This window comes from Bos javanicus, chromosome 13 (genome assembly GCF_032452875.1).
Source record: "Bos javanicus breed banteng chromosome 13, ARS-OSU_banteng_1.0, whole genome shotgun sequence".
NCBI classification, from domain to species: Eukaryota; Metazoa; Chordata; class Mammalia; order Artiodactyla; family Bovidae; genus Bos; species Bos javanicus.
Genome location: NC_083880.1, coordinates 3,048,411 through 3,120,499, shown reverse-complemented (window position 1 = coordinate 3,120,499; position 72,089 = coordinate 3,048,411). Strand labels below are relative to the sequence as shown.

At 40.1% G+C, this 72,089-nt stretch overlaps 1 protein-coding gene across 2 annotated transcripts; it reads right to left on the bottom strand.

Moving 5' to 3' along the window:
* Nucleotides 1–20,958: 20,958 nt before the first annotated feature.
* On the bottom strand, nucleotides 20,959–48,373 carry ANKEF1 (ankyrin repeat and EF-hand domain containing 1). Of its 2 annotated transcripts, XM_061435600.1 has the most exons (11): nucleotides 48,285–48,373; nucleotides 45,102–45,637; nucleotides 43,242–43,632; nucleotides 38,873–39,072; nucleotides 37,974–38,123; nucleotides 36,311–36,434; nucleotides 29,267–30,089; nucleotides 26,062–26,288; nucleotides 24,732–24,895; nucleotides 22,313–22,450; nucleotides 20,959–21,274 (listed from the first exon to the last, which is right to left on the bottom strand). In XM_061435600.1, the coding sequence occupies exons 2-11, from the start codon at nucleotides 45,150–45,152 to the stop codon at nucleotides 21,116–21,118; spliced, it is 2,427 nt and encodes an 808-aa protein (XP_061291584.1). In that variant the 5' UTR covers nucleotides 45,153–45,637; nucleotides 48,285–48,373; the 3' UTR covers nucleotides 20,959–21,115. The 2 variants fall into 2 exon arrangements, with proteins under 2 accessions (XP_061291584.1, XP_061291585.1); XM_061435601.1 differs by lacking the exon at nucleotides 45,102–45,637.
* Between the last annotated feature and the right edge of the window lie 23,716 nt (nucleotides 48,374–72,089).

The following is a 72,089-nucleotide window of genomic DNA, read 5'->3' as shown; positions in this document are numbered from 1 at the left end:
TTATTATTTACTTTTATTGAAGAATAGTTGACAAATTGTGTTGATTTCTGCTGTACAGCAAAGTGAATCATATATATATACACACACACACACACACACACATACATATTTTCTTTTTCATATTCTTTTCCATTAGGATTTATCATGGGATATTGAATATAGTTTCCTATGCTATACAGCAGGACCTTGTGGTTTACCAAAAAGAACCAGTATATATTACTTTATATTTGCACTGTACCTTTATGGCAAATACATGTAGAAGAAAAGAACTGGAATAAAAAGTCCTTCAAGAGGGTAACTGGTTTTCTCTAGGGCTGAAATAATGGGTGACTTCTTTCTTTCCTCTTAATTTGTTGTATTTTTTTCTGAATGATTATGTATTTTTTATAAGAAAAATATATTAAAAATATATATATAATTAAATAAATGGCATAATGATTGATAATTTGAGTAGTCAAATAATCAAACCACCTCTTATTGAAGATCACTGAATTTAACAAATCATAATTATTGTCAAGACATTTAGTTATTATTTAGAGAACCCATGGCAAATAATACAGATATTTCAGTCTTTTAAAATGGAGGAAGACATGGCTCTGTAAATAATAACTGGAAAATTTGTTTTAGACTGTTTGGAAGTTAAGTGTATCATTGGTTTGGGAACAGAACCTAAGTCCAGTTATGAATTATAGAGGTGGCTTTTAATGGAATATAACTATCCATTTCTGTTGCCAAATCTATTATCCTTTAGTACACAATGCACCGGAGATTAAAATCCCACACATTCAGCAAAATATTTACCATGAAGCAGTAAAAATAGAATTAGTCATAATTTATACAGCTGCATATTTATAGGTAGAACATAAATGTTTGAAAAAATGACAATGAGAGAAAGGAATAACTAATATTATTTTAGAATACTATTTCTTCTTTCTCCTTTAAATCCAGGCTTTGCATTTATTATGTGCCAAAACTAAACACTTGCTCAATATGTATAAACCAGTTTGGATTTCCCTCACTTGATTTGGTAAGAGCTGAATAAGTCAGTTACATGTGGTTATTTACTGAAAAGATTAGGCACATTTTTAGCCATTACTATTTTACTTTTATGAGCAAAGTAGTGTTAAGTTCTTAGAGATTTTGGTATATTATCAATTATCATGAAGTGAAAATATGATTTATAACTTGTTGATTAATAATTTTCATGTTTAAGTAAAATATCAAGAGTTGATACTTCTAAAGGTAGATTGTATCATTCAATGTCAGGCCTGAAAATTAAATACTGAAGGCTACACAAGTGCAAATATTTGGACAGAAAAGTCCAATAATGCCTTCCTGAAAGATGAAAACATATATGTTCAGTTCAGTTCAGTTGCTCAGTTGTGTCCGACTCTGCAACCCCATGGACTGCAGCACGCCAGGCCTCCCTGTCCATCCCCAACTCCTGGAGCTTACTCAAACTCATGTCCATTGAGTCAGTGATGCCATCCAACCATCTAATCTTCTGTCATCCCCTTCTCCTCTTGCCTTCAATCTTTCCCAGCATCAGGGTCTTTTCAATGAGTCATTTCTTCCCATCAGGTGGCCAAAGTTTCAGCTTTAGCATCAGTCCTTCCAATGAATATTCAGGACTGATTTCCTTTAGGATGGACTGGTTGGATCTCCTTGTAGTCCAAGGGACTATCAGGACTCTTCTCCAACACCACCATTCAAACATACATGTATTTAGCACTTTATACTGTGACAGAGAGTAAGTAGAGCAATTGCTTGAATATATTATCCCATTGAGTCCTCACCACAGACCTACCAATAAGTCCATTAGTCAGGGTAGTCAACAACCTGTAATCTCAATTGTTTATAACCCACCATGTCCACTGACAGCTGGCTGTGGGCCCTATTCCATCAGCTGATGACAGAGTAGTCAGCAGCAAAGAGGAAACCTTGAGAGTCTCAAACCTGCAGCCAGCAAATTTCACTTCTGCTCCCAACTCATTGCTTAGAACTAATAAACTGGCACCACCCAACCTCAAGGGGGCAGGGCAGGGAGTTCAATCCCATGGTGTATCCAGAAGTACCGGGAATAGCTGGAAATAGGAAGTATTTGAAAATGAAAGTGAAGGTCACTCAGTCGTGTCCGACCCTTTGTGACCCCATGGACTATACAGTCCATGAAATTCTCCAGGCCAGAATACTGGAGTGGGTAGCCACTACCTTCTGCAGTGGATCTTCCCAACCCAGGGATCAAACTGGGGTCTGTTGCATTATTGGCCGATTCTTTATCAACTGAGCTATGATGAGGGAAGCCAGAGTGTTTGGTGGATAGAATAACAATAATCAGGCCGTCCTGATGGCTCAGTGGTAAAGAATCTGCCTGCAGTGCAGAAGACACAGGAGATGACAGGGTCCAGTCCCTGAGTGGGGAAGATGCCCTGGAGAAGGAAATGGCAACCCATTGCAGTATTCTTGCCTGAAAGCATCTGATAGGCAGAGGAGCCAGGCGCTCTACAGTTCAAAGGGCTGCAAAGAGTAGGACAGGTCAGAGAACAAGCACAAAGAAGATAACAATAATCACTAGGATAGTAAGTGCATGCCCCTATTTTACACAAGGAAGCAGAAGGAAGTCAAGCAGCTTGCCAAGTCACATAGCTAGTAAGTGAAAGAGCTAAGATGCTATTATTAAAGAATCAAGCATGATGTGAACAATATTTTTATGGCAAATTCTAAGTCTGTCAATTCTATGTCACCTAGATATTAGAGAGTGAACAGGGATTAGCAGATGCTCCTTGGTTTCACTTTTGTGAACCTGAAATCCTTTGCCTGTATTTCTAGCTGCCTACCTCAAAAGCCAGAGATTAAAAATATTGCCTTTTTGGTACCAGAGCTGAGTTCCTTATGAAATTGTTATAGCCCTTGGAGTTCTCAGGATAATTTATTGAAGATAAAAAAATGTGACTTTCAATCATTTGGAAAATGTTAACAATGTGAAGCCAAATAACCTTCAAGAAGAGGAAGTACTTTCAATCCAACTTGCCTCAATGGTGTGCATTTTTCATGAAGATGAATTATAGACATGGCTGATGCATGCACAACTGCAGGGGGCTCTCCTAACATAGAATCCTACATTGACAGTGCCTCCTGGATCTGTAAATGCATCTGTCAAAGAAAATCTTTCCTTCTAGGAGACGAGTATCATACTTTGCCTCCATTTTAGCTCCTGTCCTCAGTAGTATTTCACTTCTTATGAGTAGGGTTTGGAAGAGAAATTATCATTCAAGCCTTGAAGAATTTACAAAATTTGTACTTCCATTGAGGGTTCAGACACTGGAAGCTCTTCCTGTCATTCCCCTTTTAGCATTTGATATCTTGTGGTCTACAGCCCTTGCTCATGGGTACTGAAGAATCTCTACTTCCCTATACATTCTAACACCAAGTGAATAGAAAATTTACATTACGTCTTCGCAACACCCAGAAATGGTCCTCACCTTGCTGTACTTTATTACTCTGGGGTGCTTTCAAACAGTCCACTTGTCCATTTCTCTCCTTAGGATCTGATTTAATTAACCTGGGATAGGGACAGTCTGAGAATATTTTGTAAAGCTCCTCAGATGGTTCTAACAGTAGCCTAGGCCAAGAACCTAGGCTTCCCTGGTGGCTCAAATGGTAAGGAATCTGCCTGCAATGCCGGAGACCTGGGTTCAGTCCCCGGGTTGGGAAGATCACCTGGAGAAGGGAATGGCTAACCATTCCAGTATTCTTGCTCGGAGAATTCCATGGACAGAGAAGCCTGGTGGGTTACAGTCCATGGGGTTGTAAAGAATCAGACATGACTGAGCAACTAACATAACATAACAGGTTGAAAACCACAGACCTCGGAAATAGTTAAAATGTGTCCTAAGACAAGGCCTGTCTAGTCAAGGCTATGGTTTTTGCAGTGGCTATGTATGGATGTGAAAGTTGGACTGTGAAGAAAGCTGAGCACTGAAGAATTGATGCTTTTGAACTGTGGTGTTGGAGAAGACTCTTGAGAGTTGCTTGGACTGCAAGGAGATCCAGCCAGTCCATTCTAAAGATCAGTCCTGGGTGTTCACTGAAAGGAATAATGCTAAAGCTGAAACTCCAATACTTTGCCACCTCATGCAAAGAGTTGACTTATTGGAAAAGACCCTGATGCTGGGAGGGATTAGGGGCAGGAGGAGAAGGGGATGACAGAGGATGAGATGGCTGGATGGCATCACTGACTCAATGGACATGAGTTTGAGTGAACTCCAGGAGTTGGTGATGGACAGGGAGGCCTGGCGTGCTGTGATTCATGGGATTGCAAAGAGTCAGACACAACTGAGTAACTGAACTGAACTGAACCAAACTGAATACAAGGTTATTAGCAAAAAGTTCAATTGATTAGATTAGAAACATGGGAAAACTATAACACTGCTCTATAAAAAGAACCAAAAAAGATAAATTGTAATAGCTGATACGATTCCTCAACCTATGAAATTTGTCTTCTAGCCCAAAGTTCTGCCAAGATCTACAAGTATGCCGTATCACCAAATCCATCTGATAACTGGTTCTCCATCTTGGACATAAGAATGCCTTGGAAAACTTCTAAAATCCAGAGAGTCCATATGCAAGCCCGGTTAAGACACAAAACTTTTGGGTGGATACCAAAAAATTCAAAAACCAAAAAAAAGTTCATGTTTTAGAAAACTTTCTCCAGTTAATTCCAAAATGCAGCCAAAGTTAATAATGACTCTACCTGTTTCTTTTCAGTCAATATTGTACTGAACTTCTCAGTAACTTTTGACATCAGCTTCTTCCTCCTTCTTGGGAAACTATTATCTTGGTTTCTCTGACTCCATGCTTTCCCATTTTCCTCTTTTATTCCAACTTCTCTGACCATTTTGCCCCCTCATTCATGTGTGTCACCTTCTCTTCTAGATTTCTATATTCTGCAGCTCTTCAGACTTCAGCTCTTGAGGCAGAATCATCATCCTGGTTTAGTGGCTATAATTCTACTCTGATGATTCTAAATACCAGCATTTAGCCCCAAATCCCCAAATTTATATCTCTAGCCTAGATTTTTTTCTCAGCTTGTTTATCCTCTTGGATGCTTTACAGGCATCTTTTCTGTGCTGCGCTTAGTCATTCAGTCATGTCCGACCCCATGGACTGTAGCTAACCTCTGTCCTTGGGGATTCTCCAGGCAAGAATACTGGAGTGGGTTGCCACACCCTCCTTCAGGGGATCTTCCCAACCCAGGGATCAAACCCAGGTCTCCCACCCTGCAGGTGGATTCGTTACAATCTGAGCCACCAGGGAAGCCCACGAATACTGGAGTGGGTAGCCTATCCCTTCTCCAGCAGATCTTCCAGACCCAGGAATCGAACTGGGGTCCCCTGCATTGCAGGTAGATTCTTTACCAGCTGAGCTACATACACAGGAGGCCCCTACAGTCTTCTTTACACACTTTCAAAATGGGACTCTTGATCTCAGATGTGCATCCTTCTTAGATGCCTTCCTCACTCTGACTATACAATGCAGTCTCTCCAATTTGTACAAGCCAGAAATCTGGGAAGCCAGAAATCTCCATGCTCAAACCCCATCCACAAGTCCAAGCCTTACTCACATCTCTTTTAGTCTGCCTCCAAATACACTTCAAATCCACCCTCTTCCTTATGTACCCACAGCAATGAATAAATTAGTCACTTCTTGTTGCATGATGCATGGCCCTAAAACTTAACACCTTAAAACAATGATGAAGATTTTATAGCTCATATAAATTTTATGAATCTAGATTATGGGAGTGGTGTAGCTACACGATTCTGAGTAGGGGTCTCTCTTGAGTGTTCATGAACTATGGGCCAGGGCTATAGCAATCTGAAAGCTTAACCAGGGCTACAAGATCTGCTTCCCATGTGGCTCACTCACGCGTTTGGAGAGTTTGCCCTGGTTGTTGGCAGGACACTTAAGTTCCTCCCTGCAAGGAATTCTCCAGAGGGCTGCTTGAGCATCCTCACACCATGGCAGCTGCTACCCCATGAGAGTAGTCCATGACAGAGAAAATAGGAGGCTGCACTGTCCCTTTGGCTTACCTTTGGAAGACACACAGCATCATTTTTGCATGACCTTATCGATTACACAGATCAGCCCTATTTAATGTCGGAGGGAACTACACCAGGATGTGAAAACCAGGTGGAGAGGCTCAGTGGGGCAAATATGGAGACTGGTGGACACAACAACCAACACTAAATATGCCACAATGATTTCTCACCTAGAATATTCCAACATGCTGGTTAATAACTTCACTTCTAACTCTGTTCTTATCTCAGCATTTTCCACAAAGCTGACAGAATGATCTTTTAATAAAGAGAATTGTATCATGTCATTTTTCAGCTTCAATCTTTAATGTCATGATATTGGACTTGGATAGAAATTCCAGGCAAGGTCTTCAAAAGCTAGTCCTAGCCTCCCATTCAGCTCTCTCCTCCTGGCTGCGTTCTTTGTTCAAGCCACTTCAGTCTCACCAAGCCAGGTTCTTTCCCACTAAAGGGTTTTTGCAGGTCCTACTTCTCTGTGTGTAAATTGCGTCCCTCCACTCCATCCTTCAGTCTGGAAGTTTCTGCTCATTCTTTAGGTCTCTGACTAGCTACTCACTCAGAGAGGCCCTCCCAGCCTCCCAAACTAAAACTTCACCCTGTATTTTTCCATGATAATTCATCACAATTTATAGTGAAATTTTGCATTTATTACTGTCTCACCACTATGGTGGAGAAGGAAATGGCAACCCACTCCAGTACTCTTGCCTGGAAAATTCCATGGATGGAGGAGACTGGTAGGCTACAGTCAATGGGGTCGGAAAGAGTCCGACATGACTGAGCTACTTTACTTTCTTTCTTTCTATAATTCCTTTTGGAAAAGGACATGGCAATCCACTCCAATGTTCTTGCCTGGAGAATCCCATAGACAGAGGGTCCTGGTGGGCTATGGTCTATGGGGTTGCAAAGAGTTGGACGTGACTAAGCAACTAACATACACACACACATGCGCGCATGTACACACAAACACACCACTATGGTGGAAAGATCCCAGGAAACAGCAGCTCTGCTTTGTTTAGCATTCTCCACCAAGCACCTAGGATGCTGATGGGAAGATAGAAGATCCTCAATATTTATTGAATAAAATGAATGAATGGTTGGGTAGATGGGTGGATGACTAGCAATCTTTAAGAGGATTTCACTTGAGCTCCCCAAATTTTAATGTATGTTTCTCTTAAGCTTTGCCAACACTCTCAATGCTAGAGATGAGAAAGCCAGAAACAGCCAGAAAAGTTTAGTTTAAAATAGAACTATTTCTCATTGTATGACATCCCTTATATGTGGAATCTAAAAAGAAATGACACAAATGAATTTATTTACAAAAGACAGACAGACAGAGAGGGAACTTACAGTTTCCTGGAGGTGGGAGCAAAAGACTGGTGGAAAGGATAGTTAGGGGGTCTGGGATCCACATGTACACACTGCCATATTTAAAATGGCTAACCAACAAGGACCAGGTCTATAGCACAGGGAGCTCTGCTCAATGCTATGTGACAACGTGGATGGGAGGTGAGTTTGCAGGAGAATTGATACATGTGTATGTATGGCTGAGTCTCTTCACTGTTCACCTCAAACTATTGCAACATTGTTAATTGGTTATACCACAATACAAAATAAAAGTTTTTGAAAAGTGGAACTATTTCTCCTCTCTATTCTGATCATTTTTTCCCCAAAAAATTTGAAAAGGGTTAAACTTTTTGGACTATTGATTTTTAGAATGAGATTTAAAGTTGTTGTTGTTGTTGTTGTTGTTATTGGTATTGTTGTTTGGCTGGAGTATTTTATTTTATTATTATTTTTTTTCATTTTTTAAAAATTTTATTTTATTTTTAAATTTTACATAATTGTATTAGTTTTGCCAAATATCAAAATGAATCTGCCACAGGTATACATGTGCTCCCCACCCTGAACCCTCTTCCCTCCTCCCTCCCCTACCGTCCCTCTGGGTCGTCCCAGTGCACCAGCCCCAAGCATCCAGTATCGTGCATTGAACCTGGACTGGCATCTCGTTTCATACATGATATTTTACATGTTTCAATGCCATTCTCCCAAATCTTCCCACCCTCTCCCTCTCCCACAGAGTCCACAAGACTGTTCTATACATCAGTGTCTCTTTTGCTGTCTCGTACACAGGGTTATTGTTACCATCTTTCTAAATTCAATTTTAAGAACATTGTGCTCTACTCCTATAAGCAGAAAAGATGATATAGAAAACCACCAAATTAATGATTGCTTTGAATCAATAAAAATATTTTATATTTTTTGTCAGACATTTCTTACTGATTTATTTGACTGAATAGCTTAGATAATATCACCTGCTCTTGTTTTTTGTGTGTGTGCATTTCTACTCACACACATCAAATGAAAATCCAAAGGCCTCACGAAACAAAGAATTTTGTTGTCAACCAGTTTGTGTTGCTGCAATCCTGTGGGTCCATGAGCCAGAGTAAGATGTAAGGCAATGTGCTCTCATTTGCATCACAAAACACATGGTACATTTAGAGATTAGCACAGCAAGGGTAATTTTAATGCTCCAGAACACATTTATTCGCTGTTGTGTGGTCTATGTGTACAGTATTTTCATCCTGTCTGCTCTACATCCCATCTTACCTTCTAAAAAGAAAAACTCTTGCAGGGTCATTTGCGAAGAGTTTTTGAGACCATTTGCTTCTTGCTTATTTGACAATAATTCTGAAGAAGTAATGGGATTGCAATTTTTATGAATCTTGGGCCCTGAAATGAAGTTGAGACTCAACTAGGAAGCAACGGGGTAAGGGAGCCCTGCTACCAGTGAGAACTGACTAGAAGCTTCACACGAATAGCTATGTTTTGAGTGGCAAAATAGAAAGCTAATATAGCCTAGTAGGAAGAAACATTCTAAAGAACAGATGCAACAACTCAGAAGTATAACTGTCAGGGACGAATTAGCACAAGAACAAACTTCTCTCTACATGTGACTAGGCACTAAGATAGCACATGCACACTTTTTAGTCTGTACAATGACTAATTTTAAAATAATTTAAGTTTAGATGATGTTATATTTCAACACAGCAGGAAAATCCCTGAAGGGGTTGTTAAGATAATCATATGGATTTGGGGAACTGATGGTCTTCTACTTGATTCTGCTGATTCCTCCACCATGCTAGGAATCTCCTTGACTTTAGTAATGCTACAGTTCCTGGTAATTCTCAATATCCTTTGTATTTCTTTTTTTATTAGGACTTTTAATGTAATAAGAAGAATAGATTTGACTCCAGATTAGATCTGTTTTGGACAAGGGAATGGCAAATCACTTCAGTATTCTTGCCTTGAGAACCCCATGAACAGTATGAATAGGCAAAAAGATAGGACACTGAAAGATGAACTCCCCAGGTCGGTAGGTGCCCAATATGCTACTGGAGGTCAGTGGAGAAATAACTCCAGAAAGAATGAAGAGACTGAGCCAAAGTAAGTTTTGCCAAGAGAACGCACTGGTCTTGGCAAATACCCTCTTCTAACAACACAAGACTCTACATATGGACATCACCAGATGGTCAATACTGAAATCAGATTGATTATATTCTTTGCAGCCAAAGATGGAGAAGCTCTATACAGTCAGCATAAATAAGACTGAGAGCTGACTATGGCTCAGATCATGAACTTCTTATTGCCAAATTCAAACTTAAATTGTAGAAAGTAGGGAAAGTCACTAGACCAGTTCAGTTCAGTCACTCAGTCATGTCTGAATCTTTGCGACCTCATGGACTGCAGCACACCAGGCCTCACTGTCCATCACCAACTTCTGGAGTTTACTCAAACTCATGTCCATTGAGTCAGTGATGCCATCCAACCATCTCATCCCCTGTCATCCCCTTTTCCTCCTGCCATCAACCTTTCCCAGCATCAGCGTCTTTTCAAATGAATCAGCTCTTTGCATCAGGTATGACCTAAATCAGGCACAGACCATTCAGGTATGACCTAAATCAAATCCCTTAAGATTATACAATGGAAGTGACAAATAGATTCAAGAGACTAGATCTGATAGAGTGCCTGATGAACTATGGATGGAGGATCGTGACATTGTACAGGAGACAGGAATCAAGACCGTCCCCAAGAAAAACAAATGCAAAAAAGCAAAATGGCTGTCTGAGGAGGCCTTACAAATAGCTGTGAAAAGAAGGGAAGCAAAAAGCAAAGGTGAAAAGGAAAGATATACCTATTTGAATGCAGATTTCCAAAGAATAGCAAAGAGAGATCAGAAAGCCTTCCTCAGTAATCAGTGTAAGGAAATAGAGGAAAACAATAGAATGGGAAAGACTAGAGATCTCTTCAAGAAAATTAGAGACACCAAGGGAACATTTCATGCAAAGACGCGCTCAATAAAGGACAGAAATGGTATGGACCTAATAGAAGCAGAAGATATTAAGAAGAGGTGGCAAGAATACACAGAAGAACTGTACAAATTTCATGACCAAGATAATCACGATGGTGTGATCACTCACCTAGAGCCAGACATCCTGGAATCTGAAGGCAAGTGGACCTTAGGAAGCATCATATGAACAAAGCTAGTGGAGGTGATGGAATTCCAGTTGAGCTATTTCAGATCCTGAAAGATGATGCTGTGAAAATGCTGCACTCAAGATGCCAGCAAATTTGGAAAACTCTGCAGTGGCCAAAGGACTGGAAAAGGTCAGTTTTCATTCCAATCCCAAAGAAAGGCAATGATAAAGAATGCTCAAACTACCGCACAATTGCACTCATCTCACACGCTAGTGAAGTAATGCTCAAAATTCTCCAAGCCAGGCTTCAGCAATACGTGAATCGTGAACTTTCAGATGTTCAAGCTGGTTTTAGAAAAGGCAGAGGAACCAGAGATCAAATTGCCCACATCTGCTGGATCATGGAAAAAGCAAGAGAGTTCCAGAAAAACATCTATTTCTGCCTTATTGACTATGCCAAAGCCTTTGATTGTGTGGATCACAATAAACTGTGGAAAATTCTCAAAGAGATGGGAATACCAGACCACCTGACCTGCCTCTTGAGAAATCTGTATGCAGGTCAGGAAGCAACAGTTAGAACTGGACGTGGAAAAACAGATTGGTTCCAAATCAGGAAAGGAGTACATAGAGGCTGTATATTGTCACCCTGCTTATTTAACTTCTATGCAGAGTACATCACGAGAAATGCTGCGCTGGATGAAGCGCAAGCTGAAATCAAGATTGCAGAGAGAAATATTAATAACCTCAGATATGCAGATGATACCACCCTTATGGCAGAAAGTGAAGAGGAACTGAAGAGCCTCTTGATGAAAGTGAAAGAGGAGAGTGAAAAAGTTGGCTTAAAGCTCAACATTCAGAAAACGAAGATCATGGCATCCAGTCCCATCACTTCATGGGAAATAGATGGGGAAACAGTGGAAACAGTGGTAGACTTTATTTTTTTGGACTCTAAAATCACTGTAGGTGGTAATTGTAGGCATGAAATTAAAAGACGCTTACTCCTTGGAAGAAAAGTTATGACCAACCTAGATAGCGTATTAAAAAGCAGAGACATTACTTTGCCAACAAAGGTTCATCTAGTCAAGGGTTTGGTTTTTCCAGTAGTCATGTATGGATGTGAGAGTTGGACTATAAAGAAAGCCGAGCGTAGAAGAATTGATGCTTTTGAACTGTGGAGAAGACTCTTGAGAGTCCCTTGGACTGCAAGGAGATCCAACCAGTCCATTCTAAAGCAAATCAGGCCTGAATGTTCATTGGAAGAATTGATGTTAAAGCTGAAACTCCAACCTTTGGCCACCTGATGGGAAAATCTGACTGATTTGAAAAGACTCTAATGCTGGGAAAGATTGAAAGCAGGAACAGAAGGGGATATCAGTGGATGAGATGGTTGGATGGCATCAACGACTCAATGCACATGAGTTTGTGTAAACTCCCGGAGTTGGTGATGGACAGGGAGGTCTGGCGTGCTGCAGTCCATGGGGTCGCAAAGAGACATGACTGAGCAGCTGAACTGAATGGACTAGATTTGTTTGCCATTCCCTTCTCCAGGGGATTTCCCTGACCCGGGATTGAACCCAGGTCTCCCTCATAGCAAGTAGATTCTTTACCATCTGAGCCACCAGGGAAGCCCTCTGTTGCTTTAATGTTTGTATTCTGCTGCTTTTGCTACAAGAATATTTCCTATAGCCTGAAATAAACAGTATTGAACATTCTTGAGGCTCTGACCTTTAAGGGTATAGCATTTTCCCTTCCAAATAAAGATTTAAAGTTGCAGAAGAGAATAACATTTGTCTTGCTGGAGGTTTACAGGAACATTGTAACCTGACCTAGGTGAATAGCTACAAGAACAAAGGATTCCTACACCAAGAAGTTTGCAATAATCAACCATCACTCACCTTGACTTTAAAAAGGGCTTGCTGAAACCCTTTGGGAAATTGGGGCTTTTGGAGGGCATGAGCCACCTGCTCTCCTTGCATGGCCCTGCAATAAAGCTTCCTCTGCTCCAAACTCCAATATTCTTGTATTGTTTGGCCTTGCTGTGCATCAGGCACAGAAATCTGCATTCATTCACAGTAACAAAAACCAATTTAATAAAAAGAGAATGTGATGACTCCTAAAGCTTAGAATTTCAGGAGGTGGACTGAGCAAGTTTGGATCTGAGACAGAACTGTTCTCTCTGCTGCGCTTGCTGGCATTCTCCTCCAGCTCCTTGCTCTATCAGCTCTGCTGTCATTTGTGTGAGCTCCAACCTCAGCTGGAGTGTCCCCATAAGGTAACAAAACTGTCCACCAGCAGCTCCAGTCTTACATCCTACTGAAATCCCAAACAAAGAGTGAATCTCTTCTCCAACTGGTCCAGTAAGAACTCTACTAGAAGTCTCAGTGGACCTAGCTTTGACCTCTTCCCCTGCCAAAATTTCTATTTAATGTTTTAATCACACTGCCTTTTTTCCATTTGTTGGATTGGGTCTTTCCTGCAAAATGCTGTTCTTTCCACTAGACTCTTCCCTTCCATCAGGGCCAATTTAATTTTTTCCTCATCCTTCAGATTTCTGCTAAAATGCTATTGCATTTCCCTGATTCTGGAGCACACACTGTAAGTTTACACGTTATGTAAGGAAAGGGTTAATCTTGCAGCTATACAGGGTAACTCTGTACTTATCTCCTGGGATAAGTCTGGTCAAGGGAAGAATGAAATATACTAGCTACAACTTTATAGTGTGTGTTTAAAGTCTGAAATTCCCCTAGAGGCAACCTGTATTGGTTTGTCTGCATGTTTTAGGGATGCACAGATTGGCAGTTTGTATCTGGTTTGGCAGGTGATCCAGCCTGGGTTTTTACGGAGCCAGTGCTATAAAATAGCCCTCAACAAATGTGCGCCTGGGCTCAGAGTTATCTTGCTGGTGTATAATCTGAAGATGAAGTGTGCCCTGTTCTGAGAAACTAAGAAATGACATCAGGGAGTTATACCTAGAAGTCTTAGACCCAAATACACCCTCTGTTCTACTATGTCATTTACTTGTATTAGAGACTTCCTTAAGTATATCCTGTGGAATCTTTTGAATCTTGTGATAATCTTCAATTATCTAAATGTGTGATAGTCACATATGTATTTTGTGATTATTCTATTAATCATTATTTATAAAGGATAAGATGATTGGATGGCATCACCAATGCAATGGACATGAACTTGGGCAAATTGTGGGAGATGGTGAGGGACAGGGAAGCCTGGCATGCTGCAGTCTATGGGGTCATGAAGAGTTGGACATGGCTTGGCAACTGAACAACAAAAAAATCAGGGTCCAACCAGGGAAGCAAAAACCACTCTGAATTCTTCAGAAAGGAAGTTAATGCAAGGATTTGGTGTACAGATGATAAAAAAGTTTGAGGAGTCAACCAGGGCACGGTGAGGTAGCCCAGACATTAACAAAAACAAAGGAAGTTGGTATCAGGCTAAAGTGACAGAGGGAGGAGGTGGTGCCACCAGAGCAGAGGGGCCAGGGTCAGACAGTGGGAGCTGGAACCAGGGCAGGATAGTCAGTTGGCAACTGGATCCATGGGGGAGACAGACACAGCAATCACCTGGGATGCTGTCAAGGCAAAGAGTGAAAAGGAGAACTAGCCTGGCTTCTCCTCTTCTTACTACGACCAAAGCTGGTGGAGGTGATGGAATTCCAGGTGAGCTATTTAAAATCCTAAAGGATGATGCTGTTAAAGTGCTGCACTCAACATGCAAGCAAATATGGAAAACTCAGCAGTGGCCACAAGACTGGAAAAAGTCAGTTTTCATTCCAGTCCCAAAGAAAGGTAGTGCCAAAGGATGTTCAAACTACCACACAATAGTACTCATTTCGCATGCTAGCAAGGTAATGCTCAAAATCCTTCAAGTTAGGCTTCAACAGTATGTGAACCAGGAACTGATGTTCAAATTGGATTTAGAAAAGGCAGAGGATCCTGAGATCAAATTGCCAACATTTATTGGATCACAGAAAAAATGGGAATTCCAAGGAAACATCTACTTCTGCTCCACTGACTACACTAAAGCCTTTGACTGTGTGGATCACAACAAACTCTGGAAAATTATTAAAGATGTGGGAATACCAGACTACCTTACTTGCCTCCTGAGAAACCTGTATGCAGGTCAAGAAGCAACAATTAGAACTGGACATGGAATAACGGACTGGTTCAAAATTGGGAAAGGAGTATGTCAAGGCTGTATATTGTCACCCTGCTTATTTAACTTTTATGTAGAGTACATCATGCAAAATGCTGGGCTGGATGAAGTTCAAACTGGAATCAAGATTGCCGGGAGGAATTTCAACAACCTCAGATATGCAGATTACAACATCCTATGGCAGAAAGTGAAGAGGAACTAAAGAACCTGTTGATGAAAGTGAAAGAAGAGAGTAAAAAAAAAGCTGGCTTAAAACTCAACACACACAAAAATAAGATCATGGCATCTGGTCCCATCACTTCATGACAAATAGATGGGGAAAAATGGAAACAGTGAGAGACTTTATCTTCTTGCACTCCAAAATTACTGCAGATGGTGACTGCACACATGAAATTAAAAGATGCTTGCTCCTTGGAAGAAAAGCTATGACAAACCTAGACAGCATATTAAAAAGCAGACACATTATTTTGCTGACAAAAGTCTACCTAGTCAAAGCTATGGTTTTTCCAGTAGTCATGTATGGATGTGAGAACTGGACCATAAAGAAGGCTAAGTGCTGAAGAACTGATGCTTTCAAACTGTGGTGCTGGAGTATATTCTTGAGAGTCCCTTGGACTGCAAGGAGATCAAGCCAGTCAATCTTAAAGGAAATCAACCTTGAATATTCATTGAAAGGACTGATGAAGCTGAAGCCCCAATACTTTGGCCACCTGATGTGAAGAACTGACTCATTGGAAAAGACCAATGCTGGGAGAGATTGAGGGCAGGAAAGAAGGGGACGACAAAGGATGAGATGGTTGGATGGCATCACCAACTCAATGGACATGAGTTTGAGCAAGCTCTGAGAGATAGTGAAGGGCAGGGAATCCTGGTGTGCTGCAGTCCATGGGGTCGCAAAGAGTCAGTTATGACTGAGCAGCTGAACAACTCCTCCCTTCCTTTCCATTCCTATCTTTTACCAGCATCTGCCATTGTCCTAATCTACCTGGAAGCCAGATTATGCTGAAAACATGGACAATCTGAATGGGTCACAGTCCAGGGAGACATCACAGAAGAGGAGCAAGGAACAACCCCAGGAGTATCATTATCAGTGCTCAGCAGATACACACCGAATGAATTAAAGCAAACTGTGTACAGAACGAGTATCACTGGTTGATTCAAAATTGTGGTGGTTCCAGCCTGGAAAGGTCTAGGTCTATAACAAAACGCATGTGGTACATAGACAAGAGGGCCCTGCCCAGAGGAGAACCTGGAGAGACACAGTCAGGTGGCTGGCTGCTGTCATTTAAGGATGATTCTGTTGCTGATCAATCCTCCTCCTGGCTAAGCCTTTCCTTAGCTTTGCAACACACTGCTTTAGCTAGGGATGAATTACTGGTAAATCTTTATCAGTGATCTTCTGTCTATTGGCCATTTCATTTGTTCTGTGTTGACTTCAGAATTTACTTTTTATGAGGTGAGGAAATACTTCTCTTACTTCCAACTCTTTTAGGAGGGAAATACACTGGAGCCTGTGTGTCCCAATAACAAAGAATATAATAATCTCCCAAATGTAAAGAATACATGGATATTTCACCTCATCTTGTAAAAAACTAAATCTATGGAAATTAAATTGTCTTTTGTGTATTAGCTCTTCTTCAAAGTCTTTTTTGCTGAAGATACAGAGGAAAGACAATTATTCTAAATTTTAAATAAAACACATATACCACATAATACTCAACTATATATCTAGGATAAAAAAATCTTCAGTGACTTCTAGAATGTTAACAGAATATTACGTTCCTCCTTATTGCCCACATAAAATTCATGATATGGTAACAATTACCTAATGATCTAAGTATATTAGCATGAGCTTATTTGATTTTCACAAATGCCCCATCTGTCTTCATTTGTAAATTTCCCCCAGGATCCATTGTTACATAAACACAATTTCAGGAAAAATATATACCTTAGGCAAATATATGGAAAATAATAATGCAGTACAGATGACTATTTACTTCAAATTTATGCCTTTTTGTAGAAGCCTGAATTCTCTTTTCATACGGCTTACTTAAAAACAGTGTTGGCTCAGTGGTTCTCTTGGGGACCTTCATGCTCATAGTGAATCTGCCTAGTTGTCAATTCAATAAAAATTGCTAAGCTAACAGCACTGGGGTTGGTTCATTTGTACCAAGTAGACATGACCATATCGTGAGCATGAGGTTGAATACATATTTCTGTCTCTCCTGTTTATAATTTTCAGTGACTGATAATACCAACTCAAGTGTGAAGAATGAGACACTGCCAGTGGGATATGTGGGCTTTCTCTTTTTAAGTTGCTGCTGAATTGGCTCTCACTGCTAGTCTTTCTTGTTCTTCGTAATTAAGAATGATTTAGACAAGTTTTCTCCTTTCTTTTTAAGGAGAAAGCATGTAGTACAAAATGAACCTCAAGGCATCACCATCTAAAACTTTGAGGACAAAAGCATGCCATTTACATCAGATGCTACAGAGCTACCCAGATTTCCTCTAACTCCTGGAGTAACCATTGCTCAGCTACTACAGTTGGTGGTTGCTTTTAGCTCAGAGTTACCCTCTCCTCGATAAAGAACAGAAATGGTATGGACCTAACAGAAGCAGAAGATATTAAGAAGAGATGGCAAGAATACACAGAAGAACTGTACAAAAAAGATCTTCATGACCCAGATAATCACGATGGTGTGATCACTGACCTAGAGCCAGACATCCTGGAATGTGAAGTCAAGTGGGCTTTAGAAAGCATCACTACGAACAAAGCTAGTGGAGGTAACAGAATTCCAGTTAAGCTATTCCAAATTCTGAAAGATGATGCTGTGAAAGTGCTACACTCAATATGCCGGCAAATTTGGAAAAGTCAGCAGTGGCCACAGGACTGGAAAAGGTCAGTTTTCATTCCAATCCCAAAGAAAGGCAATGCCAAAGAATGCTCAAACTACCACACAATTGCACTCATCTCACACACTAGTGAAGTAATGCTCAAAATTCTCCAAGCCAGGCTTTAGCAATATGTGAACCGTGAACTTCTGATGTTCAAGCTGATTTTAGAAAAGGCAGAGGAACCAGAGATCAAATTGCCCACATCCACTGGATCATGGAAAAAGCAAGAGAGTTCCAGAAAAACATCTATTTCTGCTTTATTGACTATGCCAAAGCCTTTGACTGTGTGGATCACAATAAACTGTGGAAAATTCTTCAAGAGATGGGAATACCAGACCTGATCTGCCTCTTGAGAAATCTGTTTGCAGGTCAGGAAGCAACAGTTAGAACTGGACATGGAACAACAGACTGGTTCCAAATAGGAAAAGGAGTACGTCAAGGCTGTATATTGTCACTCTGCTTATTTAACTTCTATGCAGAGTATATCATGAGAAACGCTGAACTCGAAGAAACACAAGCTGGAATCAAGATTGCCAGGAGAAATATCAATAACCTCAGATATGCAGATGACACCACCCTTATGGCAGAAAGTGAAGAGGAACTCAAAAGCCTCTTGATGAAAGTGAAAGTGGAGAGTGAAAAACTTGGCTTGAAGCTCAACATTCAGAAAACAAAGATCATGGCATCTGGTCCCATCACTTTGTGGGAAATAGATGGGGAAACAGGGGAAACAGTGGAAACAGTGTCAGACTTTATTTTTCTTGTCTCCAAAATCACTGCAGATGGTGACTGCAGCCATGAAATTAAAAGACGCTTACTCCTTGGAAGGAAAGTTATGACCAACCTAGATAGCATATTAAAAAGCAGAGACATTACTTTACCAACATAGGTTCGTCTAGTCAAGGCTATGGTTTTTCCTGTGGTCATGTATGCATGTGAGAGTTGGACTGTGAAGAAGGCTGAGTGCCGAAGAATTAATGCTTTTGAACTGTGGTGTTGGAGAAGACTCTTGCGAGTTCCTTGGACTGCAAGGAGATCCAACCAGTCCATTCTGAAGGAGATCAGCCCTGGGATTTCTTTGGAAGGAATGATGCTAAAGCTGTAACTCCAGTACTTTGGCCACCTCATGTGAAGAGTTGACTCATTGGAAAAGACTCTGATGCTGGGAGGGATTGGGGGCAGGAGGAGAAGGGGATGACAGAGGATGAGATGGCTGGATGGCATCACTGACTCGAGGGACGTCTCAGTGAACTCCGGGAGTTGGTGATGGACAGGGAGGCCTGGCATGCTGCGATTCATGGGGTCGCAAAGAGTCAGACATGACTGAGCAACTGATCTGATCTGACCTTTTCCTCTGGAGGATTGCCCTTGGTTGATTGGAGGCAACTTGTCAGTGAGCAAGGTGAAAAATCTGAGGTTTCTAATAGCTAGCCTCCTTCCTTCTGGGCAGGGCAAACTCTGTGCTACAATTCATCCTCCAGAGCTCTCCATGGAATCAGGCTAGGGCTAGCTTTCTGTTTTTTAGGTCCTCCTTCTGTTTTATCCTGCTCCCATCATCTCTTACAAGTTTCTCGGGAACACTCCCTCAATAAGACACATGCAAGAGTCTTCAGCTCCCTGTTTATAGGGAGCTCAGCCTAAGACACTACTTTCATTAGCTAATTCTTCAGCTATATAAAAATTCGATTAGGCTCTCTAGACCGAAAAAGTGAACACTGGTTCACTATCCACTAGAATGACTATGACTAAGAATTAGTAACTATTTCTATAGCAAATGTGCACTGTTCATCTTTGTCTGATTATCAAAAAATAGACAAAATGTACAGGTTTAAGTCACTTTAGTCAACAGCCTGAAAGTGAATCTTTTACTCTTCTGATTGCCTAGGTTGGAATCCACATCCCTGTGCCTCCTTTTGTTTACTTTGCAGCCAAGATTGAAAGAAGTTTAAAAACAAATCACTTATGGAGCATGAACCACGCAGAGGCACAAAACTGGAAACCTTATAGATGTTATTCCATTTGATTCTCACAACAGTTTATTAAAGGGCATATTATTATCCTTTCTTTGTAGATGATGAAATTGAGGCTCAGAGACAATTTGTAACTTGATCCAAAGACATGAAACTAGTAAATGGCAGAGTGAGGATTCAAACATACTAACTACAAAACCACACTCTTAACCAGTTCAGCCAAGTGTACATTTCAAGGTCAGTAGAGAGGCGGGTGGGCTTCCCAGGTGGAGTTAGTTGTAAAGAATCCACCTGCCAATGCAGACACAAGAGACACAGGTTCAAACCTTGGGTTGGGAATATCCCCTGGAGTAGAAAGTGGCAACCCATTCTAGTATTCTTGCCTGGAAGATTTCACAGACAGAGGAGCCTGACAGGCTACAGTCCATGGGCTGGCAAAGACTTGGATATGACCGAGTGACTGAGCACATAGAAGAGAGTATAGAGAACAGTATTTCCCCCTCATTTTCAGCTCCTGTGTATACATTCCTGTAGCACATTCTGTTGGTGACCATCTGGAATCCTGGGTTTCTTTTCCTATGTTGTACACCCAACCCAGCTACTTCCCACTTTCCAGCCAGTTGTTCACACCGTGACCCACCAATTCAATTCGTGGGGCTGCCCTTGAGCACTGGAATCGCCTCACAAGCACTCCCTCTAGTCTGTAACTGATTGGCCTGGGAATCCAGAAGCCCGGCACCTTTCCCTGGCACTCCACAGCTCCCCAAGGGCTCCATGGAAGCTGGGGTTTCATCAGAAAGCTCCCCCGTGCTTGGCTTATTTTCCCTTCCTGGCCTGCTTCCCTCATCTGGCCCCCCAGGAACCAAACCACCTATATCTGAATTTTCTTAACAAACCACTTGTACCTGAATTCTTGGCTCAGTGTTTCTTTTTAAAAAAGTTTTATTTTATTTTTTTAGGGTATAGTTGCTTTACAATGTTGCATTAGTTTCTGCTGTACAGCAAAGTGTACAGGAGAAATGGGTGAAGTGTCAACAGTGTCTACTGGAGGCATCAGTGTTTATTTGACCCCAAGTATCTAATGCATATCATTTATGATAATGTGTGAGAAGAAAACTGCTCCTTTAGTGTATTAAAAAGGGCTTCTCTTCCCTAATATTAAATAGCTTTCATTCAGTTCCACTAAAAGGATATCTTTAACATAATGATGTGCATCTTGTAAATTCTTTGATGATGACACTATGTTTATAACCAAAAATGCCATTGTTGTAAAATATTCTTGAGGAAGATTGAGGAATTTATCCAGAATGGTATGCAATTCCATTGCAAAATAACACATGACTTCTCTAGACAGCTCAGAATATTTATAGTTGTTAAAGCAAAGACAAATATTTTGTTACAATGCTTAACTTGTGAGTTGCTTTGACTTTGATGGGAATCTACTTTCTCCAATATTTGGTCCCTGGGCCTCAAAATGTTGTTTATTCTGAGATGCAACCGCTGTGATTTACGTCTTGAAGCTAGCTTCCACTGCTTGTGCTCTCTCTGTGATGTGCTTCTGAAAGGGCATCATGAAGTCATCAAAATCTACCTCATATGTCAACCTCTCCCGGCGCAGTTCCCTCATTCTGATCAGCTCTGCTGTCGTGGCTTCAGGACTCCAGATCTTAAACAAACAACCACATCCAGAGTGAATGTTAGCATGACAGCCAATAAACATGCCAATATCCAGACAACCTTCAATCTGGTCAATTTAAAACTATCCAATTTACTTCTGGCAAGAGGAGAAGGGATGACAGAGGATGAGATGGTTGGATGGCATCACTGACTCAATGGACATGAGTTTGAGCAAGCTCTGGGAGATGGTGAAAAACAGGGAAGGCTGGCATGCTGCAGTCCATGGGGTCACAAAGAGACACAACTGAGCGACTGAACAACAACAACAACAAATTTACTTCTAAGTCTACTTTAACTTTTATCTCTTACATGACATTAGTGGTTACATGGCCATCACTGTTTCTGATGGTGACTATTTGAACAACTGAAATACCCTTCAGTTACCTCTCTGATGGCCCTGAGGCCAGCTGCTGTTCATTCTCAGGAGGTCAAAACCAGGAAGCAATGGAATTAATAGACAGCCTTTACATCTTGCGGGGAAGTCAAAATTATTTTCACAGTAGGGGGCAAAAGGAGCTGGTGGTCTATTATTCAGCATGGTTTGATGAGCATTAGCAAGACCACTCTTGTTCTCCAAATATGTCTTCACCTCTTTACTTGTAGATGTTTAAGGAAGCTATTTAATAGATCCAGTCTTGATCAGTATAAAACTCCCAAGTGAGATGGCGATAGTGTGTACAAAGAGGAAGGGTTGGACTTTAAGAAGTACCCAGAGAAAATATCTATAAAATTCAGTGACTACATGGCTACAAGGAATGGCACTGACCAAAGACAACTTCAACTATTCAAGGAAAATTAAGAAGTCAATACAGAAAATAAAAAGACAAGATATCAGAAGCTATACAAATCGGACTTACTTAGTTGTAAGCAGGATCTAGAAAAAGGAGAACATCAAATAACAACTTATCAAAAACACAGCTTATCAAAAGATAAGCTTTGGACAATTGTTTGGGTGCTCTGCATAAAAAGTATTTGAAAAAAGGCATTAGGAGTTTATACCATGTTACAATCTTTCTAAAGTACTTACCCTCTGTGGGATAAATGTGATATCCACTTTCTTGGTATAACCACTGGTAATCAATGAATTGAGATAAACTACATTATCTTTACGCATCTTCTTGTCCTCCACTATGGCTGGCACAGTGTATATTGCTGAAAGTGTTTCCTGGAAATGAGCAAAAACTCAAAAAATAACTATAAATTTCAAAAACCTGTGTATACTTTCTAATACTCTGAAGTTTAAAAAATGCTACTATATAAATTATGATTTGAAATGAAATAGAATATTATTATAACTTTGGGTGGGGAGAGATAACTCTTTTGCCTTGTTTAACTTAATTAGTATTAGTGACAGATCACAAAAGTCTTCAAGATCCATCCTTGATCTGTGGCCGTTATTAATCAGAAGGATGTATTCCTACTAAAATGATAATGGTGAATGTGTTAGGAGCTGTAACTGATCAATCTTCCTTCACCTCTAGCTATCCTTACTCTCTTCCTCCATGCTTGTTACTCTCTACTGTCTGCCGATCATCCCTTCAACTGTCTGCTTCCTATCACCTCTCAGTTTAGTTCAGTTCAGTCGCTCAGTCGTGTCCGACTCTTTGCGACCCCATGAATCGCAGCACACCAGGCCTCCCTGTCCATCACCAACTCTTGGAGTTCACTCAGACTCACGTCCATCAAGTCAGTGATGCCATTCAGCCATCTCATCCTCTGTCGTCCCCTTCTCCTCCTGCCCCCAATCCCTCCTAGCATCAGAGTCTTTTCCAATGAGTCAACTCTTCGCATGAAGGGGCCAAAGTACTGGAGTTTCAGCTTTAGCATCATTCCTTCCAAAGAACACCCAGGGCTGATCTCCTTCAGAATGGACTGGTTGGATCTCCTTGCAGTCGAAGGGACTCACAAGAGGCTTCTCCAACACCACTGTTCAAAAGCATTCAAAGGCGCTCAGCTTTCTTCACAGTCCAACTCTCACATCCATACATGACCGCAGGAAAAACCATAGCCTTGACTAGATAAACCTTTGTTGGCAAAGTAATGTCTCTGCTTTTGAATATGTTATCTAGCTTGGTCATAACTTTCCTTCCAAGGAGTAAGCATCTTTTAATTTCATGGTTGCAGTCACCACCTGCAGTGATTTTGGAGCCCAAAAAAATAAAGTCTGACACTGTTTCCACTGTGTCCCCATCTATTTCCCATGAAGTGATGGGACTGGATGCCATGATCTTCGTTTTCTGAATGTTGAGCTTTAAGCCAACTTTTTCACTCTCTACTTTCACTTTCATCAAGAGGCTTTTGAGTTCCTCTTCACTTTCTGCCATAAGGGTGGTGTCATCTGCACATCTGAGGTTATTGATATTTCTCCCGGCAATCTTGATTCCAGCTTGTGCTTCTTCCAGCCCAGCGTTTCTCATGATGTACTCTGCATAGAAATTAAATAAGCAGAGTGACAATATACAGCCTTGACGTACTCCTTTTCCTATTTGGAACCAGTCTGTTGTTCCATGTCCAGTTCTAACTGTTGCTTCCTGACCTGCATACAGATTTCTCAAGAGGCAGATCAGGTCTGGTATTCCCATCTCTTGAAGAATTTTCCACAGTTTATTGTGATCCACACAGTCAAAGGCTTTGGCATAGTCAATAAAGCAGAAATAGATGTTTTTCTGGAACTCTCTTGCTTTTTCCATGATCCAGCGGATGTGGACAATTTGATCTCTGGTTCCTCTGCCTTTAGATAATGTTAAAACTTTTCCTTCCTGAACTTCATACTCTATCCTGTGTCAGCCAAAGATCTTGAGGGATCCATCTGTTTCCCTAAAAGAAGCTTCCAGCCTAGAAATGTATTTAGAGCTTCCTGCTAAGGACAAATTCTTGATGTCTGGGAAACCCCCATAAACAACAATCTTCTGCTGATAATTTAGAGGGACCCAAACCACTCCAGATTACCTGGAACAATTTGGCATCTTTAAAGCCTTCTAGAGTCAATTTTCAGAATTATCCAAGTTACATATCCTAGGGTTCATAATTAAAAAAAAAATTCCTTGGGAGTTGGGTGGTAAGGTAGGTAGTGAAAGATTATAAAATCAAAATGAATGAAAATCATGCTTTACTTCTTTTCTCATAAATGTTACCCTACACTTCCCTTTTGGGACATCTCATCAAATCTGTATAATTCAGGTCTAAGTGTATACACTTCTAATATAAGTTTTTTTTTCAACATTCTAACAGTATTTGGTTCAACCAACTTGTTTTTTGTGTGGATTCTGTTTGCCATGACAACTTTTTAGACTTTTCAGTAATAGTAAATTTCTTGCTAGGTATTTCTTTAGAACTACTGGTACTGAAAACATGTACTACATATTATTTGCCCATGAACTGTAACAATAAGTAAATGGTGCTGCAGCCGCACCAGGTACTCATGAGGGGTCAGTTGCTTTTCATACCTCTTCCTTCTTAATCTCGGGGCCTTCAGTCTTTGCTTTGGGTTGTGGCTTGCCTTTTGGTTTTTGATTTTCTGCTGGTTTGGGCAAGTTATCCAGCTTTTCTTTAATCAAACCAATTATTCTACTGTCAGCATAAGCTTTTGCAACATCCATGGCACTATGCCCTGTTTAAAACATAAATTTAGAGTTTCATTAAACAGATTAATAATAAACAATGTAGCAAAATATCAGCTCGAAGTATGTGGTACTAAGGGTGATTACTGAAGCCAGTGATACGTATAAAAGTCACAGATTGGTTCAGATATTCTCTAAAGTGGTCCCAGCTCAAAAATTTTATCATTTAAAGTGTCATTTACCAGCAAGACCATTTCTTCTTGTTAATTATTTTGAGCATGTTTGATAGGAAAGAATGGTAGATTACATTTTGAATATCTGAGTGCTAGTTCTCTTCCCACAGTGTGCACATTCCTTCATGTGTGACAATTTTATGCTTTCCTCCTTCCTGTTGCGGAAGGAGGTATATTCAAAAAGTCTGGGGAAGCTGGAAGTCACAAGTACTCTATGCAGATGGCTGGATATTATGACCCCTGTTACATCCGCAGGCAGGCCTAACAATACTACCTGTGACTCAGAGGCAGCCTGAAGCAGCCAAAGTTATTAAAGCTCCTTCAGATCAAAAAGAAGCAATGAGTCCCACTCTCAAAACACCTCCACTTTTTCATGAAGAAAATTTATGACATAAAGTAGGCTTCCCATTTACTTCCTAGAAGGAGTCTTATTTCAGGAATTACTGTTTAGCTGTAGAAGGAATCTAAAGTCTACAGGGGCTTCAAACTATGCCAATTATTAGAAATTGACAGCTAAAACACTGTGATGACTCAAAATGTGATTTGCATACTGGTGTCAGTCTACATATTAATGGTATGGGCTCACAGTGAAGTAAGTATAGGAATTAAAGAGTAAATGTTTAGAAATTTTTATAGCAGTTTTATAGAATTTTTGTCATTTGAATCCAAAGATTTTAAAAAGTTTGGGTTTGTATTTCATAGGGTTCTTTTTCCTCTTCATTTTTCTAGTAAATCATTTTTCACTGTGTTTTACAAAAGTCTCAGTCTACAATGAATTACCAACATAGAGAACTGATTCTTTAACACTAGTGATTTGAGAAGCACTAAGTATAAGATAAAGTTCCATAACATTTAACTCAGGTTAGTTTTTGCAACAGTAACTTAAGGGAAAACGTGGTCCTGCAAGAAAAGATTTAGAAGGCTTGGGAATCTAACATAAATCCTCCTTTTCTAGCCCTAATCACCTATAATGAAACTCATACCTTTCCTATTCTCCAACTGGAATTTAGCACCGATGTCAAGTAGGTATTTTACAGTATCCAGTCTGCAGCTCTCAATGGCTCTACTTAAGGGAGTTGAGTTGTTGATTGAGAGGGCATCTACCACGGCTCCAGATTTAACAAGAAGCTCAACAATATCCTGTTGGCCAGCATGGCATGCAAAATGAAGTGGAGTCCACAGAAAATTATCTGTTGCATTAACGTTAGCCCTGTAAAATGAGATAGATACAGAAGCTAAAAATACGGGTTGATTCAAGCACTGGAGGCTAAAAATTCTAAGATTTCGTAGCTTTATTAAGTTGTTCAACTGTAAACCAAGAAAGATTTGGGTCAAGCTAAACTCTGTGCCATAATTTTTCTTGAACTGTGTTCTGCATCTGATAGTCAACTTTCTTTGTGTATATATACATTTTGTTTAGTTTAGAAGCTGCTTGGATCCTAGGGGCTACAATTTTTGTTAGATGTTAATATTGGGGAAAATTATAAAACTGGATCCAGTGAAGATCAAAGTTGACAGGAAATAGAAAAGCTACATTATTTCATTTTGTATCTACTTCCTCTGTATGTTATGAATTTATAAATACACCATCATTGTTAAAATTCTAAGCAATAAAATCTATCAAAAATTTTGTATCAAAAATGGTACAAATGAACTTATTTACAAAACATAAACAGACTCATCAGTTCATTTCAGTCGCTCAGTTGTGTCTAACTCTTTGTGACCCCATGAACTGCAGCACTCCAGGCCTCCCTGTCAATCACCAACTCCCAGAGTCCACCCAAATCCATGTCCATCGAGTCGGTGATGCCATCCAACCATCTCATCCTCTGTCGTCCCCTTCTCCTCCTGCCCTCAGTCTTTCCCAGCATCAGGGTCTTTTCCAATGAGTCAGCTCTTCGCATCATGTGGCCAAAGTATTGGAGTTTCAGCTTCAACATCAGTCCTTCCAAAGAACATCCAGGAGTGATCTCCTTTAGGATGGACTGGTTGGATCTTCTTGCAGTCCAATGAACTCTCAAGAGTCTTCTCCAATACCATAGTTCAAAAGCATCAATTCTTCGGTGCTCAGCTTTCTTTATAGTCCAACTCTCACATCCATATATGACTGCTGGAAAAACCATAGCCTTGACTAGACAGACTTTTATTGGCAAAGTAATGTCTCTGCTTTTTAATATGCTGTCTGGGTTGGTCATAACTTTCCTTCCAAGTAGTAAGCGTCTTTTAATTTCATGGCTGCAATCACCATCTGCAGTGATTTTGGAGCCTAGAAAAATAAAGTCAGCCACTGTTTCCACTGTTACCCCATCTATTTCCCATGAAGTGATGGGACCAGATGCCATGATCTTTGTTTTCTGAATGTTGGGCTTTAAGCCAACTTTTTCACTCTCCTCTTTCACTTTCATCAAGAGGCCCTTTAGTTCTTCTTCACTTTCTGCCATAAGGGTGGTGTCATCTGCATATCTGAGGTGATTGATATTTTTCCCGGCAATCTTGATTCCAGCTTGTGCTTCTCCCAGTCCAGCGTTTCTAATGATGTACTCTGCATATAAGTTAAATAAGTAGGGTGGCAATATACAGCCTTGATGTACTCCTCATAGACTCATAGACTTCAAAAACAAACTTCTGGTTGCCAAAGGAGAATGGATAAATTGGAAGTTTGGGATTAATATATATATATTACTATATATAAAATAGATAATCAGTAAGGACCTACTGTTTAGCATAGGGAACACCACTCAATATTCTGTAATAATCTATATGGAAAAAGAATATGAAAAAGAATGATACATGTGTGTATATAACTGAATTTCTTTTCTGTACATCTGAAACTAGCACAACACTGTAAATCAACTATGTTCCAATACAAAATAAAGATTAAATGAAAAAATAAAAAGCAAAAAAAAGAAAATTAATTCTTTCAATTTCATTAAAAGCAATTTATCATTCAGAAACTATAAAAAGAAAATAAAATTTTAGTCCCATTTAAAATTCACTGCCCAAAACTTCAAATTATCATTAGTTGCTTTATGTTACCACTTGATAATAAACACATTTAAATCTTTCTTTGACATTAAACATTATAGTAATAATAACAATATCTTTTTGTCAAGTCTGCAACTACTGGGCTACTAAGTGCTTTACATATTTAACTCATTTAATCTTCAAGAAATTCTGTGAGCTGAGTTCCATTATAGCCCCATTATTAAAGTGAGAAAACTGAGGCACAAAAAGGTTTAGAAAGTTACACCAGGTTATTCAGGAATGGTAAAAAAGAAGGACTTAAACCAGAGAAATTGCTTCTGATTAAAAAGTTAAATAAAATGTCATGCTTTGTTATCTTAAAGATATTTACAAATGAACCAAGGAAAAGGGAATGAAACATGCCTAGTCATTTAGTCGTTATGTACATGCTAAGTCGCTGCAGTCATGTCTGACTCTTTGCAACCCTATGGACATTGCCTGCCAGGCTCCTCTGTCCATGGGATTCTCCAGGCAAGAGTACTGGAGTGAGTTGCCATGCCCTCCTCCAGGGGATCTTCCCAACCCAGGGATTCAACTGAGTCTCTTATGTCTCCTGTACTGACAGGCGGGTCTTTTCCACTAGCGCCACCTGGGAAGCCCACTTAGTCTTATGGCCACCATCAAATTATTTGATTTGTTGGGATGCCCTCAAAAACAAAACAACAACAAAAAAAAGCAGATTTAAAAATGACTCCATGTAAAATGAATACATTCTAAAGATCTGCTCTACAATATTGTGATCATAGTTGACAATATTGCACCGTACACTTAAAATTTGTTAAGAGGGTAGATCACATGCTATTTTTGACAACAGTAAATATTTTTAATTTAAAATAAAATAAAAGGCACTCCACATCATCTAGGTAAAGCTCTGAGACCAAATTAAAATTGTTTTGGGAGGCCAGGGATACCCGATCATAAGGCTTCTTCCACCCCTAGAGTGAAAACTGCTCAGCTTTCACTTTGGCATTGTTGTACATGCTCTTAATGTTCCCATTAGCCTGATTCGCAGTATAAAGTCTATTTGTGGTCTAGACTTCAGGAATGAAGCCCTTTCTTGCCACTATTTAAATTCTAGAGTTAAATGTTTCTTAGTCTTCCTTTCACTTTCTTGAAATGTGAAGGCTCCCAAAAATCTAAATTGCACTCAAGCGAAAGACATACCCTTTTTCAAGAAGAAACTTGACTGCATCAATGTTTCCAGTGGCACATGCAGTCATTAGCGGTGTCTTGTAGTAATTATCCTTCATATCCACAGGTATTCCTGATTCAAAAGCCTTTTTCAGAGAAGCCAGGTCTCCCGCCTTGGTGATAAAATTAATGTTTGAAAAGACCTTCCCTGGATCATCAATATACCAAGCAGAGTCATCCTGAATGGGATGTTCTGGGGGGTGATCTCTGTTAAAGCGGTTGCAATCAGTTACATTCTTGTAGGTTTCGATCATGTAATACGGCGGCCCACCATCACTGCGGCGTGGAAACACGTGGTCGGGGATGATACAGATGGGGAGGGGTAAAACAAACTTGCCCACTCTGGCTCTTTTGGCCATCCCTTTTTTCTTTTTCTTAGGCCCATAGGATCCTAAGACATAAGACTTACTTAAATATCTGGTCCCTTTAAAGAACTCGTTAATATTGACCCCTCCACCCCGGACTTTTTCGTGAAGTTGCGCTATAGCAGCCAGCTGCTCTGAGTTCACAAAATCTTGCCTCTCCTCCAGGGTCAGCACAAAGTCCTCCTTGGTGACTGTCCCATCGCCCCTGTCCACAAACGAGAAGGCTTCCCGAAGGAAAGTCTCATGTTCTATTGACCAATCGTGAAGTCTCAGGAACAAGTGCGGATTCGGATTTTTGACCCCTGGCCTGGCCAGTTTATTAGCGATTTGCTCCGCCCGCCGTATTTCTTTGCTGGCTGCTTTGAAGCCGCCTTCCTTAGCCAAGTTCCTGGGCGTTTTATGCTCCAGATTCTTCCATTTTAGGTCACATCCTAAAACAGGAAACATAATGATTATGAATGGTGCTGGGGCGTCTGCCTGAGTTCACAAATGACATGCATCTGTTGTTGTTGTTGTTTAAATTTCCAGCAAATAGTCAAAAGTCGGTCCCCAAATTATTTGTATATAGAGGTGAGCAGTTATTATAATTACAGAATTAATCTATGATTACTCTGCTCAAGGTTATGCGGCAACCTGGCTGGAGGGGAGTTTGGGGGAAAATAGATAATACATTTATATGTATGGCTGAGTCCCTTTGCAGTACATCTGAAACTATGATAACATTATTCATAGGCTGTACTCTAATATAAAAGTGATTCCCTGTGGCTCAGTGGTAAAGAATCTGCCTGCCAGTGCAGGAGATGCAAGGGACTTGGGCTGGATCCTTGGGTCTGGAAGATCTCCTGGAGAAGGAAATGGCAACCCATTCCAGTGTCCTTGCCTGGAAAATTCCATGGACAGAGGAGCCTGGTGGGCTGTAGTCTGTGGGGTCACAAGAGTTGGACAGGACTGAGCATACACACACTCAACTCATATATAAATTTAAAACTTTTAAAAAATTTAATAAATAATTATTATTAACTTATATGCAGAGTACATCATGCAAAATGTCAGGTTAGATGAAGCACAAGCTGGAATTAAGATTACAGGGAGAAATAGCAATAACCTCAGATATGCAGATGATACCACCCTTATGGCAGAAAGCAAAGAGGATCTAAAGAGCCTCTTGATGAAGGTGAAAGAGGAGAGTGAAAAAGCTAGCTTAAAACTCAACATTCAAAAAACTAAGATCATGGCATCCAGTCCCATAACTTCATGGCAAATAGATTGGGAAACAATGGAAACAGTGACAGACTTTATTTTCTTGGGCTCCAAAATCACTGCAGAAGGTGATTGCAGCCATGAAATTAAAAGATGCTTGCTCCTTGGAAGAAAAGCTATGACAAATCTAGACAGCATATTAAAAAGCAGAAACATTACTTTGCTGGAAAAGTCTGTCTAGTCAAAGCTATGGTTTTTCCAGTAGTCATGTATGGATGTGAGAGTTGGACCATAAAGAATGCTGAACACTGAAGAATTGCTGCTTTTGAACTGTGGTGTTGGAGAAGACTCTTGAGAGTCCCTTGGACCACAAGGAGATCAAACCAGTCAATCCTAAATAAAACCAACCTTGAATATTCATTAGAAGGACTGATGAAGCTGAAGCCTCAATACTTTGACCACCTGATGCAAAGAGCCGACTTATTGGAAAAGACCTTGATGCTGGGGAAGATTGAAGGCAGGAGAAGAAGGGGATGACAGAGGATGAGATGGTTAGATGGCATCACCAAATCAAGGAACATGAGTTTGAGTAAGCTCTGGGAGATAGTGAAGGACAGGGAAGCCTGGCGTGCTGCACTCTGTGGGTCATATAGAGTCAGACACGACTGAGTGACTGACTGAACAACATTGTGAACACAAAACCTTAAGCTATAAATTTTTTCTTTCTGTGAGCTTCAGTTTGGTGAATTTTGAGGAAGATATTTTTCCAGTGAATAGTATCCATCCCCAATGGATTAAGAAATCAATCCCTGTAGATATTTGAAACAAATATCATATTAGAATACTTGCTGAAGAGGCTTCATGCCAAGTGGGAAAGAGTAAAGATGGTATTTAAATTTGGAAAGAACCTGGATTCAAACAGCTTAAGCAGGACTTCAGGCATCTAAGATGCTAACTGACTCTTGTTTCTTTTGAACGATTATGACTGTCCGTCTGTGTAAAATCTTATACTATGTTTTATCTGAATTTTCCATGAAATTCATGTAATTTATATTGACCTGCTGTTTTGCAGTAAGGTCATAAGAACAGCCTGTAAAAGTAATCTCATCAAATCTGAAAGAATTTCAGTATAAGAGTTGTGCAATTAGGCATTAAAATTCATTTTCCTTTTTTAGTCTCTGACTTAAAATGATGAGACCAACATTATATGTAAGCATTCTCCAAATAAATAAGCTTTTCTGAATGCATCAGGAAGTCTACTTAGTGGTATAAAGAAGGCTGTGTTGTCTGTAATAAGTGTCTTGAGACACTAAAAACCCATTATAAGTCAGACTATGAAGATATTCGTTCTAGTGTTTTGAATCTATGAGGCTCTTTTGTTGCCTTGCCAATATCACATAATCAAAAAAGATTGTCTAGCAATCAGTATCTCTAGCATCCAAAATGTAAAGGCAGCTGCATGTGAAAATATAACATCCCCCTCTAACACTTTATAATTTTATTCCTTATCAAAAAGAAAAATGATTTCAGCATTAATACTTCTGGCATTGTCAAAAATTAAAATTTCACATGAAGGCTGGTATATTTACTAGTGATAGGAAAACTCAAAAAGATTACTTGGGACAAAAAAAATTCTATAATTTTTATATTGGACAGTTTGAAGAATAGTGTGACTTATTGGGAAAAGGACCTGAGCCTTGTCTCCACAGTATAAAAACTCAATAGTGTAATTCCATAGTCATCTTGAGTATGCTACTTTTACTTAGCTTTTTCACTTGCTCGGGATGTCTGGGGGTTTATCTGCCATCTCCCAGTTCACTCGTGTACTTACCCCAGCACCAAGGATCAAAGGGTTTTAAAGCTGCTTTATCTTGCCACCTTCTGCTCCTAGTTTCCTCCCAGTTAGCAATTCTGTGTGGAATAAAGACTCCCACATCCCAGCTTAAAGATATGAAGGCATTTTCCCATACTTTTGATTTTGTCTTCTCTTTTATCGTTAGTAAATACAGATCCATTCATGCCCTCTGTGATTTACACTCCTCTGTCGCTGAGATACGTGACTTTCGGCTGACTGCTGTCAAAAGCCCCATGAGGAGATCCCTCCACCGGGGCTTCAAGAGAGCTAATCTAAACTCCCCACCACTCCCCTGGACATGGCCTCACACTGCCTATAGGGAGATGTAAATTACTCCAGGGACAAGATCGGAACAAAAGTGGAGAGTATTGAGGAAGTAGTAGTAGGAAGTAGTGGGAGAAGAATCCAGCCTTCATATTTAAGGATAGAAGAGGCTACACCCAGGGAGTTTACTCAGAAATGAGCATTTCGTGGCTAACGGTTTCCAGGTGCTCTGACTGCCTTAGATCAAGATTCTAAAGGTGGAAGTATAACTGATAGCACTCTCCTGTGCAACTAGGCCACCCATATAGCCCTGGTGAAGCAGTTGTACTTCCAAAGATGCTAGGGAACTCAAAACATTTTCAGACATTCGTTTCAGAAACAGTCTAGTCTTATGAGTCTGCCAGGAGGATCAGTCTTTTCTGCATCACCAGGCAAGGCCTTTGGCAAGCTTTGGCCCTGTACGTCTCAATTTGCTTTCTCTGACTTTATCCCAGGAGGACATAAATGGTAGACTATATATTGAGGGACGGAGAAGGCAATGGCACTCCACTCCAGTACTCTTGCCTGGAAAATCCCATGGACAGAGGAGCCTGGTAGGCTGCAGTCCATGGGTCGCTAAGAGTCGGATACGACTGAGCGACTTCACTTTCACTTTTCACTTTCATGCACTGGAGAAGGAAATGGCAACCCATTCCAGTGTTCTTGCCTGGAGAATCCCAGGGACGGGGGAGCCTGGTGGGCTGCTGTCTATGGGGTCGTACAGAGTCGGACACGACTGAGGTGACTTAGCAGCAGCAGCATATATTGAGGGATGTTTGTCCCAATAAGAAAAGAGTCAGCATGTTAAAGTTGAAGAAGCTTGTCTCAATCTGGGCAGATCTCTAGTTTTCAGAAATACACAATGTGAAAAATGAAGTGTCAGAATAATCTGCTGGGGGTGAGAGATTTGGAAACAAGATTTGAAAACTGTCTCTTCAGAGACAGTTGATGAGGGCAAAAATTGCATGTGGTACATTTTCCATTATCTCTTTATTTTAGGGGGATGGGGAAAGAATGTGAGCTTTGTTATAAGGTAAAAAAAAAAATCAAAGTGAATCAGTTACTACACCATTAGTTATGCAGGCATGTTAGTCTTATTTATAATGTTAGTGACTTCAGAATTTCTATGCCTGCTTAGAAGACAGGAAAATGAAAGTACTTTTTCTGTTCTATTATAGAGCTGCTGAACTTTAAGTTTCTATTTCTCATAAACTGGAAAAAAATAACTCACTACCATAACATTCAGCAGCATGCAGTTCCCTCTCTAACAAAGAGTTAATAACTTTGAATGTCCGTTTAATTCAGTTCAGTTCAGTTCAGTCGCTCAGTCGTGTCCAACTCTTGTGACCCCATGGACTGCAGCGTGCCAGGCCTCCCTGTCCATCAACAACTCCCGGAGGTTACTCAAACTCATGTCCATTGAGTCGGTGATGCCTTCCAACCATCTCATTCTCTGTCAACACCCTTCTCCTCCCGCCTTCAATCTTTTCCAGCATCAGGGTCTTTTCAAATGAGTCAGTTCTTTTAATCAGGTGACCAAAGTATTGGAGTTTCAGCTTCAACATCAGTCCTTCCAATGAATATTCAAGACTGATTTCCTTAAGGCATGTAATTAACACAAAATTAGTAAAAATATTTAAACTTAATTGGCTAATATTGCTATTTAAAAATTTTAAAAATATTACTATTTTAAGGAATTGTTGCTGTTTAGTTGCGTCATGTCTGACTCTTTTGTTACCTCATGGACTGTGGCCCGCCATCAAGGTATTTTCCCAGCAAGAATGCTGGAGTGGATTGCCATTTCCTTCTCCAGGGGATCTGCCCAGTGCAGGTATTGAACCTGTGTCTCCTGCTTGACAGGTGGGTTCTTTACCACTGAGCCACATGAGAAGCCCTTTTTAAGGAATACATTAAGCTATGCATAATATAAAGGAACGGAGAAGGCAATGGCACCCCACTCCAGTACTTGGCCTGGAAAATCCCATGGATGGAGGAGCCTGGTAGGTTGCAGTCCATGGGGTCACTAAGAGTCGACACAACTGAGCGATTTCACTTTCACTTTTCACTTTCATGCATTGGAGAAGGAAATGGCAACCCACTCCAATGTTCTTGCCTGGAAAATCCCAGGGACGGGGGAGCCTGGTGGCTGCCGTCACAGAGTCGGACACGACTGAAGTGACTTAGCAGCAGCAATATAAAGGAAGCCCCAGTGGCTCAGTGGTAAAGAATCTGCCTGCAATGCAGGAGGCACAGGAGACCCGAGTTCAATCCCTGAGTTGGGGAGATCCCCTGAAAGAGGAAATGGCAATCTATTCCAGTATCACATGGACAGAGGAGCCTGCCAGGCTACAGTCCATAGCGTCTCAGAGTCAGACATGACTGAGCGACTGAGCACACACAACATACATAACATAGTTTATATTCTCAAATTAACAGTTATTTAAAATATACAGAAAAATCTAAAGTAATAAATATTACTTTATTTATTCAAATATTTATTCAAAATATTACTTTGAAATATTATATTTCAAATGTTCCATTAAAGTTTTAATTTTATTTAATGCTTTTTAAATTTTATTTAATGCTTCTCCCACAAATATTTCCCCCATAATTTAAAATTACCCAAAATGTTATCTTTGCACTTGATGTGATAGTATATTTTCAAAAATAAAATAATTAAGAATTTGGACTAAAGACATGGTTTCTAGTGTTTGTCCTTTTTTAGATTGATGCTGCTGCTGCTGCTAAGTCGCTTCAATCGTGTCCGACTCTGTCCGACCCCACAGACAGCAGCCCACCAGGCTCCTCTGTCCCTGGGATTCTCCAGGCAAGAATACTGGAGTGGGTTGCCATTTCCTTCTCCAATGCATGCATGCATGCTAAGTCGCTTCAGTCATGTCCGACTCTGTGCGACCCCATCGACAGTAGCCCACCAGGCAACTCTGTCCACGGGATTATTCTCCAGGCAAGAATACTGGAGTGGGCTGCCATTTGCTTCTCCATTTTACATTGATATTTACATTTAAAAAAATAAGCATCTTAGTAATTGGTTGACTCATAAATAATTCTCTTTAGATTTTTAATAATAATCTAAAAATACTTGAGAAATGGATTTGTATTACTTTCTAGGTCAGATTTATGTTTTAACAGAAGGTAAATAAGAAAAAAATTTAATTTTCTTTCTACATATATATGTGAGATAAGCAACTGATGTTGACATGCTGAAATTCTCTGCTTGTCTACAATGTGGGAAAATCATAAGTTCTTTAGACATGAAATTGGTAGACCATTTACCTCGCTGAGCTATATATTTACAGCAATCTGCGAAACCACCCATGGCAGCATAATGAAGTGGTGTGTTGCCATTCATTGCAATCAACCCCATGTCTCCGTTGTATGCAAAAAGAAGCTTCAATATCTGCAAAATAAATAGTGGATATTGTAGAGGAATAAGAATGTACGTTTACCGGCTGAAAACTCAGGCCTAGACCTGTGCTATCCAGAGTGTCAGTTTGAATTAAATTGAAAGGAATTAAATAGAAAACAAATTTTAAAAATTCAGTTCCTTACTTCACTAGCCATAGTTTAAGGACTCAAAAACCGAATATGTTACTGTAATTGTACCATATCGTACAGCCAGATGCAGAACATTTCCATCACTGTCAGAAGTTCTGGAGCAGGGATCCTCGGCCTGCAGCATCTAACGCCTGATGATCTGAGGTGGAGTTGATGTAACAATAATAGAAATAAAGTGCACAATAAATGTAAAATGCTTGAATTACCTTGAAACCACAGCCACCCCCTGCTCCTCCCACAAGTCCGTGGAAAATCTGTCTTCCATGAAAGCGGTCCCTGGTGCCCAAAAGGTTGGGGACCATCTATCTGGAGTACAGAAAACTCTATACTCAGCAGGGCACTACCATTTTGGTAAATTTAGGCAACTTTAGAATGCATCTGCTGCTGCTGCTGCTGCTGCTAAGTCGCTTCAGTCGTGTCGGACTCTGTACGACCCCATAGACGGCAGCCCACCAGGCTCCCCCATCCCTGGGATTCTCCAGGCAAGAACACGCAGACTGTGGCAAATCAGGGGAGCAAATTCTTTACCAGACAGATGTGATTTCTACTGTCATTTATACTTTTATTGCAGGTAAGAGACCCAGTGACAAAAGTAAAGATAATGTTAGAACTCAGAAAAGAAATTTTAGATATAATTCAGAATTTTTAAAAATAGGATAGCATTGACTTCTAGTTTGTTTCTGCAGTATCACTATATGTATGAGATATCTTTTGTTGATATATCCAGATAATCAGAATACTTAACAGTTAAAAACTTAGGTGAGTCATTAGATGTACTTGAACATCAAAGAGATGAGATTAGGCCTTGTTCTCCCCCAAATTAGATCATACTGTATTGTAAAAATTCTCATATGTAATGGAGTCATAAAACAGAGTAGTAATATGTGGCAAAACTTTTCAGTTCTTATAACTGAAAGAAAAAAGTGAAAGTGTTAGTCCCTCAGTTGTGTCTGACTCTTTGCAACCCCACGGGCTGTAGCCTGCCAGGCTCCTCTGTCCATGGAATTCTCTAGGTAAGAATATTAGAATAGGTTGCCATTTCCTTCTACAGGGGATCTTCCTGACCCAGGGCTCAAACCCAGGTCTCCCACATTGCAGGCAGATTCTTTAGGGTCTGAGCCACTAGGGAAGCCCAGTTAAGAATATAGAAAAACATTATTAGTAATATTAAGAGTAAATTAGCAAACAGATCAAACTGAATAAAGAGCTAAAATAAGCCTTGAAGGATAATATCTGGTATGAAATACAATTCTGGAATTATTTTGGAAAATCAAAATGCAGAAAAAAATCTTATCAGTGTAACTTACACTATATTTTAAGATGCTGAGGAAAAGGAGAATATTTTTAGCAACAAATTTTATAGAATATAGTAGATTATTACATCAAAAAAGCCTCCTTTGGCGGCAAAGTGTGCAGCATGATGTCTGTCATTGTCAAATGCATTCACGTCCCCTCCTCTTTCCAATATCCCTCGAACTAGTTCTGTCACTCCCTCTCTTGATGCTTCCATTAAAGCCGTGCGACCTGTGGACTGGACATGAAACAGACCAGATGCTGTTTACCCCTGTTATACTACATGACACATTCAGTATAGACATGGTCTAAATCCATTTGGCCTTAGAGTCACACTGACATTTTCAGTTTTGTACAGTTTTATTGGTTTCATGTAACAAACAGGAAACATGAAGTCAGTAAAATGGGTCAGTGTACAAAATGTGGAATTCTATAATCAGAGTCAAGGTCACACCAGATTTTCCTATGAGAACATCATGCTAAAAAATGCAGTTTCTTGCCAAGAAAGTAGAGCAAAAAGGGAGAAAAGAGGGTAAAACATATGCTAAAATTAGGCTACAGGTGTTTTCTAATGAGAAGACAATCTATTTTTATTGTTGGGAAATGACAATTAAAAGAAAACTCAATAAATTTAGCCAAGTGAGGAGAGGGAGCAAAATAATTAAGGGAAACAGCAGAGCTACCTATTTTCTTCAGATGATAAATTTTTATTAGGCATCAGGAATATCTTTTCTATTTCCTGTAATGATCTTTTAATATTGTACATAATAAATACCAATTTTTCAAACATAATTAGGAAAACAGGCCATAGAATCATGGCCATGCCATATAAAGATAATGAAAGTCTATGATTTTAAAGCATTTTGAACAGAAATGAAAAGTCTGTAAGCTAACACGATAATTTTACCACATTCAAGTGAAAAAATACAATAACAGGATTCTGTAATTGAAAAAAAGGAATATTTATAATCAGAGAAATAGTCTTACTGTGTTGATAGCATTTGGATTGGCTCCTTTTTCCAAAAACGTCAGGCATACATCCTTAACATCATGTGCTTCTTCACAAGCTCTAAGGAATATTGGCTTTCCTTCACAGGTACAATTGTTGACATCCGCACCATGTTCCAAGGCAATCAGTGCACACCGATAATGCCGCTTAGTAGGTAAAATGCAGTAAAACAAAATACCTGCAGAAAAATAGAATCCCCAAAGAACAGTTAACTAGTAGTCTCTCTACATTTGAAGCAGGTAGGAAGGAACAAAGAATAATTTTAAAATTCATAATTAGCTAGTTGAAGGTGAGATAGAGCAAAGGCATTTATGCCTTGGTTTTCTGTCTGAAATCAACTGAAACACCAAGACAGAGAAACCAAAAAGGAACCCCAACCTCTGATAAGAGCTAGAAAACAGTCATAACCAAAATGTGACAGGATCTTGTTTGAGAAGAATCTGAGTGCTGGAATGTGAGCCCCTGTTGACCTTGGATATTTGGCATCCTATAATCTATACACCAGCATCCTCCTTAGAATATGCAGGAGTGTGTGTGCCCGAGGGTTACTGGTGGATCCCTGGACCCCCTTTGAAACTGCAGAGTGGTAAGGGAGGTAGTACTGAATGATGAATTGTGTACACTAGCCACGTTTACAGGGAGCAGGCTGCCTGTGCAGTTGCAGTGAGAAGAAAATGTAGATGGCAATTTGTTCACTGCAAAGAGAAAAATGCTAACTCCTTGTATCTGGTATCTGTGACATACAGACCCTCAACATAATCCATGTCAAAAATGTACTACAGACTAGGAGTATTGTTTATAAACCCCGGTCAGAGTTTTCTTAAGAAACTCAAGTAAACAGCAGACAAACTCCAAACTGACTTTGTAATGACTTCACTCTAAAAACAGACTTCTTTCCAATAGGAACAGTAACCAACAAAAAACCCGCATATGACCTATGAAAAAAGTTACTGAAAGAAAAGGAAAGGAAGCTGACAAACACTAGGCAAAAATTGTATAATCAAATAACTATACCACATGAAAATCATTGACTGATCCATCACTGATAACAAAAATTTAAATATAACTTTTTCTGAAACAAAAATGTAAAGGTAGACCAAACCAAAAAGATAAATAGAAGGAAAAGGTGAATTTGAGCAAGTATATCTTATAAAAGAAATGGTAGAGAAAAATAAAACCACTAAAGAAATGAAAGTCACATGGAAGCAGGAGAAAGGAGAGCAGACACTGCCAAAACCATAGTCAGGGACATGGAGGAAAACGTTGAAAGAACTTGAAAAAGATCCAAGAGTTTAAATGGTCTAGAAAGGCAAATAATACTTAACATGTATGTAATTAGTGTTCAATAAAAGACTAAATGGGACAGAAAAATGGAGAGATATAATAAAAGAAAACCCTCTTGAAGCAAAAACCTAGATCTAGCAGCAATATACGGGATCTCAGGAAAAACTGATTAGGAACAATACATAATACGTGCCTAGACAAAACTAGATAAACAAAGTGTCCTGTAAGCAGCCAGTTAAAAATTCAAGCCCTCTCTAGAGAGAAAATGTCAAGTTTGGCTGCAAGACTTTGGCACAGCAACATTCAGTGCTAGAAAATAAGCAAAGGAGTTTTACAATGTCACTCGGGAAAGAAAACAGGGAATTTTTAACACTCAGTCAAGCAATTGTTTATATAGAAAAGAGATGAACATATAAACTTAAAGATTCAAGAAATCAAAGTATATAAGCCCAAAGGAGTGAGCTAAACTACTCAATGACAAAAATGAGTCTAACAGGAGATCAACAAGGAATATGTGACTAAAAGACCCATGATAGATGCTGAATCCCTTCAATCATTGAATCAAAGCTCAATCACTTTGGGAATTCTAGATACAGAAAATAAAATTGTAGTTCACAATGAGGGAGGTGGGAGCGGGGTTCAGGATGGGAACACGTGTACAGCTGTGGCGGATGCATGTTGATGTATGGCAAAACCTATACAATATTGTAAAGTAAAAATAATAATAATAATAAAATTTAAAAAAAGAAACTAAAAACAGAAAAAAAAGAAATAATAGGGAAATTTAGCAAAACTTGTAGGGAAGAGAGGAAAGAAGAGAGTTTAAGCATTCAATTTTCTTTATCTTTTATTGCAGGAGTTTTGAGATATTATTAAAAATGGACAAAAGGTATGAAAAGAATCATTGAAAGAACTAAAATGATTATAATTTACTAAAATTAGATACTGGAAAGGAGGTGACGGGAAGAATTGTTGTACCAATCTCATCTTTCATAGAAAAATATCAATGAACACTGTTTAGTGTGCTGATTTGATAAACAGAGGTTTATGTATATGTAAAGCCATCAAGTTAGCCATTAAAAGAACTAGAAACAGACCATTAATTTTAGAAAATATGAGAAGGAAGATATACACACATATAACAAAACAAAGATCATATGGACCATAGAGAAAATTATTTTTGCATGTATTTATCTGTGTATTTATATAAATTAAATATATTATGCTTTTATAGAATAAAATAAATGACAGTTCTGTAGAGCATTTGGAAGGAATGATGCTAAAGCTGAAACTCCAGTACTTTGGCCACCTCATGCGAAGAGTTGACTGGAAAAGACTGGATTCTGGAAAGACTGTCGATTGGAAAAGACTCTGATGCTGGGAGGGATTGGGGGCAGGAGGAGAAGGGGACGACAGAGGATGAGATGGCTGGATGGCATCACCGACTCGATGGACGTGAGTTTGGGTGAACTCCGGGAGTTGGTGATGGACAGGGAGGCCTGGCGTGCTGCGATTCATGGGCTCGCAAAGAGTCGGACACGACTGAGCAACTGAACTGAACTGAACTACCATTAAAATAAAAATACAATTTATGTGAAAATCAAAACTGAAATATATTTCATATAAACATGCATCTGAAATAGTTACTCAAACAGTTAAAAACAGAAAGATGGTCAAGGATATGTTGAAAATCAAAGACAGAGAAGCCATAGCAGGCAAGAGTGAACCGACACAACAACAAAGCAGCAAGTCCAGGTTTTGCTGTTGTCATCGTTGTTTTGGTTCACTTTTGCCTGTTATGACTTCTCTGTCTTTGATTTTGCATTTCAACATGTCCCTGACCATCTTTCTATTTTTAATTGTTTGAGTAACTCTCATTTTTCAATCTTCATTTCATGTATTTTTATTTTAATGGTAGAGTTTATCCAGTTTACATTTATCTAGATGCTCCATAGAACTGCCCTTTGTTTTATACTATGACAGCATCACTTGCTCCGTTCCCCCACCTCCCCAGTCCACAGAAAAATGGTCTTCCACAAAACCAGTCCCTCGTGCCAAAAATATTGGGGACCACTGTTGTATAGGGCTTTGAAAGGCTTCTGGGTTTTTTTAGAATGAAAACATTAAAAAATACATTTGACTCATGAGTGCATTGAATAATTGAATAGTTGTTCCTTTTCTTTGTCCTCTTCTCGTTATAAGCAAGTCACTTATCAAATACCATGTCCACAGAGAGTTATGAAAGCAGATTCTGTTCCTGTCAGAAAACATTAATTAATGGTATAAAATAGGATTCATTTTCTAATGTGGGACTGATGTTAATGGCTTTGTACTTGAAGAAATTCTTTGGAACAACTGATTAAGTCTACCAGTTTATGTTAAGCCTGATGGTAATTTTCTTAGTAATTTTCATGAGGCTGCATCATGAAAGATGATGCAGAACCTTGAATTGTTTGGATAAGAAGCTTCCAGATCGTGGTCTTAAGACGGGGTTTGGGAGGGAAAGAGTGAGACAGTGCTGGCTCGCCTGAATAATCACAGACATGTCATATTTCTATGATTAAGTCATATTTCCAAATATAGTTTTAAAACAACTGATAGAAAGTTTGGAGCTTATGTCAGAATCCACCTTAGTTCCTCAAGTTCTCAAATGCAACTACTTTCTACATAGACTGCTCTTGAGAGCAAAACCCTAGCTCAAGTATTACTTGAGGTTCTAACATGTCAAATTCTAAATGGATTTTATATTTTACAATAAGTGATTATGATTATGGAAATATCAGTGTGTCATGTTGAAAGTTCTCCACATTAAAAACAAAAAGATTAATTCTAATATTTTTTCTCAATGAGAAAGTTCTCAGAACTGGTTTTCCTAAGAAACATCTACACTGTTTTCAAATTATGGGAAGATATGAGAGTGAGAATCTAGCCTCTCAATACTACATGCCATGAGTAACTCCCTTCTAAAGTCTGAAAGCAAACAATGCATTATATTGACTTCTAAAGTTAAGAAAAAATGCAAATCGAATTGCATTTACTAGATAGAATGCTAAGAGTTTTTACCTTTTCCTTCATTATCAACAACAGTCATATCGGCTTTTGCTTTGGCTAATATTTCCATGGACAATTCATGGCCCAGTTCTGCAGCCCTCATAGTCGGAGTACAGCCCATTTTGTCTTGCACATCAGGGTGAGCACCAAGGCTCAGGAGAAAGCTGACCATGTCGATGTCATTGGAAACTGAGGCTAAGTGCAGAGCACTGTTTCCATTGACTGGGTCTGTGAAATTGATGAGTTCAGGATATCCGAGCCTGGTCAACTTCTCTATCTGCTTCTTGTCTTTGTTCCGAACACACTGAAGAACTTTGTAGATCTGCAGGTTCTCGAGTCTCTTATCTGCTAAAGCCATATCTGACCAGCTTCTTGCAAATGCCTTTGTGGGCCAAACCAAAAACTACAGCAGCAAAAATCAAAGCAAAACATAGAACTCAGAGTTACTTTTTTCATCCTGATTTTGACTACACAGTATTCTAAGGCTTCCCTAAGAAGAGATGCTGTTTCTTATGAAACATTATTACCATAATTTATTGTAACTAATTTCATGAAAGCAGAAATTACACATAAGCACAAAAATACTCAGCTAGCATAATGTTAAAATATTTCAAAACAAATCTTCCATCATAAAGTAAACAGGGTAGGCAGTTTTCTTATTATCTCATTTAATCATCCCTCCTTGACACAGCCTTACCGTTTACCCATGAAGAAGGTGAGGTCAACTAAACTGCCAAGCTTCCCACTACAATGCTCTGTATCAGCACATCTCTCACAGTGTAGAGAACACACAGATTTCAGCACTTTAAAAATGCTATAAAGATTGTGTAGAAATGTGAACTGCTCATTATAAACAGGAATCTCTTGAGCTCTGGGAAATACCAAAGATGTGATGGATGATTCCTATTTTATCTTATGTGGGAATGAGGCAGGTAAATGATTGAGACGCAACTGTAAATTTTCATAAATAATCCCACTAAGTTGCAATGAGCCTTCTAATGCATAATTTTATCTCTTACTGCTTATTCAATTCCAAAACACGTTATTTTGGGTCAAGTAGTAGACCACGTTGTTGTTGTTCTGTTGCTTGTGTCCGAATCTTTGCGACCCCACAGACTGCAGCACGCCAGACTTCCCAATCCTTCACCATCTCCTAGAGCTTGGTCAAACTCATATCCATTGAGTCGGTGATGCCATCCAACCAACTCGTCCTCTGTCATCGCCTTCTCCACCTGTCTTCTATCTTTCCCAGCATCAGGATCTTTTCCAATGAGTTGATTCTTCACATCAGGTGCTAAAGTACTGGAGCTTCAGTTTCAGCATCAGTCCTTCCAATGAATATTCAGGACTGATCTCCTTTGCTGCTGCTGAGTCACTTCAATCGTGTCTGACTCTGTGCGACCCCATAGACGGCAGCCCACCAGGCTCCTCCGTCCATGGGATTCTCCAGGCAAGAACAATTAGGATGGACTTGTTGGATCTCCTTGCAGTCTAAGGGACTTGCAAGAGTCTTCTCCAACACCACAGTTCAAAAGCATCAATTCTTTGGTGCTCAGCTTTCTTCACGGTCCAACTCTCACATCCATACATGACTACTGGAAAATCCATAGCTTTGACTAGACGGACCTTGTTGGCAAAGTAATGTCTCTGCTTTTTAATACACCATGTAGGTGTGTCATAGCTTTTCTTCCGAGGAGCAAGCATCATAATTTCACGGCTGCGGTCACCATCTGCAGTGATTTTGGAACTCAAGAAAATAAAATCCATCACTGTTTCCATTGTTTCCCCATCTATTTGCCATGAAGTGATGGGACCAGATACCATGATCTTAGTTTTTTTAATGTTGCGTTTTAAGCCAGGTTCTTCACTCACCTCTTTCACCTTCATCAAGAGATTCTTTAGTTCCTCTTCACTTTCTGCCATAATGGTGATGTCATCTGCATATCTGAATTTATTGATATTTTTCCCTGCAATCTTGATTCCAGCTTGTGCTTCATCCAGCCCAGTATTTCATATGATATACTTTGCATATAAGTTAAATAAGCAGGGCGACAATATGTACTCCTTTCCCCATTTTGAACCAGTCTGTCATTCCATGTCCCATTCTAACTGTTGCTTCTTGACATGCAAACAGGTTTTGCAGGAAGGAGGTAAGGTGGTCTGGTATTTCCATCTCTTTCAGAATTTTCCAGTTGTGATCCACACAGTCAAAGGCTTTAATGTAGTCAACGAAGCAGAAGTAGATGTTTTTCTTCAATTCTCTTGCTTTATCTACGATCCATTGGATGTTGGCAATTTGATCTCTGGTTCCTCTGCCTTTTCTAAATCCAGCTTGTACATCTGAAATTTCTTGGTTCACGTGTGGTTGAAGCCTAGTTTAGAGGACTCTGAACATGACTTTACCAAGCCTGTGAAATGAGTGCAATTGTTAGGTATGAAATTAAAAAACTCTTGCTCCTTGGAAGAAAAGCTATGACCAACCTAGACAGCATATTATAAAGAAGAGACATTATTACTTTGCCACCAAAGGTCTATACAGTCAAAGCTATGGTTTTTCCAGTAGTCATGTATGGATATGAGAGTTGGACCATAAATAAGGCTGAGCACTGAAGAACTGATGCTTTCAAACTAGAGTATTGAAGAAGACTCTTGAGAATCCCTTGGACAGCAAGGAGATCAAACCAGTCAATCCTAAAGAAAATCAACTCTGAATATTCATTGAGAGAACTGATGCTGAAGCTGAAGCTCCAATACTCTGGCCACCTGATGTGAAGAGCCAACTCAGTGGACAAGACCCTAATGCTGGGAAAGACAAAAGGCAGGTGGAGTAGGGGATGACAGAGGATGAGATGATTAGATGGCATCACCAACTCAATGGACATGAGTTTAAACAAACTCTGGGAGGTAGTGAAGGACAGGGAAGCCTGGTGAGCTGCAGTCTGTGGGGTTGCAAAGAGTCAGACATGACTGAGGGACTTCTACTTCACTTCACGTCCTGCCCCTGGAACCTCTTGTTCCCTCTGCCTACAGTGTTCTTTGCTCAGAATTTCTGTTGGCTGGCATTCTCACCACTCAAATTGCAGCCACAATGTTACATCATCCTTTTGGTTTATTTTCTTCACAATATTAAGTAAAACATTTCTATATATAACATCTAGAGACCTGAAAATAGAGATATATTCCATTTATGTGCTGTTTGTCTCTCCCACTAGTAGCCAGTATTCATGGCATAGAAGCTTTATATTTTGATTATCATTGTCTCTCCATCACCCAGAACCTGACTTCTATGAGGCAGCCAATAAATATTTGCTCAATAAATGATGACTGAAGGTTAAAAACTTGAGTGGAAGAAACAAAGAAAACGCCTAAGTTTCTGGTTTGAGCAACCTGCCTCTGAGATGGAGTACTCAGGATGGGATCCAGATTGGTTACGGAGTATAGACGGCTAGCCTTTGAACATGCTGAATTAGACTTCACAAGGGGATGGGAAACGTTATTCAGGCAGAGATCTGAGTCTGGTGCATGGGAATGATGAGGTTTTTGGCAGTTGCAGTCAGTCCACGACTGGGTGAGGGCAAGGAGGAAGGTGTTCCAATAAGTGACCACCACAGTCAGATTTGTGCTGGGGCCCTTCCTTTCTTCCTCCTCTTCTGCCTGCTGTTTATACTTTGTGCTTCCTCTTTTGCTGTGGAAAACATCAGCTATCACATGGCGTGTGGCTTTAATGTTCTGCTTGCTGTAGCCCCTCTGTTCCCTTCTAATCTGTTTACAATGTGTGATGGACTAGGAATTGATGAGGCAGTTTTTTAGCACCATGTGTATAAATAGGCTCCCATTAAGTCCCAAGCTGCTTGAGAACTCATCCTCTTGGCCTTTGTTGCTTGGCTTGGTGACATTTATTTTCGCTGGCATTTATGGCTTGTTGCATTATTATTAGCCTTTTCTGGTTAGGTGCACGGTTGTCTTACCTCATACATACATCACATACAGAATAGGATAAGATGCTCCTCTAAAGCTTATTGCTTACACTGAGTTGATGCAACCTCATTTGTGAGGATAGAGACATGCTTGAGGGTTGTCTCTGAGTGCAATGCCCCTACAAATAACTAGCAGCATATGGCCTTGTCCAATTAAGATACAAGGATGACTTAAGCAGCCCATAGGTCAGTTTTATGGCTTGCATCTCTTGGCGAAACCTTGGAGATGCTGAGGAGAGAGCAAAGGCCTTGTGTAGTGCTCTTTGCTACCAACTGATAAGACTGACCCCCTTGGGGGAAACAGAAATCCTGCCCTCTTAGTCCTGGGTTGCTCGTAGATTGTGTAGCATCTGATCCTCAGGAGGGTCACAACATACACACACATCTCAGTACCTCTGTGTGGCCCTGGAGCATCTTGGCAAACCCCTATCTAAACATCCCTGTGGACAATCTCAAAAGGAAGTGGGAATAATGGAATTCCTCAAATTGAAGTTCATGTTTGGAGTCTGGATATTCTGAAATCATATGGAAATCTACAGGGTGTGTGTGTCCAGGTAAATTTTTCCCTTGTAGGGAGAGATCCACAGAGCTCACGAACTTCTCAAAGGAGCCTATGAGGCAAGAGTGATTGGTTACAAAGAGGAGAGGTACAGTGAAAAGGGTGTACGATGGGAAACCAGATCTGTTGCTCCCCCGCCCCCACCTTGTGTTTCCTCCTCCTCTGCAACATTATCTACACAAAGGAGTTGAATAAACCTTGACAAGTCACCTACCTAGTTTGTGCCTTGGTCTCTTCATCTGTGAAATGGGGATAAGAATACTGCACACTTCACGGACTGTGTGAAGCAGAAATGAGGTCAGCTTTGTAAAGAATTTAGCCAAGTCTCTCCACACAGGCTGGCCATGAATAAATCAAACATCTGTGGGTTTCAGCTCATCCATAAGCCAAGGTTTACATTTCGGGTGTTCTTTACTGTCCCCTACAATTTTAAGTCTCAGAACAATCTAGAAGGGAGGGAGGGTATGATGTAATTTCAAAAGAAAGTCCAGGTGACAGGGACGAAGGTGCCGAGCTCACCTCTTAGTCGCCTCGAGGATCAGGAGCCAAAGATATCATCGCTCCGACGCGCCTCCTCTCGAGGGGGCGGGTTTTGGCGCGGGTCCCAGACGCGACTCTGGGCTCCCCCAGCCCGGCTTGGGCGGCCAGTCGTGAATGGTGTCCCTTTGGGTAGAGCAGTCTAGCAGGCTCGCGGGCCAGCGGGGAAGCGAGTGTGTGTGTCCTTGGGCTCTGGACCCGCCGAGGGCGAGCGCGCGGCCCGGTCTCCGCAGGGGGCGGGGGAGGGGCCAGCGGCCCCGCCCGATTGTGAGGTCCGGCCGAGCGAGTGAGGCCTGCTGCCACGGCAACCGGCCAGGTGCGCGGGGCGGGGCGGCCGGGGCTCGTCTCCGCCCACCGCCCGCCGCCCCGCCCACGGGGTGGCCTGGTCCTGAACTCGGGCCCCGACAAGGATGCGAGGAGGTGTCAGCGCTCACAGAGCGGATGGCGGGGGCCCTGCGGCCCTTGCTGCCGTCTCCAGGAGGCCTCCCTTCCTCAGCCTCTTCTCCCACCTCCTGCTGTCATTCAAAAAGTAATTTAATCAGAAAGGTAAAGCTCATATAGCATGTTAGCCGCTCAGTCGTGTCCGACACTTTGCGATCCCATGGACTGTGGCCCGCTAGGCTCCTCTGTCCATGGAAATCTCCAGGCAAGAATACTGAAGTGGACTGCCATTCCCTTCTCAGGAATGGAAGTCAGGTTTGGAACCCAGGTCTCCACTGCAAGCAGATTCTTTACTGTCTGAGCTACAGGGAAGCCCCAAAGCTCATATAGCATTGATTAATTAAATTAGTTAATTAAACAGTAAAGTTAATGAAAATACAAGGAATTATACAATAAAATGAAAAGGAAATCTGCCTGTCAGAGGAGACAACTGCTGTAGATTCTTACAAATTTTCTTTCTCATGGATCCTAGAAATGTTCTTTTCATACTCTAAGAAATACACACACACACACACACACACACTTTAAAAGATTTATATACAAATGGGACAAAATATATCATGGAGATAATTTTATTTCAGGGCCTACAAAGTTGCCCTAATATCCCTACCCACCCCCAACCTTCTGACACATTCACACTATTTTGGAGGCAAAGTCTGAAAGTTTTATTTGTTTGTGTGAGTATAAAATATGTATGCTTTTTAAAATAGTATGTAATAGCTTCTAATGAAAAGCAATATTTCCTTACCCCATCTATCTTCTAGTTTACACTTTATTTAAAAATATGATTGAGGACTATTCCATGAACACAAAACAGCAAGCAATTAATATATAACACATGAAAAGTATGAAGAAAGAAACCATACCATGGCTAAGGAGAAAGCAGTCTGCCTTGATAGCCTGGGTTTTTTCCTGCTATACTGCATCTGCCCTTTTCTGACCTCAGAGGTAACCACTATTGTGAATTTTGTATTGATCACCCCCTGGCTTTTTAAAAATGTGTTGCTTTATATGAAGACTTCCCTAAATAATATGTATTTAATATTGCATGTTTTAGGAATGTATAAAAATGGTATAGAATAGTGTATTATTGTTTTGATGATTTTTTTCAACATCTTATTTTTGAAATGTATATTTTTTGATAGGTTTAATTGTAGCTCCTTTATCTTAACAGCTGTAAACTCTTCCGTTGTATCACCATTCCATTCCCCTTGTAAATCTGTTCTACTACTGTTATGTATTTAGGCTGTCTCCAGTATTTATTATTAAAAGCAATGATGTTATAATCATGTTTGTACATGTCTTTAGATTCTCAAGTTCAAGAGTGTCTTTAAGGTATATACCTAAGAGTGAAATTCCTGGGTCATAGGTCATTTATAAAGTCAAGATAATGTCAACTTGTTTTCCATGTGTGTATAACAATTTAGATTCCAGTTACAAGTATGTGTCTTAGCCAAACTTTGCTTTTGTTACACTTTTAACTTTTTGCCAGTCTATTTCATGATTTTATTTTGTATGCTCTGATTACTAATTGTTAGTCTAAAAGCTTGATTGTGTGTGTCTATTTATTGGAAAGCTACACTATTCACCCTCAAGCAGGCACCACACAACTCAGATTATTTTAATAGAATCAGGGCACCATTTCTTTTATTACTGTTTCTCAGTATAGGGAAAGCCTCACATTTGGGTTTGGCTTGTTAATCTAGTGGGGTTTGGCAGTGAAGAGGAAGTGACTCACTTGTCTCAGTTTGTAAAACCAGAGTATTATGAGCTACCCTTATAAGCCATAAAGGAAGTAGGCTTAACATGAATGATCTCGGGAATTCCCTGGCAGTCCAGTGGTTAGGACTCGTGTTTTCATTGCCAGGGTGAAGGTTTGATCCTGGCAGGGCACGAGCCACAAGATGTGGCCAAATATAAAAAGCAAACAAACAAAACAAAAAACAATTAATGAGCTCATCTTGGCTCTGGTGGACAAATGTGACTGATTCTTGGGGAATACTTCAGTAGATGAACAATTCAAACTCTCTATTACAGGTCATCAGGGGATTTTTATCACAGTAGTATTCCTCATCTGGAGACAAAGTTGATGTTGATGTTCAGCTCTGGAGAAGGTTCCTAAAGTTATTTGAGGATTTGGTAGGTTTGGGAAGAGACACACCTTGAAGTCCAAGGGAACAGACTAATCATGTGTAAACTATGCTTGGATTTATCAGAACTCTTAGCAAATATTCTGAGTAGAAGTTGGGCAAATGTTTGTTAGTCATTCAAGACCTTGGAGATAAACAAAGCAGTCTGATTCACTCTTATAAGATGGTTTCAGGGAACATTTTCCCCTGAAAGGGTAATCCCTGGGTTCAATAAAAATTCTCTTTGATTTTATGAGCAGGTAGCTGAAAAGTAGCTTGGCAATGGATAATCATGTTTGATTGTAACCTTTTTGTAGCTTAGGGAGGTTAGTTTGGCTGAGCAGTATATTGGTAAATACCAGCTTCCTCTAATGAGGCAGCAGGCATACAAGGGTAAAATTTTAGAAATCTCACATGTTAGCAAATAGGCAACCTTTTCCCCTCTTTCACCAGAGATCTTAAAAACACAGAAAAGTTCTTAACTTGAACTTTATTTTTTTGTACTTAGCCATTTGGCAGCAGAGTTGTCAGAACTTGGGTAACACAAAGAAAAAAACGAGAGGAAAGGGCCTTAATAGAATATAAACTAATGAAAACTTGACAGAAAAGTTTATGGCATTCTTACTGTTGGGTAGGAAAAGCCTTTCCTCTACCCTTCTATGGAGAAGGCAATGGCAACCCACTCCAGTACTCTTGCCTGGAAAATCCCATGGATGGAGGAGCCTGGTAGGCTGCAGTCCATGGGGTCGCTAAGAGTCAGACATGACTGAACAACTTCACTTTGACTTTTCACTTTCATGCATTGGAAAAGGAAATGGCAACCCACTCCAGTGTTCTTGCCTGGAGAATCCCAGGGACGGGGGAGCCTGGTGGGCTGCTGTCTCTGGGGTCCCACAGAGTCGGACATGACTGAAGCGACTTAGCAGCAGCAGCAGCAGCAGCTACACTTCTAGGTCCTTCTGAGTAGTCTGAGAATTAAATTGACATGAGACAGATTAACAGGAGAAAAACAAAAGTTTAGTAACATGTATACAGGAGAGACAGTAGGTGTTGCAAGAGGGCATCAGAGGGCAAACACACTGAAACCATACTCACAGAAAACTAGTCAATCTAATCACACTAGGACCACAGCCTTGTCTAACTCAATGAAACTAAGCCATGCCATGTGGGGCCACCCAAGATGGGCGGGTCATGGTGGAGAGATCTGACAGAATGTGGTCCACTGGAGAAGGGAATGGCAAACCACTTCAGTATTCTTGCCTTGAGAACCCCATGAACAGTATGAAAAGGCAAAATTATAGGATACTGAAAGAGAAACTCCCCAGGTCAGTAGGTGCCCAATATGCTACTGGAGATCAGTGGAGAAATAACTCCAGAAAGAATGAAGGGATGGAACCAAAGCAAAAAGAATACCCAGCTGTGGATGTAACTGGTGATAGAAGCAAAGTCCGATGCTGTAAAGAGCAATATTGCATAGGAACCTGGAATGTCAGGTCCATGAACCAAGGCAAATTAGAAGTGGTCAAACAAGAGATGGCAAGAGTGAATGTCGACATTCTAGGAATCAGTGAACTGAAATGGACTGGAATGGGTGAATTTAACTCAGATGACCATTATATCTACTACTGCGGGCAGGAATCCCTCAGAAGAAATGGAGTAGCCATCATGGTCAACAAAAGAGTCTGAAATGCAGTACTTGGATGCAATCTCATAAACGACAGAATGATCTCTGTTCATTTCCAAGGCAAACCATTCAATATCACAGTAATCCAAGTCTATGCCCCAACCAGTAACGCTGAAGAAGCTGAAGTTGAACGGTTCTATGAAGACCTACAAGACCTTCTAGAACTAACACCCAAAAAAGATGTCCTTTTCATTATAGGGGACTGGAATGCAAAAGTAGGAAGTCAAGAAACACCTGGAGTAACAGGCAAATTTGGCCTTGGAATACGGAATGAAGCAGGGCAAAGACTAATAGAGTTTTGCCAAGAAAATGCACTGGTCATAACAAATACCCTCTTCCAACAACACAAGAGAAGACTCTATACATGGACATCACCAGATGGTCAACACCGAAATCAGATTGATTATATTCTTTGCAGCCAAAGATGGAGAAGCTCTGCACAGTTAGCAAAAACAAGACCAGGAGCTTACTGTGGCTCAGACCATGAACTCCTTATTGCCAAATTCAGACTTAAATTGAAGAAAGTAGGGAAAACCACTAGACCATTCAGGTATGACCTAAATCAAATCCCTTATGATTATACAGTGGAAGTGAGAAATAGATTTAAGGGCCGAGATCTGATAGAGTGCCTGATGAACTATGGACAGAGGTTTGTGACATTGTACAGGAGACAGGGGTCAAGACCATCCCCATGGAAAAGAAATGCAAAAAAGCAAAATGGCTGTCTGGGGAGGCCTTACAAATAGCTGTGAAAAGAAGAGAAGCAAAAAGCAAAGGAGAAAAGGAAAGATACAAACATCTGAATGCAGGGTTCCAAAGAATAGCAAGAAGAGATAAGAAAGCCTTCCTCAGCGATCAATGCAAAGAAATAGAGGAAAACAACAGAATGGGAAAGACTAGAGATCTCTTCAAGAAAATTAGAGATACCAAAGGAATATTTCATGCAAAGATGGGCTCGATAAAGGACAGAAATGGTATGGACCTAACCGAAGCAGAAGATATTAAGAAGAGGTGGCAAGAATACACAGAAGAACTGTACAAAAAAGATCTTCATGACCCAGATAATCACAATGGTGTGATCACTCACCTAGAGCCAGATATCCTGGAATGTGAAGTCAAGTGGGCCTTAGAAAGCATCATTATGAACAAAGCTAGTGGAAGTGATAGAATTCCAGTTGAGCTATTCCAAATCCTGAAAGAGGATGCTGTGAAAGTGCTGCACTCAATATGCCAGCACATTTGGAAAACTCAGCAGTGGCCACAGGACTGGAAAAGGTCAGTTTTCATTCTAATTCCAAAGAAAGGCAATGTCAAAGAATGCTCAAACTACCACACAATTGCACTCATCTCACACGCTAGTAAAGTAATGCTCAAAATTCTCCAAGCCAGGCTTCAGCAATATGTGAACTGTGAACTTCCTGATGTTCAAGCTGGTTTTAGAAAAGGCAGAAGAACCAGAGATCAAATTGCCAACATCTGCTGGATCATCGAAAAAGCAAGAGAGTTCCAGAAAAACATCTATTTCTGCTTTATTGACTATGCCAAAGCCTTTGACTGTGTGGATCACAATAAACTGTAGAAAATTCTGAAAGAGATGGGAATACCAGAACACCTGATCTGCCTCTTGAGAAATCTGTATGCAGGTCAGGAAGCAACAGTTAGAACTGGACATGGAACAACAGACTGGTTCCAAATAGGAAAAGGAGTATGTCAAGGCTTTATATTGTCACCCTGCTTATTTAACTTATATGCAGAGTACATCATGAAAAACGCTGGACTGGAAGAAGCACAAGCTGGAATCAAGATTGCCGGGAGAAATATCAATAACCTCAGATATGCAAATGACACCACCCTTATGGCAGAAAGTGAAGAGGAACTAAACAGCCTCTTGATGAAAGTGAAAGTGGAGAGTGAAAAAGTTGGCTTAAAGCTCAACATTCAGAAAACGAAGATTATGGCATCCAGTCCCATCACTTCATGGGAAATAGATGGGAAACAGTGGAAACAGTGTCAGATTTATTTTTCTGGGCTCCAAAATCACTGCAGATGGTGATTGCAGCCATGAAATTAAAAGACGCTTACTCCTTGGAAGGAAAGTTATGACCAACCTAGATAGCATATTCAAAAGCAGAGACATTACTTTGCCAACAAAGGTTTGTCTAGTCAAGGCTATGGTTTTTCCTGTGGTCATGTATGGATGTGAGAGTTGGACTGTGAAGAAGGCTGAGCGCCAAAGAATTGATGCTTTTGAACTGTGGTGTTGGAGAAGACTCTTGCGAGTCCCTTGGACTGCAAGGAGATCCAACCAGTCCATTCTGAAGGAGATCAGCCCCGGGACTTTCTTTGGAAGGAATGATGCTGAAGCTGAAACTCCAGTATTTTGGCCACCTCATGTGAAGAGTTGACTCATTGGAAAAGACTCTGATGCTGGGAGAGATTGGGGGCAAGAGGAGAAGGGGACGACAGAGGATGAGATGGCTGGATGGCATCACTGACTCGATGGACGTAAGTCTGAGTGAACTCTGGGAGTTGGTGATGGACAGGGAGGCCTTGCATGCTGTGATTCATGGGCTCGCAAAGAGTCGGACACGACTGAGCAACTGATCTGATCTGATCTGATACAGGAGAGAGACCCAGGAAAACCAAGGTAACTTGCCAACTTGGCAGGAGCCCTCATCTTAAATGCCGTCTTCAGCCAAAGAGAAAAGAGATTGTTGGGGATAGGGGTTTGGGCTTCAAAAGGGAGAGAAACAATTCAAGTGGAGATGAAAGAGCAAATATTTGGTAAACAAAATGTTTGTTTGAAGAAACAAGATAAAGAACAGGCCCTTCTTCAAATTATTCAGTCTGTGAAAAGAGTGAAAGTATTAGTTGCTCAGTCCTGTCCGACTCCTTTCGACCCCATGGACTGTACGCCAGGCTCCTCTGTCCATGGAATTCTCCAGGCAAGAATACTGGAGTGGGTTGCCATTCCCTTCTCTAGGGAATCTTCCCAACCCAAGTCTCCTGCATTGCAGGCACATTCTTTAGCGTTTGAGCCAGAATGGGGAAGTCAAAAGAGGCCTTGATTGCTTTTATCTCAAAATAATCTACCTGACAGAAAGATACTTGGGGTGGCAAATTTTGCTACCCTATGCCTGAAGTCATGCTGCATAGAGTTAACAGAAGGTTATAAACTAACAGAAATTCTTGAGCTTGTCTTACAGAACAAGAGATAATCTAAGGAACAGCTTGTTAAAACCCCCTTGCTTGTAAACTGCCTTCATTAATTAAGCTCGCTTTAGTTATTTTCCTTCTTTTTTTCTCTTTGATTGAATTCCTTTCCAGGTTCACACAGCCCACTTGCTTATAGAAACTTGGATCTGGCCCAGTGCTAGGCAGCTAGTTGGGGTCATCAATCCTAAAACAGTCCCTGGGCAGGTGTCTGATGGTGGCTCATTGACCTCAGATGACGGGAAATCACCCTCACATGCCTAGTGGCTACATTTTAAGTACACAGAAACATGTAACCCAAATACACAGGCTCAGAACATCAATTACCTCACCTTTCCCCTTTCTTCCAAAAATCATACCCTGTGCCCTACTTCTTCCATAAATATCCCCAACCCCTTGCCTTCAAGGGGATGGATCTGAGACTAGTTCTCCTCTCTCTTCACATGGCTGCCTTATGAATAAGCTTCAGTTACAAACCTCTGTGTCTCAGCCTTTGGCTTGCTGAGAATCAAGCACATAGATCTGGTTTGGTAACACACCTCCATTCCCAACACAAACTGGGAGACAGATGGGTACATTGGCTAAATTCTCTGTCCATAATCTAACTCGTGCTTCACTCTTTATCTGATATTAAATAAAACTTTGTCATTAAATTACAACTATGTAATTTAGTACTTCTTACATAGTCCCAGGCTTTCTGCAAAATGCTTGATAAATAAAAGTGATTCTACTGAATTATCTCACACATCTTTTTTTTTTTTAATTTTATTTTTTTTTAAACTTTACAATATTGTATTGGTTTTGCCAAATATCGAAATGAATCCACCACAGGTATACATGTGTTCCCCATCCTGAACCCTCCTTCCTCCTCCCTCCCCATACCATCCCTCTGGGTCGTCCCAGTGCACCAGCCCCAAGCATCCAGTATCGTGCATCGAACCTGGACTGGCGACTTGTTCCATATATGATATTATACGTATTTCAATGCCATTCTCCCAAATCATCCCACCCTCTCTCTTTCCCACAGAGTCCAAAAGACTGTTTTATACATCAGTGTCTCTTTTGCTGTCTCGTATACAAAGGTCCGTCTAGTCAAGGCTATGGTTTTTCCTGTGGTCATGTATGGATGTGAGAGTTGGACTGTGAAGAAGGCTGAGCACCGAAGAATTGATGCTTTTGAGCTGTGGTGTTGGAGAAGATGCTTGAGAGTCCCTTGGACTGCAAGGAGATCCAACCACTCCATTCTGAAGGAGATCAGCCCTGGGATTTCTTTGGAAGGAATGATGCTAGAGCTGAAACTCCAGTACTTTGGCCACCTCATGCGAAGAGTTGACTGATTGGAAAAGACTCTGATGCTGGGAGGGATTGGGGGCAGGAGGAGAAGGGGACGACAGAGGATGAGATGGCTGGATGGCATCACTGACTCGATGGATGTATCTCACACATCTTTATTAAAGCAGACCATAGAGTAGTTGTTCCATAGATGCAATTATATCAATTAAATTAAATGTGAAAAATATTGAAATATGAATTAGTAATCTGTATGGCATGTCAGAGGGTGATAGAACATTTAATTGGAAATAAAATTTATTGAATCATTGTGGATCTTTTCATAAGATGAAAACAAAGTAGAGTTTGTTGTTATTCTTATATTTTCACAAATATTTACAACTTTCATCTTTTATCACATCTGTGTGTTAATATTTTTCCCCTCTAAAAATACTAAACCTCTCAGGGTACCTCTGTGTTGTGGGGAAGGTTATTTACTATTTTACACTGCAGATTTAAAATTTTTGTGTTATACAAGTAAATGATGGATCGATAACAGGTATTTAGTTGTTTCTTTCCAAAAGGGAAATGAAAACATGTCAAATAGCTTTGAAATGGAAAATAAATTAGTTGACAATGTAGAATTCCATTTAATGCTTCTGGAACCAAGTCCCCCTAAACCTGAGCTCCTCTGCTGAGTTTATGATTAACCTCTGTCCAAAACTGTATTCACTTTCCTGCTGTGCCCCTGTTCCCCTTGGGATTGAGGAGAATCAAAGAAAAGAGGGGGTTGAAACTGAGCAGGACCCTGCAGGGCCCCCCTACAGAAGTCCCCACTTCTTGTTTGTTGAAAGCAATAACAACAAATTCCTCTAAGCTTTGAGTTCCAAACAACAGTCTCAAGCAGTGAAGGAACACACAAACAAAAGAAAAGCAGTTAAGCAAGAAAAGTAGTGAGAGCTTAAGCAATAGCTTAAACAACAATTTGACCACAAAACAGAGTTCTAGTTCCTCTTCAGGAGATAGACATAATACCATGCCTTATCTTTGAATTGTTCTGCAGAAACTAAGACCCCTCCCTTCCCACCAAGGTGGAGGATGGTGGCTTCCTGCTGACCACAGCATATAGACCCCAGACAGTTTGGCATCAGAAAGCTGATTAAGATTCCTGAACATCACCTTGTTACCTCACCACCAACCAATCAGAAGAAAGTCCATGAACGGCCATGTGGTACATGTGTGTGTGCTCCATGAACTGCCCTGCCTGTGTGCTCAGTCGTGTCTGACTCTTTGCAACCCTATGGACTGTAGCCCACCAGGCTCCTCTGTCAATGGAACTTTCCAGGCATTTACTGGAGTGGGTTGCCATTTCCTTCTCCAGGGGATCTTCTCAACCCAGGGACTGAACCTGCATCTCGTCTCTTGCATTGCAGAATTCTTTACCACTGTGCCACCTAGGAAGCCTTTTCCCTTGCTTCAGTTCAGTTCAGTTCAGTTGCTCACTTGTGTCCAGCTCTTTGCAACCCCATGGACTGCAGCACGCCAGGCTTCCCTGTCCATCACCAACTCCCAGAGTTTGCTCAAACTCATGTCCATCGAATCGGTGATGTCATCCAACCATCTCATCCTCTGTCATCCCATTCCCCTCCCGCCTTCAATCTTTTCAGCATCAGGATCATTTCAAATGAGTCAGTTCTTCACATCAGGTGGCCAGAGTACTGGAGTTTCAGCTTCAGCATCAACCCTTCCAATGAATATTCAGGACTGATTTCCTTTAGGATGGACTGGTTGGATCTCCTTGCAGTCCAAGGGACTCTGTTTCCTTGCTTGGTACCCTGCAAATAAACACTATATTTTTCTTCACTACAACTTGGTGTCAGTAGATTGGCCTTGCTTTGTGGTGGCAAGTGGACCTGACCCAAGTTTGGTCTGTCAATGCTTCCATTAAGGATTTAGCTTGATCCATGTACATTATAGCAATTATAAACAATCCCTGAGTTGAAATATTGAGCAACTATCCTTTAGAATATGAGCAGTTTGTGGATAAATGTATTTATATCAGGATCTGCACTTTTCTCTGACATAAAGCCTAAGATCACATGCGGAAATGATTGTGAATCTGAAGTAAACACCTCAAAAATTCTCTTGATCCACAGTGTAGAAAGAAGAGCAAAAGGATGTTCCCTACCCCTTGATTGTATTAGGGGTAAGATATAATCCACTGCAGTTGCCCACCAACAGTGCACTCTGAGAGGAATTCAGGATGAAATATGACAAACACTCTGTGCTTTGGATAAGCAGTCCTCTTAGATAGTTTGATGTATATTTGAGGAAGAATCGTAATGAACCTAGATTCTTGCATCTTCCCATACATAGGCAAACACTAAAATCATTAACTCCACATATCTGTTCTTTGTGATTAGCAATAATCTTTCACCAAATGTATGCTTGACTGCATGGGTTCCCTAGCCACAAATCATGTATAAACTTGCTTTCTCCCTCTTTGGAGCAGTTTCTTTGGGACTAACTGAGTCATTGTCTCCTAGGTTATAGTCCTCAGTAGGATCCTTAATAAAACTTAAACTCACAACTTTTATGTTGTGCGTTTTAATTTGACATCAGCATATTTTCATTATTCATAGGCTACTAGTATGCTAAATTCTTAAAGAGTTAGGAATATCTGACCACCTTACCTGTCTTCTGAGATGCTTATATGCAGGTCAAGAAGCAACAGTTAGAACTGGACATGGAACAACAGACTGATTCCAACTCGGGAAAGGAGTACATCAAGGCTGCATATTGTCACCCTGCTTATTTAACTTATATGCAGAGTACATCATGCAAATGCCAGGCTAAATGAATCACATGCTGGAATCAATGCCAGGAGAAATAGCAACCTCACATATGCAGATGAAACCACTTTAAGAGCAGAAAAAAAGAGGAACTGAAAAGTCTCCTGATGGAGGAGAGGAGAGTGAAAAAGCTGGCTTAAAACTCAGCATTCAAAAATGAAGATAATGACATCTGGTCCCATCACTTCATGGCAAATAAATGGGGGAAATAATGGAAACAGTTACAGGTTTTAATTTCTTGGGCTCCAAACTCAGTGCATATGGTGACTGCAGCCACAAAATTAAGATGCTTGCTCCTTGGAAGAAAAGCTATGACAACCTAGACAACATGTTAAAAAGCAAGGATATCAAAAATAAAGGCAATGGTATAATTAAGGTAGAAATGAAGTAACGTATGTAGAAAAAATCTTTCCATATTAATTTTTGAGAAAAGTCATAGTAAAACAGAAGGATTATCTTATAGTACTAGGGTGGGAATATTAAGTTATTTAACTCCTTATTTGTGTTTATTAATGATTACTTAACATAATCTAAATGATATATAATATATTAAGCTTTTCACATATACTTTATGTACATATATGTGCATGTGTGTCCATATACATGTATATATACCTATGAAAACAAAATTGTATTTCAGAATCTGTTAGTGCCTTTGTTCTGAAATTTTACTTGGAAGAAAATACAGCTCATATTGTATCCTTGTAACAATAATAGACGTGTTGATATAAATAATAAAAAATTTTAACAGACATTAAAAAAAAGAGAGAGAGAAAAAAAAAAGCAAAGACATCACTTTGTTGACAAATGTCCACATAGTCAAAGCTATGGTTTTTCCACTAGTCATGTATTGATGTGAGAGTTGGACCATAAAGAAGACTGAGCAGTGAAGAATTGATGCTTTCAAACTGTCGTGTTGGAGAAACACTTGAGAGTCCCTTGGACAGCAAGGAGATCAAACCAGTCAATCTTAAAGGAAATCAACCCTGAATGTTCATTGGAAGGACTGATGCTGAAGCTCCAGTACTTTGGCCACCTGATGTGAAGAGTCGACTCATTGGAAAAGACCCTGATGCTGGGAAAGATTGAGGACAGGAGGAGAAGGGGGTGACAGAGGATGAGATGGCTGGATGGCATCACCGACTCGATGGACACAAGTTTGAGCAAACTTCAGGAGATAGTGAAGGACAGAGAAGCCTGGCATCCTGCAGTTCATGGTATGGCAAAGAGTGGGACATGACTTAGTGACTGAAAAACAGCTGGTATTACTTAGATCCTACTGTTGGAGGGAAAGAAAGTTTTCCTCACCCCTCTAAGTTCTTCTGGATGATCTAAGAATTAAATTGATATGATATAGATTAACAGTAGAATATAAATTTAATTTAATGCATATGGGAACTACACATACATGAGAGGGTCAGAAAACCTCACATATATCAGAGGATCAAAAACAGAAGTGTAAAATGAGTTCTATATGCCATCCTGAGCTAAGGAATGGGATAGGGGCTTGGGGCTTCTGAGGACAGAAGGGTCTTTCACAGGATGATAAGAAAAAGAACAGATGTTTGGTAATCAAATTGCCCTGCTATATAGATGAGGCCACTTAGATAGAATATATCTGTAGTAATAACTCTTTCCTGGGAAGGAGTCCCGGCTTAAATTCATCTAGGTAGTTAAAGGAAGAGCAGCAGTTTCTCTTAAACCCTCAGGATCTTGATTCCTTTTGGCTCAAAATAATCCTCATCCAAAATATTTTAGGGGAAGTTCATTCTGAACCTCTACACCGTGTATTTGGTTATTTTTAAGTTCACTGTATTGATCTTTTAGAATATATTACATTTCTTGCATAAGTATATTTTTATCATTTGTCATATTCCTATTAATTTTTGCTTAATGTATTTAGCTGCCAAACTGCTTGTTCATATAAATTTATGACATATCTGATGCCTAACTTCTGCTTTTTATTGTTAAATAATGTCTCTTCTTTTCTTGGATGGTGTTCATAACTTTTCCTTCTTTCTAGCTTGATATTCAATTCTTTTTTGTTTGCTATGCCTCAATCTCTTATTTTTAAACTTTTATTTTATTTGGTTTATTCTGCTATGATATCTTTTTCTTTATTTTTTGGGTTTATTTAAATTCCTCCATGCTAACTTATGAAATCTGATAGGCTTTTCTATGGGATTAATAACCACCTTCCATTTTCAGTCACTAATAATCTATTTTTTTATTTTATAAAAATAGTATAACTTTCCCCCACCTGTCTCCATATGTTCTGTTTGCTTATGCTTCCCTTAATCTAAAAACAATTTCACTTCCCCATTTTACTTTTCCACCCTAGATGAGAGCTTGGGAATGATCTTATTATATCCCTCCAGTCTTCTTAGAGAGATTCCTTCAAGCCCAATTGCAACTCTTGAGTTGGCCAAGATAATTTAGACTTTTAAATCTCAGACAGTTGTATTACTGACAGTATGAATCTTCTATGTCAACACATATGACATAGTCCCAAGAAATCAATCTTTTCTCACTGAAAGGCCAATTTCATGTTGTGCTTATGAGCTTGGGCACCAGAGTCATTATCTGGGCTTGTGTCTCAGCTTCCTTGCCTGCTAACCACGTGTGATATTGTGATTTATAATAATATCTTTGGTCTTCATCCCCATTTCTGGCACAGAGCTCCTGAAACCATTGGAATTCCTAAATGATGAGAGAAACAAAGATGTATTTTTGTTATATTAATGAGGTGGCTTTTGAGCCCCACCTAAGGATGGGGACTGGTTTTCAGGAGAACCAATCCTGTGATTAGCAGGTTGGATCTTCTAGTCCCAACTCCCCACATCCAGAGAGGGAAGAAGGGTTGGAGGATGAATCAATCACTAATGGCCAATTAGTTAATCAGTCACAACTATGTAATAAAGCCTCCATAAACCCCCCTAAAGGATGAGATTTAGAGAGTTTCCAGGTAGAAACAAAGTTTCCATGCGCCACTGTGCAGATTTTCAGACTCCACAAAAACAATAACTCATTTGTCAGGACTCAGGACTTTGCCCTATGGATCTCTTTATCTGGCTATTGATTAATATCCTTTAATACTGTTTGTAATAAACCAACAATGTAGTGAGCAGACAGGCTTCCTGAGTCTTTTGAGCCATTCAAGCAAATTAACCAAATCCAAAGAAGGGATCATGGGAACCTCCAACGTACAGCAGTTTTGTCAGAAATCTAGGTGACAACCTTGACTTACTATTGGCATCTGAAGTGAAGGGCAGTCTTGTGGGAATGAGCCCTCTATCCTGATGCTAACATGGATAGATAGTATCAGAATTGAGTTGAATTGTAGAACACCCACTGCATTCTCTTGCTTTTTCTATGATCCAGTGATGCTGGCAATTTGATCTGGTTCCTCTGCCTTTTCTAAATCCAGCTTGAACATCTGGAAGTTCTCAGTTCACGTACTGTTGAAGCCTCACTTGGAGGATTTTGAGTATTACTTAGCTAGTTTGTGAGATGAGTGCAACTGTGTGGTAGTTTGAAGATTCTTTGGCATTGCCTTTCTTTGGGATTGGAATGAAAATGGAGCTTTTTCAGTCCTGTGGCCACTGTTGAGTTTTCCAAATTTGCTGGCATATTGAGTGCAGCACTTTCATAGCATCACCTTTTAGGATTAGAAATAGCTCAGCTAGAATTCTTCCATCACCTCCCCCAACTTTATTCATAGTGATGCTTCCTAAGGTCCACTTGACTTCACACTCCAGGATGTCTGACTCTAGGTAAGTGATCACACCATTGTGGTTATCTGGGTCATGAAGATCTTTTTTGTATAGTTCTTCTGTGTATTCTTTTTTTTTTTTTTTATCTTCTGTGTATTCTTGCCACCTCTTCTTAATATCTTCTGCTTCTGTTAGGTTGGGAAAGGAGTACGTCAAGGCTGAAAATTGTCACCCTGCTTATTTAACTTATATGTAGAGTACATCATGAGAAACGATGGGCTGGATGAAGCACAAACTGGAATCAAGATTACCGGGAGAAATATCAATAACCTCAGATATGCAGAAGATACCACCTTTATGGCAGAAAGCAAAGACGAACTAAAGAACCAAGATGAAAGTGAAAGAGCAGAGTGAAAAAGTTGGCTTAAAACTCAACATTCAGAAAACTAAGATCATGGCATCTGATCCCATCATTTCATGACAAATAGATGGGGAAACAATGGAAACAGAGAGAGACTTTAATATTTTGGGCTCCAAAATCACTGCAGATGTTGACTGCAGCCATAAAATTAAAAGATGCTTGCTCCTTGGAAAAAAAGTTATGACAAATCTAGACAGCATATTAAAAAGCAGAGACATTACTTTACCGATAAAGGTCCATCTAGTCAAAGCTATGGTTTTTCCAGTAGTCATGTATGGATGTGAGAGTTGGACTGTAAAGAAAGCTGAGCACTGAAGAACTGATGCTTTTGAACTGTGGTGTTGGAGAAGACTCTTGGGAGTCCCTTGTACTGCAAGGAGATCAAACTAGTCAATCCTAAAGGAAATCAGTCCTGTATATTCATTGGAAGGACTGATGCTGAAGTTGAAGCTCCGATACTTTGGCCACCTGATGTGAACAACTGACTCATTGGAAAAGACCCTGATGCTGGGAAAGATTGAGGGCAGGAGAAAAAGGGAACGACAGAGGATGAGATGGTTGAATGGCATCACTGACTCAATGGGCATTAGTTTGAGCAAGCTCTGGGATTTGGTGATGGACAGGGAAGTGTGGTGTGCTGCAGTCCGTGGAGTCACAAAGAGTCACACATGACTGAGTGACTGACTGAGAACTGCTTGGTGGTAGCAAAGTAACCCATCCCACCCCAACACACACACACATGCACACACACACACATTGGAGTCGGACCTTTACCATGCAAGGTTAGTCAACTTAAATTTCTTTTCTGTGCCTCAGTGAAAAGAATAAAAATGTTGTGGTGGTTTAAAGTGTCTACTTGTTCTTTGATCCTCGCTTCAAAAGAAGTGGAGCTGAATTCCCCTCCCCTTTCACAGATCCAGGATTTGATCTTTCTTGCAATGACTAGAATATAGTGACTGACACTGTGTGACATCTAAGATGAGGTCATAAAAGATATTGTGGTTTCTGATACACTCCTCTTCAGAACATTCCAATTACTGTAGACAAAGTCAGCTGCTCTGTTACAAGGACACTTGGAAAGCCCAGGGTGGGGCCTGTGTGGCAAAGACCTGGGGCCTCCAGCCAGCAGCCCTGTGAGTAAATGATCTAGGAAGTGGATCCTTCAGCTCCAATTAAAACTCAGATGCCTGAAGCCCTGCCTGCAGCTTCCAGGCTTTTTCCTCTGTTAAGATCATCCCCCAGCCGTATGCCTCATGGCCAGTTTTAATGGAGACCCTGCCATAAAATGCTTGATCTGTTCCTATCCCACCCCCAATCATGCCACAAGAGGTGTAAATAGGAGATTGTGGAGAGAGAAATACACTAATGGAGGCAGAATTTGGGGAAATCAGAATTTGGTGCCTGAACACTTCCTACATCCAAGGGATCAGTCAAGATGGATAGACGCCTGAACATAAGACTTTTGAAATTTGCATGTGTGCTGGACCATATGAATGATATCTGCTTCTCATAATCAGGACATTTCTAAAGACAAGAGACCCCTGGCCGTATCCCGAGCCAATGGGACATGGCAGGACCATAGGGTAAGCAGAATCATCCACCCTCTCTTCATTCCCCAAGCTCTCAAAGGACAGTGAATAAGACCCCACAAGTTTCTCCACTTCCAAAGGAGAGAGATGTCTCAGTTTAGCCAATGGGCAGAAGTTATGAGCCAGCCTGGAGCAGTGGGACATACCACTTAAAGGGAGTGTGTATGATTTATGGGCTCCAAAGGGAAACACAGCTGAGATTTGGCTAAAAGGGCAGGGGGAGTGACTAGAAAAACATGTCCACCAGCTATGTTGAAACCATCACATCAGTAATTACTAAAAAACCAGATTCTTACTACATGCCAAGCAGCTGGTGATCCCAGCAGAAGACAAGCGTGATCCAGGTTTGTCCACCAAAAGACCATCAGTCACCATCACTTATCCAAGAAGCTTCTCTTTCCTGCCTTCCCTTCCTTCCCACCAGCACACACTAGTAATGGACAACGTGCTAATACCGATTACTTGGATTTCATTAACTACTCGTGACTGCTATCACAACAGAATTAGAAAATCCCAGATTAGATTATAGAATAGAAAAACATTCAATTTTTCTATCACCAAGCAAGAATGTGGGATTTGCAAAGAATTTGACTGTTTATGGAAAGGGTGAACACACGCCAGGGGTTTGACTGGACAATCAGGTTTATGCCTTGTGTTAGGTTTCACTGTTAGGAGATGCTGCAGCATCTTCTGGCCATGAGGGAGCAACCTTCTGCACAAAAGCCAGCCAGCTAAGATTAGCAGAAAGAATTATAAGAACTTGAAGCTTTAATGCACCTGAATTAACTTGAACTTGCCCTACTTCTGACTTCAGACTGAGATAGTAGTTTCCTATATTTTTAAGCCACGTGTGAGCACTGTGACCCATGCACAGTTCAAAGGACTCTAGTGGAACAACATTTTGGAGTTTTTGTGATTCCTTCAGGGCTTAGAGTCTACCTCTAGGGATCCTTCAGTTCAGGTCAGTCGCTCAGTTGTGTCCGACTCTTTGAGACCCCATGAATTACAGTAAGCCAGGCCTCCCTGTCCATCACCAACTCCGGGAGTTCACTCAGACTCACATTCATCAAGTCGATGATGCCATCCAGCCATCTCATCTTCTGTCATCTCCTTTTCCTCCTGCCCCCAATCCCTCCCGGCATCAGAGTCTTTTCCAGTGAGTCAACTCTTTGCATGAGGTGGCCAAAGTACTGGAGTTTCAGCTTTAGCATCATTCCTTTCAAAGAACACCCAGGACTGATCTCCGTTAGAATGAACTGGTTGGATCTCCTTGCAGTCCAAGGGACTCTCAAGAGTCTTCTCCAACACCACAGTTCAAAAGCATCAATTCTTCGGTGCTCAGCTTTCTTCACAGTCCAACTCTCACATCCATACATGACCACAGGAAAAACCGTAGCCTTGACTAGATGGACCTTTGTTGGCAAAGTAATGTCTCTGCCTTTGAATATGCTATCTAGGTTTGTCATAACTTTCCTTCCAAGGAGTAAGAGTCTTTTAATTTCATGGCTGCAATCACCATCTGCAGTGATTTTGGAGCCCCCAAAAATAAAGTCTGACACTGCTTCCACTGTTTCCCCATCTATTTCCCATGAAGTGATGAGACCAGTGGAAACAGTGTCAGACTTTATTTTTTTGGGCTCCAAAATCAATGCAGATGGTGATTGCAGCCATGAAATTAAAAGACACTTGCTCCTTGGAAGAAAAGTTATGACCAACCTAGATAGCATATTGAAAGGCAGAGACATTACTTTGCCAACAAAGGTTCATCTAGTCAAGGCTACGGTTTTTCCAGTGGTCATGTATGGATGCGAGAGTTGGACTGTGAAAAAGCTGAGCACGGAAGAATTGATGCTTTTGAACTGTGGTGTTGGAGAAGACTCCTGAGAGTCCCTTGGACTGCAAGGAGATCCAACCAGTCCATTCTAAAGGAGATCAGCCCTGGGTGTTCTTTGGAAGGAATGATGCTAAAGTTGAAACTCCAGTACTTTGGCCACCTCATGCAAAGAGTTGACTCACTGGAAAAGACTCTGACGCTGGGAGGGATTGGGGGCAGGAGGAAAAGGGGACGACAGAGGATGAGATGGCTGGATGGCATCACCGACTCTATGGACGTGAGTCTGAGTGAACTCCAGGAGTTGGTGATGGACAGGGAGGCCTGGCGTCCTGTGATTCATGGGGTCGAAAAGAGTTGGAGACGACTGAGCGACTGAACTGAACTGAACTGAAGGTGACAAAAATAACCTGATGCTGCATCCTGACAGCAACATTTGTAGTTTTTATCAAATAAATCTTGATGTCTATCTTGCTGTGTAATGTAAATATGGTCTGAATATCCAGCCAGAAATTACAGCTGGTTTGCAATATATAATTGTTATGTGGCTTATATTTATAGTTATTCTTAACTCTCTTTTACTGTTCCATATATACACGCAAAGTAAATTTACATTGTTTTGTTGATTAGACAAAACATAGCAGAAATCAACTGTTAGGAAAATTAAAATGAAGGAAGTCTTTTTCAGGCTTCAGAGACCAGAAAGCAGAGCAGGCCTCTGGCCTTGGTTTTGACCTGCCTGGAGCCCTGACTACATGCCTGCTCATGAGTGCACCAATTATTACCAGTAAGCTGAACGGCACTGTAGGAAGTGAGTCTTGAAATTTTCTTGAGCCCTTGGAGATTTGTCCAACCCCTGCGGTCAGGAAAATCTAACCACTCAGGAGATAAAACAAACAGCATTGTGAAAAGATTAACATGAAACCAGCCTGGGATTATAAGTGGGAGCCCCCAAATTGCAATTTGAAACCTCAGTGTGGGGTGGATGCACTGCCTGAGACCCTGTCACAGCTGAGACTTCAGATCGCTGTTACATGGGACTTCCCACCGCCGTCTGAATCTCGTTGTTAGTTGGCCCAGTTCTGTGATGTATGTGCTGTTAATTTCCTCTACTGTTTCTCTTTTCTTTTAATGATTGTATATGGAAAGTAAGTTAGACAATTCTCTATTAAATATCGAAATTATTTATGTATCACGAGTGGTTTATTTTGTTAACAAATCCTTCAAAACTGAAACAAAAATTAAAACTTTCAGCAAAACATCAGTTCACTGTACCTTTATTTCAATTATGGGAAAATCCAAACCTTTCTCTCCTGTTTAATATGTCCCTAGGTAAGCAGATGAAATAAACTAGTACAATTCTAAGTTGATTTGTGCAATAGATAGATCAGAGTACAGAGATGAGCCTCCAAAAAATACAGGCATGTATTTTTCTACAAATTAGGTCTTCATTAAAAAACAAACTTAAATGATTAACCTCAAGCCAATTAATTATTTTTATGAATTGCATCCTGAGGCAATGTTTCTTTTCACTGCTGCAATAATTAAAATATAATATATATTCAAATAGGTAATTGAATTAGTTAAAAGAACATGCTCAGTTCAGTGAAGACTTTTGAATAAATAGAATTCAAGTATTATATTTTCATGATTCATAACACTTTCTGTATTTTAGTTTTAAAGACTACCATGTCTGGTACTATAAGAAAATCTAATTTAGAATTTATTTTGCACTATTCACAGGCTCATATACATGGATTACAGCCTGTGTATATATTACAGCCTGAGAATTTGGTAACTACACTTGAGATGAGAAATTCTGTAGACACAGTCTGATTGGTTTTGCACACTTTCATATTTTCTACCTGTCCAGCTTTGCCAGTAAGATCCATAATATTGTTTTTTTTTTTTTCTTTCTTATAACCAAGCAGTAAAATGACTAATGCATTGGGAATGTTGTTTTCCTGTGCTAACTTCTTAAAATAACTCATGTTCAGTACAAGGAAGACATTTAATAAGATGGTTTGGAAAAGAAACTTACTTTTTTTTTGTCTTGCTATTCTCAACATGTTAGTAATTTTAAAGTGCCTTTTAGGAATGAATATGGATAAAGTAGGTGGAAATTGAATCCAAATTCATTTAACTTTCATTGGTATTACAGAAATTCATTCTTCATTCATTTTTTTCTAAGGGCTCTTGAATACTTGAACTATTTTAAACAATTTTCTATTCAAAAGGATTTTAAATTTTTATTCCATTAAAAATCATTATTAAGCACATATCTATTATATGCCAGGCACAGTTCTAGATGCTATAATTGTTTCTGCTAATGGTTCACAGGTGCCCTTTCTCCTGAGACTTCCCTGAGCTATGGAGTCCATGTACCAGGAGATACCTAGGAGGTTACAGCCCACCCACTCACCCATCAAATGGGTGCACGCATGCACAACTCTGTGGCACTCTTCACACTCCAGAGCTGTCCCTGTGCTCAGGCTGAAGCTAGATTTTAGCTACATTTCCAGATGCTTAGCTTCCTCCTTGGGCACTCTGCCCCTTTCCTTGGTCTCTTAAGGGTCACCTCTGAGAGCACTCCCTCAATAAATTACCTGAACAAGAATTCGTGGCTCACACTCTGTTTCTAGGAAACCTGAAATAAGACATAAGGCATCAAAGTGCTGAATACTAAGCACTTGCTGAGTACTCTTTGGCCAGTGATACCATAGAGAGATATGTATTATTATTATTTATATATTCAGATGACTGACTTCATTTATCAGGTAACTAATGTGTATCATGAGTGTATTATTCATACCATAGGTACACTGAGAAAAGCCAGCAGTACAATCTCGTCAGTGATTAATGATATCAAAGGAAGAAATAATTTTTATAGTTTTCTGAAAATAGATTTTGTCAAAGGCAGAATTGTTAGCAAAAATCTTGAGATGCTTACTATATAGTAAACTGTTAGTAAGTTGGCCTGGGTAAGAAAGCTAACCTGAATTAATAGGCAGGAAAGACAAGTATTATTAAATGCTTCCTGTTTGAAGGCTTCTTATCAAAATATTCACTTCATCTTTGGAAAGCATCCTGTTAATTCTTCATGTTAATACAGTAATTTACACATTGATTCTTATTAAATTATTAGAGTGAATTGGGGGAAATAAAAACAAACATTAAACATACAGGAAAGGGTTAATTTGGGGAAGGCATGTGTAAATAAGTATTTTAAAATAACTTCAAATGACTCTCAGTATAAGTTCTTTGAACGACATTTTGTTTGATTTGTTTCATTACTGTTTGCTAAAAGCACATTGCAAGTGGAGAGAATATATTATGATCATAAATGTTGTGTTGAATTTTATCTACAGCTGTATCTATCTATAAAAATGTCAGACCACAGACCCTTCATTCTGAATCATACTTTATATTATTCATAAATTACTGACTGTAATACACTGTTCATAAAATTAAATGGTATGTTCAGACATGAGAGAAATTCAGAGTTATCTAGTGTAGCTGCTCAAAGAGTGAGATACTAGAGGAATCTACTACAGTTTCTTCACTTTTCACTTGAGGAAATTGCAAGTTTGAAAAGCTAAGTGATTTACTGAAAGTCATAGCGGTGATTAGTGTCATATCCAGGAGGAAATTGCAGGTTTGAAAAGCTAAGTGATTTCCTGAAAGTCATAGCGGTGATTAGTGTCATATCCAGGACCAGAGGGCTTCCCTGGTGGCACTAGTGGTGAAGAACCCACCCGACAATGCAGGCGGCTTAAGAGCTGTGGGTTCAGTCCCTGGGTTGGGAAGATCCCCTGGAGGAGGGCGTGGTAATCCACTCCAGTTTTCTTGCCTGGAGAATCCCATGGACAGAGAAGCCTGGTTGGCTGCCTTCCATAGGGTCGCAGAGTCAGGTACCACTGAGTGACTTAGCACGCAAGCATGCTATAACCAGAACACAGAACAGCGTGTAGTAAACATACTCATTATAAGGTATAACTGCTGTAATTGTTGCTATTATTGAAAAAAGAATGGAAAATACATTAAATGAAATGGAGAATTGATAATTATCAATATAATTATTTCAAGTGGTTCACTTATCCACATAACTCAAGCAAGTCAACATTGTAGTTTCCTTCTAAATTAAATGGATACTTAATACTGTTTTTCATAGCATAGAAATTAAAGCAGAAAACTCTGTATTATCTAGTTACTTCCTCTTATTTAAAACATTTAATTCACTTACTTAAGTAGTATCTTTGGACCTGCCTCTGTTTCCCCTAAACAATGCTGCTTTATGTCACTTCTTATAGGAGAGCTAGCAGCTTTAGGAGACAGAATGGCAGTGTAGGGTGGCACATTATTTGGGCTGAGTTTGTTAAACAGAGTAGCAGTTCACAAACTGTCAAATACATAAGAATCATCTGGAGGGCTTGCTAAAAATGCAGATTTTTAAAGTGCAAGGCCAGGAAATGAAATTAACAATTCAGTTTACAATAGAATCAAAAATTAATACATTTGGGAAAATTTTAACAAAGAAAGTGCAAAACTTGTAACTGAAAAGTACAAAATATTGTTGGCAGAAATTAAAAACCTAAATAAATGCTAAGAAAGCCCATGTTCGTGGTTGAAATATTTAATATTGTTA

Bases quoted from the DNA above. Each gene is read 5' to 3' on its own strand.
- ANKEF1 (XM_061435600.1), bottom strand. From the start codon at position 45,152: ATGGCAGAAAGTGAAGAGGAACTAAAGAATCTCTTGATGAAGGTGAAA. The intron at 39,073-43,241 runs GTAAAAACTCTT...ATTTTTCTGCAG, and splicing joins TGTTGATAATGAAGGAAAAG to GTATTTTGTTTTACTGCATT. The intron at 36,435-37,973 runs GTAATAATCTAC...TTTATTTTGCAG, and splicing joins CCAAAGGAGGCTTTTTTGAT to ATATTGAAGCTTCTTTTTGC.